This window comes from Trifolium pratense, linkage group LG4 (genome assembly GCF_020283565.1).
Source record: "Trifolium pratense cultivar HEN17-A07 linkage group LG4, ARS_RC_1.1, whole genome shotgun sequence".
NCBI classification, from domain to species: domain Eukaryota; kingdom Viridiplantae; phylum Streptophyta; class Magnoliopsida; order Fabales; family Fabaceae; genus Trifolium; species Trifolium pratense.
The window spans coordinates 7,818,119-7,890,207 of NC_060062.1; the positions used below are offsets into that span (position 1 = coordinate 7,818,119).

Sequence of the window (72,089 nt, forward strand, 5' to 3'; positions counted from 1 at the left end):
ACAATTGAGTTTTCTCCGTACACACCAAAGTGATCAACCTTTTAACCACTTATTTAAAAAGTTTGATTTCTTACCACTTGCACCATCACTTTGGTCAATTATTGTGATATTTGTTGGTGAAAATGAAATAACTTTTGTTACCACTATCATCATCATAGATGTAAAAGGGGATTGAATTGATCATAGAGAGCTGGATACTAATGTAGATGTCTCTATTAAAGTAGTACTAGGCAGCATTTAATATTTACTGATAATGTCAACAGTTATTGCATTTTTTGCCTAAAAGGAAAGGTTGTTGTTACGATGACTGATGAGTGAAAAAGTTTTGTTTTCTCATTGTTAGAACAGCCCAACGTAAACAAGGTTTTAAATTTGGTCACGCGGTTGGAAGAGTTTTATGTTTTCCCTATTCAAGTCCTTTTAATTTTGTACACAAAATGATAAAGTCATCATTACCTCATATACATAAAAGTCGGAATTCGAATTTCAATCGTGACATCCGATCTAACAAATTCGACAATTTTTTATCAGTTGAGATAGGACTTGTGAATTATCTATTCAAATCTTTAAGTCTCACTAATATTAGAAATATGTTTTGAAAATAATTAATGACTAAAATTATATTTTCTTAAAAAAATCTTACAAGTCAATTTATAAAATTGAGTTTAGCCAAATACAAACAACTATTACAATAGTACTTAAAATTACAGGATCATATCAAATTAATTTCCACATTGTTATCGTTAACATATATTTTAAAATGATTACTGGAATTACAAATTTGTCTTTCTATTGATATTTGCATGGATAGTGACATGAGTTAAATATGTTTTTGATTCTACATTTTACTCGTCTTCATAATACATCACAACAACATATTGCTCTTCTTATTTTTATTTTTATTTTGACTAAAACATTTTGCTCCTCTTGTTTCCTTCTTCTACTTCTTGCTCTCTTTCCCTATCGCGCGATCACTCCGCGTTCAGCTTCCTCTCTGCCTTTGTTTTCTCCACCAATTTAAACTCGACTCATTGTCCATCTTTGCTAAAATTCCTCTAAAATACTGTATTTTACCGAAAACAAGCTGGGCACAACATTGGTTCTTACCATCATTCACCACTCCATCATACAATTTCATACGAAGGTATTAGCTGGAAAGTATGTAATTTCATACGAAGGTATTTGCTGGGAACCAAAATCTTTTAAAAAATTCGCAGAAAATGTAATTTTTGGTCCAAATCCACATAAAAACAGTAAATTTTTAGTAGTGTTAATGGCTGAAAATATCATAAAAAATAGCATTAGACATTACAATTGCAGCCAAATTTGTTGTCACATTAAATAGAATGTACGTATTGTCACGTTATTTAAAAGAAATTTCATTCAATCTCAATTTAGTAGTACTATTTAGTCACTTTTTTACTCATGTGCCAATTTATGACAGTGATAAAAAATGAACTATATATCTATAGAACTCTTTAATTATTAATTTTTAACGGTGTTAGTAATAGTAATAGTATTAGTAATTGCAACATGGCCTACAGCTAGCTGTTATGCTCATCTCATTCACAGGCATGTCTTTGCTGTCACTGTGTCACCATAGTTACTATTTTGTACTTCTGTAATGTCTCATGAATTTACTTCCACAACCTCTGCTGGTCCACTGCATATGGTTTGTGCAGTTAGGTTTTTCAAATAATAAGGATCAAACTGGCTATTCCTCAATACCCTCTATCTCATCATACTTTAGAGATTTTCTTTTAGGATTAATATGTACACAATAAAACATTTTTATACATGCATTTAATGATCGCGTCAACAACTAATCTATAAAAGTAATACTATTGGATATATATATATATATATATATAATATATTTATGTGAAAAAGTTTTATATCGTTAGTGATCATACTATTCTGGCTACAATTATAAACAAAAGTTAACTTTTTAAAATCTCTAAAAATGTTGAACTTAACATCTTTTATAATTTGTAGGGGTAAAGCGATAAGGATTGGAGTACATTTGTAAAAAGTAAACTTTTAATATTAATCAGTTGATTTGTTGGACTAACTCGTCCCATCATTGCACCCGTTTTTTAGCATATTAGATGGAACAAACCGACTAATAGTGACAGGGTTTAAATTATAACTCACCCTAAAAAAATGACGAGTTAAACAAGTCAACCTAACAAAACCAAACCTCAACAACAACAAAAGAAGAGACCCATGTTAATATATGATTTAGTCTTTTATTTGGGGGGTGCTGGGAGCAATTGAGAGGCCTATAGAGCAAGTTTCCTCACTTAGAGTCATTGTATTGCCAACATCCTTTCAATAGAGCCCTACTTATTTAGTAAGGGGTCTAGGTATCTTCTTTTTTGAATTGTTTGCCTTTTTGTTTGTTTAGATTGGGCCATTAAATCATTTCACTTTGATATTATATATTGAAATTGAAAATTTATCTTCCCCCCTCCCTAGATATCTTTTTTCCCCCCCGAAATTCCAATTTTTCCTTTAAATAAAAACTTCAGAACACATTTTCCTAATTTTTTCTAGTTCAAATTTGAAAAAAACGTTCCGAAGTTTTTATTCAAGGCGGTGGATCAAATTGCAAAATTTTCTCATCCCACCCACTCACTTTCTCCCCCACCCCCCAAAAAATTCGGAAAACATTTTCCGAATTTTTTATAGTGTAAATTTTATACTAAAAAACAGTTCGAAATGTATTTTCCGAATTTTTTTGGGTGCGCTAGGAGGTAGGGGAGAAATGTTTAGGTGGGTTGAGAAATTTTCTCAAATTGCTGTGTTGAAATTTTAAGAATAGGCCCATATGTTCAACCAGGCCATTTGAGAGTGTGGAGTGGACCAATTTCATTCGTCTTTCAATTTTAAGAAAATATACTTGGTACCCTTCACCTAGCCTTATACCCCAACAAACCCTCTGAAATTACAAAACAACACTTCTACATTTTTTTAAAACAATTTTTTACTTCCAAAATCACAACCCCCATCACTTTAGTTTTATTGCTTTGGTTTTATTCCTTTAAATTTTCAAAGTAAAGTTTAAAATGAGGTCATTGTTGATCTTCAATTTTTGCCTTGGTCTTATTATAATTGATTTATTATTTCATAACATTTTTTGCAAAAATAATAATAATTTATGATCCTGAAACTTTCCTTTTTAGAAAGATCATATAGTTTCGTATTAAACTTTGTGATTTAGAAAGAAAATAAATTACCTCATTAGAAAGATTATATAGTTGTCGTGTGCTTGATTTAGTTGGCCGGAACATTGCATTATATATGCACGGAGTCGGGATTCAAACTTCAAGTATCTTACTTATCCACCTTAAGGGTGAAATTTCTAGTCACCAGACTACTTGACAAAAAAAAATCATATTGTTTAGTATTAAATTTTGTGATTTAAATAGAAAATAAAATTACCTCTAATGACAGAATTGTGTTTGTTTGTTTTTCTTTCAATATTAATCAAGGTTGTCAGAACCGGACCGGACCGGCCGGTCGGACCGGTCGGGCCGTGAACCGGGCTTAGATGCGGTTCGGTTTCGACTGAAAAACGGACAGGAAATGAACCGATAAAAAACCGTTCGAACCGGCTTCAAACCGGAACAAACCAGTGAACCAGCCGGGCGGTTTAGCGGTTTAGCGGTTCTGCAATTTTATTTTATTTTCACACTTTTCCACTTAATCTCTGCATTCATGGTTGAAAAGGAAGAAGAAGAAAGTACATTACAAACCAAGATTGAAGGTATTTTACCATGGAACCTTCAAGCCATCAAGTTATGGAAGAAAATAAATATTTTAGAGAAATATATAAAAAAGAAGAAGAAGAAAACAACAAAATAATGATGTTTGCAAAAGTTAGAACCAAAAGAAGTAGATGAAGATGAGCAATGGTTATTGGAATTCTGAAATTAAGAAACAAAGCTGGCGGCACACCTTGCACCAATCTTCAATTATTGCATTTCCATACATGCATTTCTTACTATTCCACTCACAAAGAGGTGGTTATTTGTGTTTTTTCATTTTGAAAAAATAAAAGAAAATTATTTTTTAATAAAAAAAACTACCTCTTTGTGAGAGGAAAAGTAAGAAATGCATGTATGGAAATGCATGTAAGTTTTGTCCATTATATAATTAGGGTTACAACTTACAATTGGGTTTGGAAAAATATAGATAAAACTATTTTTTTTTATTAGCCCAAGTAACATTACAAGCCCAATTAAAAACAAACATTACAATCTCCTATGTTTTATTTTTACTTTTACGGAAGGTAGTTTTATATACATGACATAATTAAACCTAATTTTTTTTATAAGAGTTAAACACTATTTAATATAACAATTAAAAATATAAAATAGTAAATTACATTAGGTTCTATGTTCAAATTTTATTAGCTCTAATGTAACAAAAAAATAGTATAATTTTTTATTTAATATTATTTTATATATTATTTAAAATATATAAATATTTATTTAATTAAAAACGGTCCGACCCGGTTCAACCTCGGTCCGACCAATTGAACCTTGAACCGTTAAGTATGCCGGTTTAATGGCCGGTCCGGTTCTGACAACCTTGATATTAATACTACACTTTTGAAAAATATTTCCGGTATGAACATATTGTATCTTTAATTAACAGAACAACAAATTTCTCTATTGTAACAAAAAAAAATTGCATCTTTAGTTATTTATTTTTTTAGAGGTAGGGGCGTAGGGGGTATGTATTTTTTATGTATTTAATTGATATAGTTTTTTTTGTATTGCGGAATTTGGTGGGATATATTTTTGTGTTTATACGGAGAAAAAAATAGAGTTTATTTGTTGTGCTTGTGCACCGTCGGTGTAATTTTTTACACATATATCCAATGACGCGTTGCCACATCATTTAATGAATGTGACACATTATGTGTTTTTAATTATCATACATGATGTGATGGTATATTACGCATGTGCAAAATAACTTTACACCGACGGTGCATATAAATTTAATTCTAAAAAATATATTGCTACATGGAGAATAATTTTATGTTCTTGTTTTTCTTTCTCATATATTATTCCTAACTATATGACTGTGAATACGTAGCTACATGAAAACAAATCATATATTTTAAATAATAAACTAATCCTACAAATTCTAAACAAATCCTAAATACTAAAAACAAAAATATTAATTTTAAACCCTAATATTATTTTATTTAAAATATAAATATAAAATATATTTAAATCTAAAATCTTCAAAAAAATATTTAGACATTATTCTCAACATTAATATAAATTTTAAATCAAATATTAATTTTAAATCAAATATTAATTTTATTGATTCAATTTTTTTAGTACACTTTTTTTTTTACGCATTTTAGTATACATTTAGGATTATATTTTGGACAGGAAGCATAAGATTTATAGAAGACTTAAAAAAATCTTATATGAACATAAAAAGTAAATCCCCTCATCATTCCATCAGCAGCAAAGAAGCATTCAGATATGGCAATACGTAAAAGGGCCCACACGACTCACGTCGGGATTCGCGATAACGAAACACTGTGGGTCCCACTCTCCCATCTTTGCGTCCACCGTTTCAACTGAAAACGAAACGCTCTCCACTCACTTCACTCTCATTCACTCACTCACTTAAGGCTCTGTTTGTTTGGCTCTTTTTCTTTCCAATTCTCTGTAACAAACGTAAGCAATCATTTTTTTCCTTCTCTTTTTCCCTTTTCCTTTTTTTTTAGTTAAAGAAAATAAAAACACGCGGCACATAAATACAAAAATTAAAGCTAAATAAATAAAAATAAAGATATTATTATACGTAGATGAATGAAGAAGAAAGAATTAAAATGATTATGGAAGAAGATTACTCCAAATCCAAACACTGTCTTCATTGCAATTCTTTACTTCGCTTTTAAACTACGTGCGTTTTCTTTTCTTGATTACGTTTCGTATCTTTCTCTTCATTATTTGAATCACTTTCGTTTTTTCTTTTTCTTCTTCTCTTTTTAGGTAAGTTCTTATGTTCATGATTCCATACAATTTTTCTTTGTTTTTGGATTTAACTGTCATATTTTTCTAAATTTATATATTATTATGTTAATTGTTTTTTATGAGGTATGTAATTTGAAAATGAAGGAAACTTTTTTATTGGTGATTTATGATTTGTTTGTTGAATCTGGAATGTGAATTTTGTTTGTTTATGATTTTTTGTATGAAGATTGTATGTTTCTGCTTTTGTTCTTGTTAAAAATGCTTTCTTGGAAGCCAAACAGGGCTTTATCTTTATGTAAATTCTGTTTTATTAAATCAGATTTTTTTTTTGGTTTTTTTTTATTTGTTTGATTTTGGAGCTGTGTTGTTGAGTATTAGAAATCCATCATTTTCGTTATTAATTTACTGGTACATATCATAGTCATGTATATTTCAGTATTTATTGTATGTGTACTAGTAGTAGTGTAGTACTAGTAGTTGAATTGTAGGGTTCTGTTTTGGATGTGATTATGTATTAACTCTTCGGTTTCAAGGGAAGGGGCTCTGGTAATCTGAAGTTCGGTTAAGAGTAAGTAAAACTTGACCAATAATTGTTCCTCATAGGAATTGAATTTGGGTTCCCCCTAATGATTCGTTTCAGAGGGAGTTTATTAACCATTTTAGCTCGATTACTTGGTTATGTTTTGATGTGATTATTTGTTGTTAGGATGAAAAATTTGATATTCTTTGTTAATTGCTAGTGGAATTGATTACATCGGATTTGAGAATGAGGGGTAGGTATACATCATCACTTAATTAATTGAATTAGAATGTTAATTGAATTGGAGTATAATTCCATTTTGTGCATTGCATTAATTATTTTATCTTTCACGTGGTTTTCTGCCATATTCTTTATAGACAATGTCAAAATCATGTTTCCATGTTTTCAGCATCATTGTTTCTATTTGTGGTTGGTGTTACTGAAAAATGGTATCTCATTTATTGTTACCAGCTTTTTTCCTTTACTGGTTGTTTGATTGATTGTTGACTTTGTCATAGCTTGAACCTATGCATTCACATTTTACAAATTCTTATTTGTTTTTTGATTTTCTTTTGAATATTGATCTTAGAAAATGCAGAGTTTGTTCTCTGTTGAGTTGAACTAGCATTTGTCTTTGGAACTGATGAAATTGTGAACATTTTTTGACAGATAATTGCATCATGTGCTTATGAGTGAATTGTGAAGTTTGAGGATTTGTTGTGTCATGCCAATCAATATACAACCAAGTAATGAATTTATGATACCTTCTGAGGAAATGGTATTTGGGTTTGAATTCAAAAAGCTCGGCTCAAAACGGTATAGCAGTTCAAAGAAAGCTGAAGAAAGTTCTACATTGCCACAGTTGAATCGAAGTCCGAACCCAAAGGGTGCGGATAAGTTGAGGTCAAAGAGTACTGTTGGTCCACGATGCAGTGATCCGAAACAGAAAGAAAAGCAGGATGCAGAAGGAAACATTCGGACCCTCGAATCTGCTAAGAGAAGTGGAAATGAAGGGGATGAGCTTGTCAAGCACATGTCTAACTTGCCAGGTTATCTCCTGCATAATGATAGATTGGAAAATGTTCAAGAGAAAGCATTCAATGTTGGTGTTCTAGATTGGTCTCGACTCGAGAATTGGAAGCACAAGAATATACCAGAAGAACTAACCAGTCGTTTCACACCATTCAATAGAGGCGGATCATCATCAAGAATAGCGACCAAATCATCCACCAGTGCTGGTGGCAAGGAAAAACTTGATGACAAGAGAGGTTCACGACGTACCAGACCAAATAACAGGGAATCACTTCCTCAAAGTAGCAAACTTCACTTGGAGAATGTTGAACGATTTGAATCTTCTAGAAGTGGAACAAAGAGCATAGGAAATGAGCAGAGGAGGAATGACCATATTAAAAGAACTTCAGATGTTGGAAATTCTGCATCGAACTCGAGGCACCGCAGGGTCTCATCTTCTGTTCCTAATGAAAATGCAAATGGTAAGGACAGGGATGACGAATACAGCCACAAGAAAAAAGAGAGAAATCATAAGTCCATCTCTGATATGGGACAACCATCAGTAAAACCAAAAAGTAAAGGGGCCTCATTAAGTTCTAAGAAAATGAGTTCCGCTGACAGCGAATCCAGGGAAGAAGTGAATCAGTTGCAGGAGTCAGGTTTTGACGATAGCAGTAAACATGACTTTAGCAAGCCAGGTAATATTGTGCTGCTTTATCCCCATGAAATTCCCGGCTCAAGTTCTTCAGATGATTTTCGGCTTTCTGAATTCAGAACATCATCGGATGAAAATTGCCCAGAATCAAGCCGTAGCAGTTTGTCATATGTTTCCATTCTTGAGGATGTTGACATTAGCAATGTAGGTCCTGAAATCCAACTTTCAAGTGGCCACTGTTCTGTGGTTGAGCATGCTTCTTTTTCTGGCCCAATGCAATATGGGATTGGTACTGACCTCGGTACAAACCGTTCTTCTGCAGTTTCTGAGACTTCTGCTTCGAAAATAAATAAGATGTCTGGTCTGCAATCCGAAGCTGCTTGCTTTGAAAAGGATGTGTTAGACAATAAGCCGAGCAATCAGTCTGCTTTCAGTAATCTGGTAGAATCATTGGACCAAGAAACTGCTGAGCTGATTTCTCATAAGGGATCAAATCCATCCCACAACCGTCGGTTTAGCTTCAGCTTGAGTCGAATTGGAAGAAGTTTCAGTTTCAAAGAAGGCCCCGCAGTTTCACAATTTAGTTCGAAGTATGGTTGTTCACAGTCTGGCCCAGTGACTCCTGAGTCTTCTATTCGTTGGGATAATTCAAGCAAAGAGAAGACAAATGGTCAAAACAGAACAAGATCAAGCCCTCTTAAGAGGTTATTAGACCCTATATTGAAACATAAGACGGTGGCATCAGACACACACCATTCAGGTGACAGGAGTCGGATGCAAAAGAGAAGCATGAGTTCAACCAGTTTCAGTGTCAATGAATCACTGCAGGATGAAAAGAGAAAGGTATCATCAATCCAAGGTCTATTGCAGCTAACAATAAAAAATGAAATGCCATTGTTTAAGTTTGTGCTAAACGACGAAAAAAAGATTTATGCTGCTACCAAGAATAGTTTAGCATCACCGGAGAAGAATGATTTGGGCTGCTGTTTTACATTCTACAGTGTTAATGAAATTAAGAAAAAGAGTGGTGGATGGATGAGTCATGGAAATAAAGAAAAAAATTGTGGTTATGCATACAATGTTGTCGCGCAGATGAAATCTTCTAGCTCCAAAATTACTGAAGTCATCAATCAGAACTCGATGAGACAGCATATGGTTAAAGAATATGTCCTATTAGGTGTTGAAATCAACCAGACAGATCAAGGACCACCAAAGTTAATTCCAAGCATGGAGCTTGCAGCTGTTGTTGTCGAGACCTCGTGTGAAAATTTGAGCAACAAACGACTGCATAATAATGATTTTCTGAAGAAAGGGGAAAATGATAGCTCTACAGTTATACTTCCAGGTGGTGTACATGGTTCACCAAACAAAGGTGAACCTTCATCCTTACTCCATAGATGGAAAACTGGGGGATCATGTGATTGTGGAGGTTGGGACATTGGTTGCAAACTGCTTGTGCTTCGCGAGCAGAAGCAAAGTTCAAACATCCTGAGAAGTTACAAACCTTACCAGGATCATTTCCAGCTTTTTGTTCAGGTATATACTTCTTCTTTGGTCTCATATTAGTTCTTATACCAATAATATCCTTATTAAAATAGTTGCAAGTATATGGTGGACAAACAATAAATGAAGTTGCAAAGATATTTTAGTCTTGACATATTATTTTGTATTGAAAATTTGTATAATTAATCATATTCTTAAGTGTGCACATCACAAATAGGACACATAATGAGACAGAAGAAGTAGCTTTTACATTCTACATAATGGCATTGTTGTATACAATTGTAGATATTGTGGATCTTCATTTACATATGGTTTTGATCACTACTTTCAGGAAGGAGCTGAGAAAGACACACCCCTTTTTACTTTGTTGCCATTGAAGAATGGATTCTACTCAGTTGAATTCAGTTCAACAATCGGTCATTTACAGGCATTCTTCATTTCTGTTGCTTTGTTAAGCTGCCAGAAACAATCAGGCTCCTTGGAAATTGGTAGCATGCGTGAAGAGATCCTTAAGGAACCAAGTTCCAATAATAGCAGCAGCAGACATCTGGGGAAAGCACCCATAAAATATACTCCAATTCCACCTCTTTCCCCTGTTGGCAGAGTTTAAACCATTGTTGTTAAATAACGGCTACAGCATAGCGGAAATTGAACAAATTCCTATTGTTCCATGATACGCTATTTAATAGAAAATGTTTTTAAATAGTGTCTATAGCAATGCTATATCACTGTTGCATAGCACAGTTTGAACAAACCGTTATTTTCCGCCGCGGTCCGACAACAATGGTTTAAAATTTAGAAGATATTTTTTTCAGTAGTTATTAGATGTTGAGATCTTCAAATAGTTGAGGAATAGCTAGCTAGTTAATGGCATTGCAAAAACATTGTAAATGTTGTTCTTGCAGTTTCATTTTTACACTTTTAGCACTTTCCTTTATACAAGGGCAGAAAAAAAAAGGTTACTGTCAGTTTCTCATTCCTTTTCTTTTTCCAGTAAAAAGATAGTGGAAAAAAAATTTAAGTTTAACAGTATTTTGTTTCACAATTTTCTTCTTTCTGACCTTTATTTATTCTGTTTGGTATAGTAATAGTCCATTCAATCAGAATACCTGTTGTTGCAGAGAACAGGATGATGCTGGTTTTGCTCTTATTCTTTGTACAAAACAAAATGTCAATAAATTCAAACAACATAGTTATCTTTTCTAGAGGAACTACTCTTGCATTACACTTCTATTTAGTCACACTATTTAGCCACAACACATATTTTTAAAATAATGTGTACTTTTCCATTACTTGAACAAACCAAAACTAAAAGTGGAATATATGTTTTTATTAGTTTAATATGTGATACGTGGTTCGATAGATAACACGATATTATATTACTTTTTTTAGGGTAAGAGGTCATTACGGTAGCTTGCAATTGAAGTGTTGTCTATGCGTTGAATTATTGCATGGGCCGCCGGCGCATCCCATCTAAAAAAGAAGAAAAATCAAGTGTTTGCTTGCCAGAACACATGTCTTTCATGCTGCTTTATTATACCACTCTTTGAAATATCTATCAGCTTCTTTATTGAAGTTTAGTCGAGGAGAATGTGATAGGAACAATACATTGTCTTGTTAAAAACCTTATTAAGAAAAACTCATTGGGATAATATAACACCCCATATTGATTTATCTAAAATATCAATAGGAGCATACATAACTGAATCAGGAACATTAAAATTGAGGAAATAAAACTGATCTTTTATACGAGTAGTCTGAAGGAAATATCAAATACACATGATTTAATTAAACTAAATAAGCTGTCTTAATGTAACCGTTAATAAGTTTACATCAGAGCCATGATAACCGATAAATACATGTACATATGACATAATCAGGGACGGATCCAGAAATCAATCACACGCGGGGCCGAATTTCTTTTTTAATAATAAATAATAGAGTTAAATTTATTTTTTTTCCTTATAAAATAACGAGTTTTTATGTTTAGTACTATTAAATTTTAATTGAAAATATCCTCTAAAATCTTGTATATTGGTAAGAATAGTCCCTATTTTCAAATATTTTTACAAAAAATTGATACTTTTAGTCCTCAAAATAATTGCTATAAAATACAAATATGGATTAAAAGTAAATTTTTTGAAGGACAAAACTTAAAAACTCTTAATTTTATAAAGACAAAAAATATATTTAACTCAAAATTATAAGATAAAATCACAATAATTTATTTAGAAGCACCTAAAACAAGAGTGGGAAAATTAAGAGGTGTCATTAGCAACTCATATACATTAAAAGTTATACATATTAAACATATTTGCATGGGGGAGGGGGGGTTGGAGCCCTTGCTTGCCCCCCTTGGGTTCGTCCCTGGACATAATCCTATACAAAAGCTTCCTTGAGTCTAACACAGATAACCACCGAATAGACTTCCAATAAGCCTTGTTAAACCCTCCAATCCTCAGCTTTTTGAATGAACAACCTGTTACCTATAATCAATAATCGTGTGGTGAGACTTCTAAGCCTCAGTGAGTTTCTTATTACCCTCTATTTGGTGTACTAACACCGAGGTCCTGAAAATAGTTGATCACTAATAAACTCATATTTATTAGAGAATAATATAACATAAATAAAAGTGTATCACACAATCATAATCTTGTTCATTTTACAGGAAGCTTCCGAGGTGAGTATTTCTTGAAAGGTCCACTAAGGATGTTCTCCACTACCCGTTGTGACATAGTTATGCCACGTTGGTCTTACTCACAATAATTACTTAACTTAAAGGATTTACACTTAATCCTCTTATAGCATAAGCTATACTGAATTGTGGTTTGGGATTAACCACAATATGACCAACTATACTATAATTCTAATATTCTTACTTAACAACCAGTCCCGGGGAACTAATATAATTTATGTTCTCATGCATCTTTACACGGTAACTCGCATTAGACGGTTGGAGGTTTTATATACATTGTGCTAATCACTTAGAGCCCAATAGTAAATAAATTGTTATGAAATCAGGCAACTCCAAATTATTATCACAATATAGTACCACAACCGAAAATGGCGTTAACGTGTCTTAATATACGAAAAAACTCGCACAAGTCATAAGCTCTAATTATTATCATACCATTCTAAAATTGATGTTGAAATGGTGTGAACATGTCTAATAATCAAGGGCCATTATTGTACGAGTCAGGAGTCATCCAGACCTGTGTTTCTCGAGTGAATTGAAGGATCACCTAGCAGCATGAAGAGTAATAGGAATCATGTCCAACCTTGAGGACAAGGTTGTTTTGAAGGGTTGGGTATTGATAGAGATCAAGTATGAGTAATATAGAAAAATGGCTATTATTGTAATAAAGAGCATAATGAAGTTTTATGAGGTAAGGGAAAGAGAGGGATTATTGAGAATCTTTTCGGTTAGGAACCGAAAGGTTTTGGGCAGAGAGAGAACCACTCTTCTCTGAGGAGCTTAGCTCTGGAATTATAGGGATTTAATCTCTGTAATATTTTCCTTTTAATTAAGTAATAATACAAACATTTGTTTCTAAATTCATTGTTTCTGTTATGTACGTAATTTTGGTTCGTATTAGTGGCACATAGATATTATGATATGCATTTGTGGATAATGAAATTTGCAATTTCAAACATTATCTTTTTGGTAAAGTCAGCATCACTATCGATATCTCTTATCAATATCTCTTTTCTTCTAATAAGCCCCATTGTTCAAGAAAAAGATGACAAGTAAGAGAAAGTTTATAATAGCGATAGTTAACGAAACCTCTTTGAGATAAACTTTCTTTTTAAGTTAAGAATTAATGTGCTGTGAAAAAATTATGAGAGACCAAAATGATTGATGAGACTTCAATAATATTATTTAAACTTCCCAATTCATGCATGACTAACAAAGATCCTTATTACAATTATTTATTTATTATTTTTTTGAAAACATGGTATCCGGTCTTAGAACCGACTAATCCAAATTATTACAATTATTTATTTATTTTTTATTTAAAAACATGATATCCGGTCTTAGGACCGACTAATCCAAATTATTACAATTATTTATAGCTGCCTCATTACACAAAGTCCTTCAACATATTGTTTGTTTTACCATCAATTTCATTTCACTACTAATAGAATTACTTTCATTCATATCCTATGGGCTTCATTACATAACGACATCTACATCGATGAAGAATGCATGTTGGACGCGTAAGACCATGGCACATAAATTTTTCACAATCACTGTTAACTTGGCAATATAAACTCACCATTTCCTGTGATCCTGTAATATAAAAAAAAAATATTATTAAAAGTGGTGAAGTATTTTGTATAAGATAAACAACATAGTTCAAAAGGATTCAAACAATTGTTTACCAGCAACTTCAACCACTACATGAGATAAGGAAATAAAGAAGATTATTAAATAAATAAACTTTATAATTTCAGCCATATTTTTCCTCCTAATTAAGCTTACAACAGATAGAAATGTATTGATCACTTTATATTTTAAAAGTACTATGTTTTGTTTATTTGATTCAATTTGTTGTACTTATAGATCTTTAAAAAAACTTCTTAGAATTAGAGTCATTATTAAAATTATCATAGGTAATTAATCTTTCTTTTTTTTGGCTATTTAGCTCACTCAATCGATAAGGGCAACATCATTTTTTATTTATTTTTTAATATCTAGCCTTTTATGAAGTTTAAAGTCAAAAACTGAAAAACAATAAAATTTAAATTGAAACAAAAAGCACAAGAAAAAATAAATTCAATTGTCTTTTTTTTTTTTGATAAAACAATTTTCTAAGATAGATAAGGTTTAACGACATTGGTTACCAGAGGCGGCTTAGAGGCATGTGCGAGGTGTGCGACGGCATAGAGTCTCAAAATTTTGAGGGTCTCAACTCAAAATTTTGAGGTCCTAATATTACTTATATATTATTTATACCTATAAAATATCAGATGCATATTAATATATTAATTTTTAGGCCCTAAAATAATAGTTATATATTGTTAATGTTCATAAATATTTATGAGTATCAATATATTAGTTATCTATACTCGTAAATATAGTTTTAGTCCATTTTAATCTTAGATTATAATGTTCTTTTTAATTTATATGTTTACAAGAATGTTTTTTTTATATTATATGCAATTTAAATCGATAATTTTTATTTTTTTATTTTTAATTAAGGGGTCACTTTTATATTTTGCACATAGTCTCTTAAAACTCGGAGACGCCCCTGTTGATTACCATATTATAGTAGACATATACAGTCTATTTCCACGGTTTTTTGACCTTTACCCACATAACTTCGCCGTTGTTATATGTTAAATTTCATTTAGTGTATATTAACTTAAATTTTTTTAAAAAATTCAGTTTACAAATTATTAATTTGATTCAATTTTTTATCAAATTAGAATATAGTTGAATTTTTTTTTTTACGTTAAAGAATATAATTGATATTTAATATTGATATGAAAATTATTTACACTTCAATATAATCATATCTCAATAAAAGAGAATGCTATTTTCTTTTAATTGCAAATAATATATATAAAACACAATAAGATTGAAACTAATGCGATGAAGAGTTAAATGGATTTTCATTCTATGCAAACACAAACACAACACACACCAAAACTAATTTTCATGAAGTTAAACTATATAAAATTGGGTTCATTGTATTGTGCATGTGGTGTGTATTCATTTACTTCGTATTTGGATTTATATATCTTCCATCTTTATAAATTATCAACACATCCAAGCCTAATGCAAGCCTAATTCACTGACCCTAATTCACCCAAACCTAATAATCCATTTTTCCAAACCTTTTTCCAAACCTAATTCTAACCCTATAATACAAAACCTAATTCTAACCCTACTCACCTTCTTTGACAGATCAGATGAGAAGACTGCAAATTTCAGTGTCAGAGATCTTCACATTCCTTTCATGCAATCTTCCATATGTCCCCTCTTATTAAAAATTAAAAATCTAAAAATTCTATTTATGATCAGAAGACCTGTAAATTCCTTTCATGCTATCTTCCAAGTGTCTTCTATGGAAGATTTCTCCCTGTATCTTCCATGCAACATTCCATGTGTCCAACATACTATATTCATGTTTCTCTATAAATACCACCAATCTACCCATCTCTCACCAACAAATCAACCATCATCTCTCTTGACACAAAGATGATTAACTCAGGTGAACATCTTTTATGCATATGATTTTTCTTGATGAAAGGGCAGATTTACAATTTCATTCTTATGCTTTCTTTGCTAATTTAGTTTCAATTAATCTAAGTTTCTATGAATCTCTTTATTTTTATATAGGGTGGCTCAATTCATGCAACTGTTAGGAAAAATTTGATCTCCCAATTTAAGGATCAACTTGAAGAAGGATGTGCTTATGTTTTTGAAAAATTTATGGTTGGTAAGAATGATGTTACTTTCAAGAGTACTCCCCATAAACACAAACACATGCTTGGTTTTTTTTCTTTCTTCTCTGTTTTAGTAAAAAAAATCATCCTGTTTGTTTCTATTTTTTATGTTGTTTTGCAGTGCTTCTTGTGCCAGATTTTGCAGTGCTGCTTGCTATTTTTCTACCCTTGTTGGGCCAGTTTTTTTATGCATGTTTGTTGTTTTGCTGTCTTGCAAGTTAATGTTTTTATTCATTGAATATGTTGCTGTTTTTATTTTTTTTTTTTACTGCTATTTCATGTTTTGTAGCTAATTATTTATGTAGCATAATTTAATTTGATGCTTGGTGCAAAAATATAGGACATTTGTTGCTATTTTTTAGTGTTGCTTCATATTTTTATTTATGCTTACTGTACCATATTTTATTTATTTTTATGCTTACTGTTGTTGTTCTTGCTTTTTCCCTTTTTTTCTCTTTAATCTGTTAATTATTTATGATTATTAATAATTAAAAAAAAAAAACAAGAAACTGAAATTGGGGGAGAGGGCAGCGCTGCTTCTGCAGCTGCTGTCTATTTTTAAATTTTTTAACATATATTTTAATCAAATAAAATATTATAATTATTATATAAATTAAAGTAATATTAATTATTATGATGTGTTTGTTATGCGAATAGTCTCTACTTATTGGATATGAATTTGCATTAAACAATCTAAAAAATCCATTTTTAAAAAGTTAATTACACAATTTTGAAAAAAAATGTTGCTATATAATATGTCCCTTTAGGACACATATTAATATTAACATTTTTATAAATAAAATCGTATATCAAGTCTTAACAATTTTTTTAACTATCATATGCTAATATATTATGGCTTTATTTTAACTTTGAGTACAATATTGTGGCTTTATTTTTGCTAATACTAATAAATTTGTATATTTGTTACAGCTTGAAACCAATGACAAGAGAAAAAAGAATCTTCCATATTTTTTGAACATATTGGATTAGCATGAAATCAATGAAAAGAGAGTCATGCATACTTTCCAAGATGGAAACCTATGTGTTTGAGTTTCATAGTGCAAGTGTTTTGTTTGTCATTTTTTTTAGCTTCTTTTGATGAACATGAAATATATGAGTGGTTTGTAAAAAATTGAATTGAGACTATTTTTATGAACAAGAAGACTTCTATGTATACAAGAGCAAGATTTGATTAAACAAGAAAATACATAGAGTAAGTGTTTCGGTAAATTAACTAATCTCCAATTTAAATCAACAATCATCACCTCCATCGCAACTATTGCCTTCACTGAGAGATGACAATTTTGATCGCTAATAAAACTTTTAAAATCACTATTACAAGTTATTGTTTATAAAAAATTATTATTCACGGGGAGATGACAATTTTGATCGCTAACAAAAGTTTTAGAATAACTATAACAAGTTAGTACTGATAAAAAATTTATAATTGACCGGAAAGATGATATTTTTTATCGCTAATAAAAATTTGTGCCAAATAGATATGGTGTTTCAATCATGTTATGTCATTCTAACCGGTCTCACATATTCATCTATTCACTAATGGCCATTTGCAAAATGTAGATTCCTCTACTTCTTCTAAGCCATATTCACTCAACTCTCTTTCTTAACTTATATAAATTTTAAAATAAGAGTTTAATTTGTATGCATTATCAGTGTAAAGTTTTTATACATGTCACGGGTCTTGAAAGCTCCACTGTAAAATTTGACATGACTTTTGTGAACCTTTATATTATCCCTTGAATATTACTACTTAGTCCACTTAATTATGTTTAATTTACCATGATCAACAATATCCATGATTGACAACAACCATGATTGACATATAAATGACATTCCACAAAACCCCGTGCAACGCACGAGGAGCCGACTAGTTGTCTTATAGTGACAGATATAATCCGTCACTAAAAGTACAAAATCCGTAGGTAAAGCTCTTCATATCTTTTACTGTCGGCCATTTTATTTTAAAGTAACTTTTAGACTATAAAAAAGTTAGGTCAAACGATACTTTAAACCATAAAAGGGTTTAGGGTTTAGGGTTTGGGGTTTAGGGTTTAGCGTTGGGGTTTGGGGTTTATGGTTTAGGGGTTAAGGTTTTAAGGGTTTGGGGTTTATGGTTTAGGGTTAAGGGTTTGGGGTTTAGGGTTTGGGGTTTAGGGTTTAGGGTTTAGGGTTTGGGGTTTAGGGTTAAGGGTTTAGGGTTTGGGGTTTAGGGTTTAGGGTTTGGGGTTTTAGGTTTGGGGTTTAAGAAGGGTTTAGGGTTTGGGGTTTGGGGTTTAGGGTTTGGGGTCAATGGTTTGGGGTTTATGGTTAAGGGTTTAGGGTTTGCGGTTTAGGGTTTACGGTTAAGGGTTTAGGGTTTCGAGTTTGGGGTTAAGGGTTTAGGGTTTGGGTTTAGGGTTAAGGGTTAGGGTTTGGGGTTTCAGGTTTGGGGTTAAGGGTTTGTGTATAGGGTTTAGGGTTTGGGGTTTGGGTTAAGGGTTTAGGGTTAAGGGTTTGGGGTTTGGGGTTTGCAGTTTAGGGTTAAGGGTTTAGGGTTTGGGGTTTGGGGTTTAGGGTTACGGGTTAAGGGTTTAGGGTTTATGGTTAAGGGTTTGGGGTTTAAGGTTTAGGGTTTGGGGTTTAGGGTTTAGGGTTTGGGGTTTAGGGTTTGGGGTTTAGGGTTTAGAGTTTGGGGTTTTGGGTTTGGGGGGTTTGTGGTTAACCCTAAACCCTAAACCCTTAACCCCAAACCCGAAACCCCAAACCCTAAACCCTTAACCCTAAACCCAAACCCTAAACCCTAAACCCCAAACCCTAAACCCCAAACCCTAAACCCAAACCCTAAACCCTTAACCCCAAACCCTAAACCCTTAACCGTAAACCCTAAACCCCAAACCCTAAACCACCCTAAACCCTTAACCATAAACCCAAACCCTAAACCCCAAACCCTAAACCTTAAACCCCAAACCCAAACCCTTAACCCCAAACCCTAAACCCCTAACCCCAAACCCTAAACCCCAAACGCCAAACCCTAAACCCTTAAACCAAACCCCAAACCCTAAATCCCTAAGCTTCATCAGGATAAACAATTGTTTGCTCATTTTCCAAATGAAAACTTAATCTCTCAACTGAGGGTTCCCTGTAGTTGACATCAAACACAAATATTCTCCAAACAGCTTCACAGGCCGATAAATATCTACAGTCATAATACATTTTTATCTCATCGACAACCTGAGTGTTGTCTCTAGGATTTGCATCACGGTAAAATCCAGCAGTAACTCTGTTATGACCTTTGTTGACATACTTGAAAAGATATTTTATAGATCTTGATTGATTGCACCACTCAACATTTATATGAGCATTGTATTTCAACAATAAACGTCGATTATATGGAACAACAAATCTATTGTCAGCAAAAGATTCACCTTTTTTGACGAACACACCATTGTCTCTTCTTCTATAGACAGGATAACCTTCTGAATCAATCACTGTATTATTGACAAATCTTTTTGGAAAATATTTGATGCATCTACCTTTCTGCATGCATGGGGAACCTTTATTCTGATCACCACATGGACCATGTATCATGAGGGAAGATACAATGTTGAATAGCTCTGGTTCTTGATCTTTATCTGGAATCTCAGCAGATATTATTTTGTCAATACCATGAGGATGGTCAATTCTATGGATTGGTTGTAAGAAAACCAAAATATAGGCATGTGGAAGTCCACGTTTTTGGAATTCAATGGTATAGATAACTGCAGTGCAAATATAAACAGACAACTAAGTATCTTAAAAAATGACATCAAAGTTTAGCATATCATAAGAAACTAAATTTTTAAAAACCGCGTACCTGCTTTGACTCTGCCAAAAATACTTCCCTTTATCATATTTTCGTTGGTTGTGTCTGTTGGATTTCATACCTAGGTTGGTTATTTTGTATTACCTTTTAGAGACGATTCCTACACTTTTGTGTGTTTACTCTGGGTCATTTATCCAGCCCAATTTTTTTGTCTTTTAGGGATGATGCCTATGCTTTTTTGCAGTTACTATATCAAGTTTATGTTGTATATAAGTTAGGCAAACCACCTAGTCCACTCGGTCCAATTCACCAAATTCAATTCAAAAAACATGTTGGGCAGGATAATCGGGAGGATATGAATTTCAAAATGAAAAAAAAGGTATAGATAAAATCAGATTCGACCCAAAAAATTCAACGACCCAATAGCGCTATGGTTACATAAATATAAAATGTTTTTTTTTGTTTGATCAATAAAAGAAAAAATTCTAAAGTTCAGTACTTCAATTTCCAAAATAAGCTGTATGCGTAAATTCTTACCGACAAAATCATTACTCTTCGTAACAAAAAAAAAATCATTACAATTCAAAACTTCATAATTTCAATGCATACTTTAATAATCCGCTTCGAGTCTTCACTCTTCCGCTTTCTTTTCTCATTTATAAATAGTGATGTTAAAAAAATATCATTCTTCAAAAATAGTTAAAATAAGTTACTTTTATAAAAAATATAATGATATTATCATTTTCTTATACTAAAAGGTTGAGTTATTTTTATGACAAATTTGATAATTCACCATTTTTATTTGGTATTCTGATAAATGATAATTCATCATTTAGTCAAAGCTAATTCAATGCTAAAACGGATAGTTATTTCACTGGACCCAAAGCCAATGAATTTTCTCAACAAAGACTGCAAGCAAACATAGTTCCATATAAAATCTTAACACTAAATTACTAGCAACAATCATTACTAAAAATAATATGCTGATGCTATAAATAGATGCTTAAATTAAATATTTAGCTATGCTAACCTGGATTTCAAGCTTGACATTGTCACCTTCACCTAAAATCTCCTTGTCATTGAGTGGAACCTAATCTTGTCTAATGCCTACAAATATAGAACTCATTTCTGATCAATACAAAGTCCCATTTCGTATATAAAAATCAAAATGCAACGATTATATGCGTTCATAACTTCCAAAAAACCTCTGAGATAAATTCAATTTCACTACAACATTTTCATTCTACAAGAACGCCAAAAAACCGTTTTGTAATGTAAAAAAAACCGTTGCCATAGGCTACGAGAACGGTTTTTTGGGGTTCTATACCGAGGGGTTCTCTTAGCCTTTCGGAACGGTTTTTTTTTCCAACGGCAACCCCCTGAAGACAACCGTTTTCTTAGAGTCCCTAACAGAACGGTTATCAAAGTTTCCATCAGAAACAGTTTCTATCCGTTCTCAGTTAATAACCGTTGCCATTGGTTGAATTTAGAGAACGCTTTGGTATGGTCTATTGCAACGGTTATGCGCTGTTGCTAATTTAGAAACGTTCTGACAGACTCCTTACTGACAACGGTTTTCTGCAACAGCAACGCTTTTCAACCGTTGCCCATTTAAAAAGCGTTCTTGTAGAGGCTTCGCTTGCAGCTACGACAACACTAAAAAACCGTTGCTGTTGACTATAAGATTTTAAAAAAAAATCTGAAATTTATGGTGAGGCCCATTTCATTGATGCATAATACAAAAAAGATTAGGATGATTATTTGTTGGGTAATATCACTCAGAATCAATGACACAAACAGTCGATACAAATTAGAATATAGCTTATATAAATAATGGACAGAGGAATAGTATATTCTAAAACTTAGTTCTAATGCTTGCAAACCTCTACAACAAATTAGAAATCCATTGTGGTTGATGTTTAGATCGAGGGAACTTCTAAAGATTTATTTTGTGCCTCTCAGATTCCTGTGTCTAGCCCCTGCAGTTTCAAATAAGAAACTTATTTCAAACATATGTTTTAGTAGCAAGTTGTAACCAAAAAATAAAGTTTAAACACAATATTAACAATACCGATAGAAGAAGGGTTCTATGCTTTGAAACTGGAGCATTTCTGCGCCGACACTGGAGCATCACAAACGACCAATTGACAAATTATAAAAGTTCAACATTGTGAATTAATTTAAGAACAAAACCAGCAAACACTGAGAATTAATGTAAATTAAACATATCTACGACCATAAAGTATAATCATGTAACATCTAGTTAGATAGAACTATAATTATAAAGCAAACAGAACTTGAATAGAATTCAAAAGTTTCCTAGTAACTTTGCAAAATTAACATAAACATGTTCACCAAAAACCTTGCATAAACATGTTATAACGTATTCACATAGTTGTTCAAGATCAAAATTGCAACCATCACTCATAAGTCCTTGAGCAAAGGTATTGAAAACATAAATAAATGAATAAATTAAATAAAAAAGTAAATAAATAAAATCTTAAACTTGAAAGTGCTCTACACAAATATATAACGTAATATATGATCTAATTCAACTACTAATTAAAAAATATGCAGTAAATAAAATAAAATTTGCAAGTTCTCTAGACATACTTGTAGAACATGTCTCGAGTGACCAACTTTCCAGTGTTCACAAGACAAAGAGCACGGGTTGTCGGTATCCCCAGGTGATGCATCGCTTCACTGCAAAGGAATTCCCTGATGCTGCTATGGAGCACTGCAAGGCATCGGCAAAGCGGCTGTAAGGAGTCTTCCCATCACCTTTAAGCCGCAGTTCCCACCTTTCAGACTTAGAATTGAGTATCGCCCCAAGCGTAATTACCCTACCATCACCCAACTGGCCAACCCATATACCAAATTGATGTCCACCGTAGCACTGAGCATAAAGCAACCTGTAAAGAAGAATGTGAATGATAGCTAATTGTACCAAAAGATATATGATGTGTGTTTGAACACTTACACTCCAACCAAAGGTGTTGCACCAGAGAAGAAAAGGGGAAAATTTTGCCTTTCAAATCTGATATTCAAATGGATGAATTTAGTAATTGGAACAGAAGCAATAACAACAGCAACATGATGGATCTAATACTAGAGTATTGACTCTTTATTGTCCGAGTCATGTAGGCCAGCAACAGATTGAGACCATATAAGTTGAGGATCATCTACTTGAACTGATGGGGATACATTTGTATAACAAGTATGAAACACTTGAAAATGCAAACAACAGATTTAGCATTTCATATATAATAATCGAGATTGTAAATTGGAGACTTAATTTGATTGAATTGAACTGAATAACAACAATTGAATGAATGAAAGTGAGCGACCTCAATATATATATATATATATATATATATATATATATATATATATATATATATATATATATAATTAAAGTCCTTGTTTGCAAATGTGTAGTAGGACTATGGAATAACAAACATAAATGAGAAAGTCACCAGTTCTTAAAATAAGAATAAATAAGAAAACAAGCAAGAAAAATATTTAAGAAAAAGCCCTGTACAAGGATTCTTTAAGAAGAGAAAAATAGCAAGAACATGAGGAATACATTCGAGAAGAATCGAACCTGGTAAAAGAGAAGAATCAGATTGAACTCCATTCCAACTATGTTTTTATTAACACCTTTGCAAATCATTTTCTTCTCTCTTGTTGTGAACTTATCTTTTAAGCTAAATCTATAGTAATAGTTATAAATAACAATTGAAATTCCAAAGACATGAAGAGGAACCATTTAAATCAAACCAAGTTGAATCATCTTTTGAATTAACAATATAGGAAGTTTCAACTAAGGTATTTTGAAGCTGAGTTTCATTGTAAACCATGATGTAACAAAGAGTAAGATAAGTGACAAAGGTGAATAAGATAAAATTGAGACGACTAACATGTCATAAAAACAGGGAATGAAATTCAAGTCCCAAAAACAGAAATTGTGGCATAAATAAAAAATTGCAGTCATAATTAAAAACAGAAATCAGCAATATCCACTCACAAGTAAAATCAAACACAGTCATTCAAACAAATAAAAATCAACCATCCATGCAGCAAAAATCAACAAAGCATAAAACTAAATGAGAACACGAATTTCATATTTACCAAAGAGTCAACTTGCAAAACTATCACACAATAGCTGAGAAAAAGAGAACTCACATAGCATCAAATTCACAAAATTGCTAATTGAGATGCTGAGAAGGATTTGCTATTCGTGAACCACCGGAAGCCGAAGTTTGGATTCATTGAACTTAGGATTTGAAGAAAATTAGGGTTCAGGAGGTAACGAGAAAGTTTTAATCGTGAGTTAGGTTAAAAAGACGGTGGAGGTGATTTCTGTAATCATCCATAAATATAAGGGTTCCTGCATAAAAATAGGAATCCAGACCACACCGCGGGTCTTTGTACCTTTGCCAATAACCATCGAACATGGGTATACATGAAAGGTGTTGTTGTTATTCTCGTCGAAGGTGGCGGTGAACAGCAGAACGAAAAGATGGTGAGAAGTAAAATAAATTTGGGGTGAATCAATTTGAGAATTGGGATTTTGGGTATGAATTAATTTGAGAAGAAGAGTATGCGTGTTGTTTGTTTATTTTTTCTTCTTTTATGTAATCGTGCTTTTTTGGAAGAAGATTTTTTTATTTGTAACAGATTTTTTATTTGTGTTAAAGGGAAATAAAAAATTTATTTTCAAAATTTCACAAAAAAAAAGTGAGGTTTTAAAAATATATTTTATTAAAATTAAAATAATTTAAATTTATACCAGTACAGTTTTTAACTGTTGCAGTAGAATATAGATACAAAACCGTTCTTGTTGGAATCTATGAGAACGGTTTTCTTCTGTTGCCTATAAGTGACGAAAATTTTTATACTACCAGAACGGTTTACAAAAACCGTTGCCTTTGATACTCTACAAGAACCCTTTTTTTACATCTCAAAATTAAGGCGTTGCGGTAGGTCTAAAATGTTGTAGTGTTTCCAAAACAAGTTATATGCGTTCATAACTTTACAATTTCAACGAATATTCTAATTATTCCCTTCGAGTCTCCACTCTTCAGCTTTCTTTCGTCATTTAAAAATAGTGATTTTAAAAATATATAATTTTTTAAAAATAGTGAAAATAAGTTACTTCTATGAAAAAATAAATAATGATATTATCATTTTATAATGCTAAAATAATAGTGAAAATAAATTGTACTATTTTTTTAAAAAAAATAAATGTTAATAATCGTGTGGTAATTCATCATTTAATATTTATTTGAAAAATAATAATAATTTAGGTAATCCACTATCCATCCAATCAAATCCATAAATGAATGAGTTTACTCAACCTCGTTAAATGATAAAATGAGTAGTTATTGAAAAAAATTTGCTTGGCAAATTCTTATCTACCCATTTAACAAAGTAGTTGGGTATCCCAGCCCATCCTAGTTGTCAAATGTAGAAATATCAATGTGCCTATTTCTTTGTGTCATTATTATTGATAAATTAGTACATGTTATTATATATAATTGCATATTCAACCCAAATGCATTAATTGAAACTTTATCATTTCCTATTCAATTATGGGTTCACTCGACCAGTTTCCGAAAGTAATCTGCCCCACTTTTGGTGTTTCATTTAATCACTGTCCTTACTCCTTATGCAAAGCTCCACTTTCGATTAAAAATTATGCCGTCATTTTTGTTCTTTGAAAACAAACTAATTAAAATTTCATTTTTTTATATTTCTACATGTATTTAAAATAAATCTACTTCTTTCTAATCTTTCTTCTTTCGATTTTTTTTGGTACAATAAAAAGAAATTTCTTCTTTGTATTCTAAGAAAATTAGAGTTGGATATATGGGTTAAGGTTTGCATGTCGATCCGTTTAACGCGCAACTAGTGCGGCCTTAAAATCAATTTTTTAGTCCATTTATATTTGTTTGCTTGTGTGGGTTGGACCGTTAAAACCGTGTGTTATGCGGGTTAAATTCGTCGAGTTTGCGGGTTGGCTTGCGACTTGTCTTTTTTATTTAATATAATTAATTACACATTTTATCTCTTATAAATTATAATTTGATCTATGTCCAAATTCAACTTTTCTCTAAAAAAAAAGTCTATCAAAGTTCTTATTAAATATCATTTGTGTTTATTTTATGGATTTGATTGCAGAGAAAGAATGGCGATGAGAAACTATTGAATTTGATTTTGGTTGCATTACTTGCATAGAGAAGATATATAAACTCAAAAATGTCATAAAGTTTATTTTTTTTATTTGTTACTTTTAATTTATATGTTATAACATCAAATTATTAAAAATATACTCCCTCCGTTCGTTTTTAAGTGTCGTTTTGAAATACCAACACCAAATTAGTGAAGTGTCGTTTTGCACATTTTCTTTCTATTATACCCTCATTTTAATCCACCAATATATTCCTATTTTTTTTCCCACACTTTCCGTTTTCGATAAATTTATTATGTTATGTACCAAAAAAAAAGTTTATCAAATTAATTAGTTTTATTGAAAAAAATAAGAGTAATTGACAAAGGGTAAAAGTATAATTAACATATTGTACCCTTAAAATCTCAAAACGACAGTTAAATAGAAACGTTAAATCCGTAGTCAAACAACACTTTAAAAGGAACAGAGAATAGTTTTTTTTTTCTTTTTATAATATCAATATTTTAGTGTGATTTTTTAAAATTTTCTTGTAATATAGTTCACGGGTCAACCGTTTAACTTGGGCTAACGACATGCGCACACCTTCCTCATCAAGGAATTCACCACTACACTCACCTTTTTCGTCAATTAAGCCCTTTCTTCATAATGAAAAGAAGAGTTATGAGATGAAGCCAATTGATATATCATTCCCAGTTGGTACTTACAGCAAGCTGCAGGCACAAAAGTATAGCTCGTTCAAAGTGACTCGAAAGGTCAATGATAATGTTTATGTGGTAGCTCTCCCGGACTCTATGAATATATCCAATACTTTCAATGTTACTGACATCCATGAGTGTCGAGCAGATGAAGCTCTTTATCAAGATAAGGTCGAGTTCTTCAAAGGTGGAAGAGATTGATGTAGTAAGGCTGACTGCGCGTATTGAAAAATAAGTTGCGCGTCGTCAGTTATGGAAGAGCTTTAATTCCACTTAGTAAGATTAGTTTTTAATAATTATTATCTGGACCGGTCAAAATATTAGGGGACCATTCGCCTAAGGCCCAATACGCCTAAATGGGTTGCTCGCCCTTAATCACAAAGTCCACAAAGAGGCAGAAAGACCTAATCATGATATTTCCCATAACGTCGTAGGAGGAGGAACGAAATCCGCCGATTCTCAAGGTATATGGGACGAAACTATAGCCCATTTGAGTGTATATCCCCGAAAGGGTGGAGTGCTAAAGCTCCTGATCGTGGGCGAGGGTATTACGTCATAGGCCGTTATCCCTGAGCCTATATATACCCCCTCTTCAATTCTAAAAGATCATTATAAGTCTATTTAAATGCATTCATATTTGAAATTACAAGTTGTTCAGCTAAGGGTAGCTCAGGGTTAAGAAGCATGAGGTCCAGGGTTCAAGTCCCGGCAAAAGAGAAAAAAAATTAACATAATATTGTAATACTAACAACTAACATTGCTTATTAAAAATACAAAAAACAAGGAATCAATTATCTTTTATCCTAATAAAATTCGAGCGCTTTTGTACACACAAAAATCGAGCGTTTATTTTCTCTTTCTGATGGATTTCAGAATTTTATTTGACAGGTTTGTCGCTTGCAAACTTATGATTTTTTGTTCTAGGCTTAGCGCTTACTAATCCTTGCGCTTCCGACTCCGTCAAGACTTTTGAAATTTTATGGTCCAATATTTTTTAACAAAATGATAAAATACGCAAAATGACATTTTAACAAATTATTGTAAAAAACTAATTAACGGGAATTATTTAAACTAATTTTTTATTCAAAGCTTTTATATAAAATTCTAATAATTTTTTTTAAGAAACATATAATACACTGTAGAAAACTACTCCTTTCTGTCACTATTATAAGCGAGAGATCATTTTATAGGTTCAATGATAAATTATAATGTGTCTGATCTATATTATAGGTCAAATATATCTATTTATCAATAAATATAAAAAGTTGTTTTTTGCTTATAATAATTACTAGAGGGAGTATTTTGTTAAAAAAATAGCATTATATTATATTACTCTTTGAAGTTTTTTTTTTTAAAGGAATACTCCCTCCGGTCCTTTTTATAAGGAACACTTAGGGCAAAAAATTTGGTCCTTTTTATAAGAAACTTTGACCAATTTTCAAGGAGGGTGTATTCAATTGAGATTTCAATGGATTTTAAAAGACTTTTTTATGATTAAAAAGTCTTGTGGTATTCAATCAAGACTTTTATAAAAGTTAAACAAATCTTGTGGTATTCAATTAAGACAATTATGATTTTTTTTTAAGGCAACAAAATCTGTTGGTATTCAATTGAGATTTCTCATACTTTTTAAAATGTCTATTGGTATTCAAAAGTCTATAGATTTTGATGACTTTTTTTATGGAATGGATTTTGATAGACTTTTTTGTTCAAATTACACGTAAAATACTTTTCCAACAATCCCACTAAACCCTTGAGACTTTTCAGAATTTTCCAAGACTTTTCTCCAGCCGTCAAGACTACCATCATCAGGTTCTTTCTTACAACTTGATCAATTTTTTCATACAGATTTGTCTGAAATTTGTTCATGCTAGAATTTTTTCATATGATGATTGATTGTGTTTTTTTGATCAATTTGATATGATGATTTTTTCATACGATGCTAGAACTTTGATTGATTTTTTCCAAAAAATTTTCATATGATGATTAATTGTGTTTATTATTATACTTTGATTGTGTTTATAAGGGATTGGAAAAAAACACTATATATATTGAGAAAAGGATTATTGATATTGTGAACCCTAATAGAAGAACTCATTAGCAGTGTTAACAAGGATTATTGCCACAAATATGGTACTAAGAGGGTTAAACAATGTGACAAAAACTGGTCCTTTTTTCTCTGTGCACCATAGTTGAATGTACGTCAACAAACCGCTAACAACGATTCCCTGTCATTAATATGATTGATAACGTTAGAACTCTAGATTTTGTAGTACTTTCTTTACAAAAACCTTGTACTAGTAGTACTTGTTAGTAGCACTTTTTATGTTACGGTTCTTCTTTTTTTTTTATATATATTATTGTTATTATTTTGATTAAAAAAAAACACAATCTTTACAGTTCATTGTTTTTATTTTATATATTATTGTTATTATTTTGATTCAAAAAATCACTATTATTACTTGTCCTTTCATTACAATGTTATTTATTAGGTTTGATTTTTCTATTGAATTATATATTATATCGGTGTATAGTTGTAATTACACTTTCGACAATTAGAAAATCAGCTATCAAATAATTAGTTTATTATATGTATATATATTAGCGATCAAATGGGAGACTCGCAAGAAAATAATAGAGGAAAAAGTAAAGACAAAGATTATGTAACTCGGACAATGGAGGAAACCAATGAGTTGTTACATCTCTTGGTGGATGCTATGAATAGGGGGATGCGTGATGCTAATGGATCACTTAGCAAACAAACTGTAGAACGGTCAATACTTCCTGACCTAAATGCTAAGACTAGGTTCCCTAAAACTTATAGTCACTATTTCAGTCGGATGAAGTGGTTTAAGAACCAATATAACATGATGTCAACACTTATGCGTCACAACTCTGGTTTTGGATGGGACTCAATTGCAAAAACTTTCACCGCTACTGAGGAAGTATGGAAAGATTACTTAAAGGTGAGCTAAGTTCACAATCTTTTAAACATATCTAATAGTTACAATTTTAGTACTTTATAATATCTAAGAGGACGAGATGTAAGCAGTTATCGTGATCGTCATGGAAATATATCACAAAATGTATTAGCTGCATGCAACTTTGATTTGGAATTCATGTACGTTCTTAGCGGATGGGAGGGTTCAGCACATGATTCCAAGCTATTAAATGATGCGTTGACAAGGAGGAATGGACTTAAAGTACCCCAAGGTAAGTCGTCAATTTTTAAACTGTGTTTTATCTATTTTCAGTTTCATACTAATTTTATATGCATTTCTTATGTAATTAGGTAAGTATTTTTTGGTGGATTGTGGATTTCCAAATCGACGCAAATTTTTAGCCCCATATCGAGGTGTACGATATCATCTACAAGATTTTGCAGGTCATGGTAATGACCCTGAAAATGAAAAGGAATTATTCAATCTTCGACATGCGTCCTTAAGGAATGTGATTGAGAGAATATTTGGTGTTTTTAAATCGCGGTTCACAATTTTTAAGTCCGCGCCTCCATTTCCATTTAAGGCACAAGCGGAGCTTGTGTTGGCATGCGCAGCACTTCATAATTTTCTTCGTAAAGAATGTCGTTCTGATGAATTTCCAGTCGAACCTACGGATGAGTCTTCATCCTCATCTTCAGTGTTACCAAATCATGAAGACAATAATTATGAACCCATTGTTCAAACACAAGAGCAGGAACGAGAAGATGCAAATTTATGGAGGACTAGTATAGGTTCAGATATGTGGAGAAATGCTACTTAGAAAATCATGGATTTATAATCACTTTGTTACTATTTTTTTAGGCAATAATGAATATTGCTATAAAAAATTTCGTTTTTATTTGCTTTATTCAAACTTTAGAATTTATTTATGTAATAAATAAAAAGTTAGAATTATATGCACCAAAAAAAAAAGTTATCATCCTTTTTATTCACTTTTGTAATTTTTTTGCTTAAAATTCAATGAATTCTTCAAAATCTTAAAAAATTCAATTAGTTATTCGAAATCATAAAAATCTATAAAGTAGTTTGAAATCTGAAAAGTCTGTATTGTAAATCCATCAAAATCCTGTTTAAGAATCTTGATTGTAAAAAGTCATTTAAAAAAAGTCATTTACAATCCCACACAATCAATAAAATCTCACGAAATCTTTAAAATCTTCAGGACTTTGTTTTGCCAAAAAAGTCTTTTAAAATCTCAATCCAATACACCCCCCCAAATGTTTTAAATGTTCAATTTCACTTATACCCTTATTTATTATGAGAGAGAATTTAAAAATAAATAAGTTAGTTGAATAAAGAATAATTAAATAAGGGTATACATGGAATAAATTAAAATTTATAAGAGTATTAAATGAAAATAACTATGTTAAATGTACTTCATTGGTCTGTGTGATTTTTTCAAAATGTTTCTTATAATAAGGACCGGAGGGAGTATTACTCTTTGAAGTTATTTCACCCACGTTTTGTTTTTCCCAATAGGCCTTGGCAATGGTGCGACGCATTTAAAACTCACTTCCAAAACAGTGGAAAATGCAGGGTCGCGGGGTTAATATGCTATTTTTGAAGTTTCATTGTTATAATTGAAAATACATCTTTCAACCAATCAATTTTAGACAAGCCGGATGGGTCAAGCAGCCCATTTTGTTGAAGTGGGTAACGAAGTTGGCACCTTCTTTGCTTCCTTCCACCCTACAAACTAATTGCTTTTCCAATTTTATCACTTTAGCATTTTACTTCATCCCCACAAAATATTAAGTGTCCCGAAATTAAAAATAAATTACAAACCGGAAGAGTTTGAGAATGATTTCCGTCTCTTTCACCCTTCGACGGCTCCCTCCCTCTACCAATTCCTGAACCCTTTAGTGTCTGGTTTCTTCCTTCTAAATGATACTCGATAATGGGTTGTGCTAAATTCATAGAAAAAACAAACGGGTTTCCTTAAATCACTCAAAGGTTGTTTCTTTGCAAGAATATATGGGCGGTGATTCGGTGGTTTTTAAACTTAACCATGCAAGAATATTTGCACTGTCGATGTAATGTTTTTCTACACATGCATCCAATAATGTGTTATCACATCATTTAATGAATGTGACACATCATGTGTTGATATATTATTGGATGCACGTGTAAAATAACTTTACACTGACATTGTATATAAATTAAATTCGTTGTTTTTTTACAAAGTGAAATGAAATTTGTTGTTTTAGTGAATGATACCGGAACTTTTAATTCATGTGTTCTTAAAACTTTCTTGAAGTGCTATGGGTTTATAATTTGATTACTGGAAAAATCTGTTGTAGTTGTGAATGTTACCGGAAAACTTAGTTGATGTGTCCGAAAATCTTCCTTGAAGTGTTCTGGGTTTATATTTTGATTATCGGAAAACTTGGTTCATGTGTTTTGAAAAAAAAAATCTGAATACCGAAAATATTATGCGGGTAAAGTCAAATATAATAAAAGGGTAAAATTGATTTTTTATTTTTTTTATTTTGTAGGTGTGGAAGGAAATTTATTGTAGTTATTTAACCGGATACAATCCAGAGTAAATGTGTGGTTTTGAGAAACCCAACCCACTATTTGGTATAAAAAAAAAAAAACCTATAGTAAATAATTTTGAGAATCTTATTCTTGTGTAAAATAAACATCAAACTTAAGCAACTATGATGTAGGAGGGTTTCCTTAGTAATTTATTATTTTAGGTAGATTTAGTTTTATTATATTTTAAGTAGATTTCTTATTTTTATATTTCACCTAGATTAGTTATTTTTATATTTTAGGTAGATTTGTTATTTTTATTTTACAATCTTTTAGAAGATTTGTTATTTTTATTTTTCACCACTATTTAAACCAAACTATTGTAGCCTTGAAAGGCAACCTTTTGATTTAATAAAATTCAGAGATTTTTCTCAAATTTGTTGGATTCCAAATTACTCCTTCTGGTGGATTCCGGAAGTCTAGTGGATTCTAGATTAGTTACTTTTTCTGGTGGATTCCGGAAATCTGGTGGATTCCAGAGCTTTTATCTAATAGGATTAGCGCTTGCTTTTCCTTCACGCTTCCGTACTGCGTCAAACTAGATTTGGTCCAGTAACGAGAAGTTTGAGTAGTAGATTATATGTCTGGGATTCGATCAATCTCATTGTAAATAAAAAGAAAAATCAAACTTTGAGGATTTTTCGCGGGTTCTTAAAAATTTTCCAAATATTGCGTAAAAAAAAATCTTAATATTGGGCAACAGTTTCACGCTACACTACATTGTTTATCAGCCCAAAAACCTATATATATAAACAGAAAAGTTCAAATCGTGTGTTTCGCATTGGTGGCTGCTAGGGTTCAACATGAACGACAAGCACTTCCCAGTCGAAGCTAAGCCTCATCGGCGGGTGTTGCGTCAGCCAAATTTAGCTATAACGCGGTGGATGATGTGTCTGCCAAATTTTGCTATGCTGACGTTGCGTGAGCCTAATTCTGCATCGCCGATTATCCTCCCCGACGAACTGATTGTAGAAATCATCTCCTGGCTCCCAGTGAAAACTCTAATGAAATTGAGGTGCGTGAATAAGTTCCTCAAATCTACCATCTCCGATCCTCACTTCGTTCAAATGCATCTCAAGAAATCATCACGAAATCCACACGTAGCACAATTCTGGCGTCCCGAATTTTCGAAAGAAACCAGATTTGTAACTCTCTCCATTCCTGATTTGCTCCAAACAAAGTTTACTCAACTTCACGATAGTCCTTTCCATGATAGATTGAACAATTATTATTTAAATGGAGGGGGACAGGTTATTGGTTCATGTAATGGATTGATATGCTTTATTTATTATTCATTCTATTACCGTACTGACTGTCTTTGTTTCTGGAATCCGGCTATGAGAACAGTGTCCGAATTTAGTGCAACTAAATACCATCCGCGTCGTTTAAAGTACTCTTTTGGTTATGATAATTCAGCAGGAACTTATAAGGTGGTAGCGTTCCATGTAGTGGAGAAGGAAAAGCAAAATGGTATGAATAATCCAAAAAGTGTGGTGAAAGTTTTCACCTTGGGGGATAATTCTTGGAGAGACATTCAATGTTTCCCTGTGCTTCCATTATACTGGTCTGACTATGACAATAACAGTAATGTGTATAACAATGGTGTATATTTGAGTGGTACTATTAATTGGTTGGCCCTTCGCAATTACTTTGGGTCGTATTATGAACCTGATTGGTTTAAAGGTGTTACTGTTGAACAATATGTGATTGTTTCGCTAGATCTCTCAACCGAGTCATACACTCAGATGATGCTTCCTCGCGGTTTTGTTGGGGTGCCACCACGACGTTTTCAGCCAAAGATTGTGGTTTTGACGAATTGTCTTTGTTTTGGTCATGATTTTGAGAGAAGTCACTTTGTTATATGGCAAATGAAAGATTTTGGAGTTCAAGAGTCTTGGGTTCAATTGTTTAGAATTAGATATGAGACTTTCTTTCCAAGAGGTCGGAAGTATATTTTTGAGCCGTTGAATTTTTTGCCATTGTACCTTTCTAAGAATGGTCATACGTTTATATTCGCAACAGATGAAGGAGGTTTGGCATTTCTCTATAATTGCATAGACAATAAAATAGAGAAAATTAGACCTACAAATAGAATTTGGTGGCTGTGGGTTACGAATCACATTGAAAGTTTGGTTCCGACTAGTTGAAAGTGAGTTTAGATTTATGTTTCTTCATGGATGGATGATACTTTAAATTTCTTATCAGTTTATAATATTAGATTGTGTGAATATTTTGTGTGATGGTTTAACTGCTTAATTTTTGTCATTGACTTATAATTGCTTAATTTGTTTGTATTGTTGTTGGGTGATTATATATGTATATCTACAATTGTTTTAACTTGGAATTTTGTCATTCTAAGTCTCTCATAAATTTCACTCATAAGAGTTTTCAATAAACTTCGATGATGAATGATACTTTTCAGAGAGAATAATGAATGTTGAAATGTTATGTGTGAAAGAGATTGGTTTATATAGAAAGCTGTACGAGAAAACATTTTTTATGCCGGCTAAGGATTACGTTGAATGCTATTTTTTTTTTCTAGGAGGCATTTGAGCAAACTATTTGAGAGCCAACAAATGATCCAAAATCATCTCACCTACAACTCAATAGAAAATTCTATTTTGAGAAATTGCATCGCCACTGCTTCATCCGCGTCCGATGGTTCATCACCGTCACTGCCAGCTACGTAGCTCATGCTAGGTACCTCCTTTTTTATGAGACAAAGGGGGAGGGGAAAAAGAAGTTTATTGCTAAAGTTGTTTTGTAGAACAAAATCTGTTTGAAACTTTTATGAAGCACTTATTTGTCTAATTGATGTTTGTTTACAATTCTGTGAAATTGTGTGATGCTTTTTTTGCTTTGAACCGTATGTATTGAAAAGCACAAATCATGTATCATCCACTGGAACCATGAATGAAAATGATATTTTGGTTCAAAAATAATTTTATCATCTTCTTCTCAATTTGCTAATTAAAAATAGAAAGCTTTTTTTTTTTTTTGAAACATTAAAAATAGAAAGCTTAAATTGTGGGACAACGTTTAATTTGAAGTATGCTCCTCTTCAGGTCTGAAGTTCGATTTCTTAAGGTGTCAATTTCGGTAGATTAGTCCATACAGAGCAAAACACTCTAGCTTTAAATGGTCATCTGCAAATGAACGGTGTGATTGATTCCCTTAAATTAGTCGGTTCTTTGGCCAAATGCTGAATTTTTTAAGAAAAAAAATGCTAAGAAACATTGAGGATTACTATCTCTTGGATGCACGAATTGATCAGATGTATTTGATAATGTATTTGATGCACAAATTGAGCAAAAAATAGTACTAAAAATGCACTTCATAAGTTGTAGTGTACTACATTCTATTCTATGAAACACAAACACATCTCGCCTTTGGTTTATAGTGTAAACAAATATTTAATTTGGATCCTTACACACGTTAACATGTGTCATAATAATACATGTTTTTAGATGTTATGAAGACAAACTAAGGGGTTATTACACCCATCAACATAACTATAGGGAACGTTTGTTCTCAATTCTACCTAGAAACTAAAATCATGAAATATACATAATTTGATCAACAAGTATAAGTAAATTTGGGAAAACTCCTCTAAACATCATATTATCCCGGAGACGCCAAATACACCATGTTGTAGTAAGTCAAATCAAATGTCTAACCTTGAAACCTTTCTTACCTTTCACCAAATTGCCAAAGCGATTGAAATGACTCCAAGTTTTGTCAAAGACAATATTGTCATCTTGCATCCAATTATAAATTTTACTCCACACTTGGTGAAAAAATTGACAATTAAACCGCACATGGTAAATATCTTCCACTTCTCTAAAACAAAAAAACACATGAAAGTATAACTCCCTGACTTGCTAATGCTGCATGTGTTGGCAATCTTGATAATGCTTCTCTCAGTCTTAATTAATGGAGGATTCATCCATTGTAATTTCAGGTACACGGTTACGGTAATTAACTATTCTTATCTACAATTATGCTATGTTTCATATCTATGACATGATCTAAAATAGAATTCTTTCAGCTACACCTTTGTGGATTGATTGCGTGTAGTGATTCCCATCGAGATTGGCTTGGTGTGGAATAGTAATTTGTTTTCAATTACTTGTATTCCCGGGACAAGAAGATGGAACAATTCAAATATTTGTTTATGCCGCTGTGTTTCCCTGTCCTTTTCTTTTAGTGCTTCGACCCGAGTGGAAGACTTGGGTATACATAGTTCAGAAGACTATATGCTTTAAAAAACAACTCTCCCTCTTTAAATTCTTATTGTTTAGTTAGTTCAGCAATTGTTTCAGTTCGAACTTGCCGTCACGGTCTAACCTTTGAACCTGCAGATTTATCCCGTATATCCCACGATTTTAATGGTCCAACCCACACAGACAAAAATATAAACGGACCGAATAAAAATTAATCTTAATTAAGTCTGCAGGTCGAATATCTGTCTTGCTTTGAACAAATTGGTGGCTGCTAGGCTATCCTCCCTAAAAAACTCATCGTAGAAATAATCTCCAGGCTCCCAGTAAAACCACTTATCAAAACTTTCATCTCTGATCCTCACTTCGTTCAAATGCATCTCAATAAATCATCATGAAATTCGCACCTTGCACTAATGTGGCAGCAACACAATGAGACCTATTTTGAAACTCTCTCTATTTCTCGTTTACTAGAAAATCACACTACCATTCACAAGAATCCTTACTACCCACCTAAGATAAATGTCATAATAGCTATTTGTGAAATATGTGTGAAGAGTAAACAAAGTAGATTGTCGTTTGTGTCAGAAGTGTCTGAGAGAGCCAATGTAGCATTTCAAGTGGTTCATTCAATGTGTTCCAATTTATGGCCTTGCACCGACCATCTAATCGACCATGGACTAAAGGGCCATTGCCCGGAGAGAGGACTATGTCTTGTGGACACCACAAGGTACATCTCATGCCTATTGGCCATTATAACTATCCTAGAAGACACTCGAAACATGAAGGATAAACAAACCCACCCGGTGGACAAACTTCTACATTTATTCTATCTCAACCCAACAATCAAGCCAAGCTTAACGACCGCAGAAGATACAACCGACAAATTAATCTCCAAGTATGATATATGTGGTCATTCTATATAAGTCCTTTTGAAGTGCTTAAGAGAGCAAATTTTTGAAACCTTAAGCCTTTACTTGACTTGTTTGGCTCTTGGACAGACCATGTTTTTGGGTTTTACCAACATAATAAAAATATGTCACATGGTCTATCATAAATAGAGATAAAATGAGTATAAAATAAATTGTCATGTTAATTTTTGTCTTGTCCATAAACTTTAATTCAACTGATAAAATATTAAAATTGTTATAGGTTGAATAATGTGATTAGAGTTCAAATATCGTCTCTTTCACTTATATGTGCTTGTGAGTTTGTAATAGTTATTGTCATTTTATTATCTACTAAAAAAACTAAAAATCATAAGCTGATAGATTTAGTCTAGTGGTGAAGAGTTTGAGTATTATACTATAGGTCATGGGTTTGATCCTCAGTTACTTGGGTAAAATTGATTTTTTTTTTGTAGGGGTGGAAGGAAATTTATTGTAGTTATTTAACTGGATCCAATCCAGAGTAGATGTGATTTGAGTTTTGGTTTTGATAAACCCAACCAGCTATTTGGTAAAAAAAAAATAAAAAATGTTTAGTAAATAATTTTGAGGATCTTATTCTTTTGTAAAATAAAAATCAAACTTAAGCAATTAGATTTAGTCCACTGGTGAGAGATTTTGAGTAGTACGTTATATTATATAGGTCATTGGTTCGATCACATCTTATTGTAAACAAACTTTGAGGATTTTTCGCTGGTTCTTAAAAATTTTCCTAATATTGCGTAAAAAAAAATCTTAATATTGGGCAACAGTTTCACGCTACACTACATTGTTTATCAGCCAAAAACCTATATATATAAACAGAAAAGTTCAAATCGTGTGTTTCGCATTGGTGGCTGCTAGGGTTCAACATGAACGACAAGCACTTCCCAGTCGAAGCTAACCTCGTCGGCGGGTGTTGCGTCAGCTAAATTTAGCTTTAACGCGGTGGATGATGTGTCTGCCAAATTTTGCTATGCTGACGTTGCGTGAGCCTAATTCTGCATCGCCGATTATCCTCCCCGACGAACTGATTGTAGAAATCATCTCCTGGCTCCCAGTGAAAACTCTAATGAAATTCAGGTGCGTGAATAAGTTCTTCAAAACTATCATCACCGATCCTCACTTCGTTCAAATGCATCTCAAGAAATCATCACGAAATCCACATGTAGCACAATTCTGGCGTCCCGATTTTTCGAAAGAAACCAGTTTTGTAACTCTCTCCATTCCTGATTTGCTTCAAACAAAGATTACTCAACTTCACGATAGTCCTTTCCATGATAGATTGAACAATTATTATTTAAATGGAAGGGGACAGGTTATTGGTTCATGTAATGGATTGATATGCTTTATTTATTATTCATTCTATTACCGTACTACTGACTGTCTTTGTTTCTGGAATCCGGCTATGAGAACGGTGTCTGAATTTACTACAACAGTTTGCCGTCAGCGTTGTGGGTGTTGTGTAAAGTACTCTTTTGGTTATGATAATTCAGCAGGAACTTATAAGGTGGTAGCGTTCCATGTAGTGGAGAAGGAGAAGCAAAATGGTATGAATAATCCAAAAAGTGTGGTGAAAGTTTTCACCTTGGGGGATAATTCTTGGAGAGACATTCAATGTTTCCCTGTGCTTCCATTATACTGGTCTGACTATGACAAGAACAGTGGTGTGTATAACAATGGTGTATATTTGAGTGGTACTATTAATTGGTTGGCCCTTCGCAATTACTTTGGGTCGTATAATGAACCTGATTGGTTTAAAGGTGTTACTGTTGAACAATATGTGATTGTTTCGCTAGATCTCTCAACCGAGTCATACACTCAGATGATGCTTCCTCGCGGTTTTGTTGAGGTGCCACCACGACGTTTTCAGCCAAAGATTGTGGTTTTGATGAATTGTCTCTGTTTTGGTCATGATTTTGAGAGAAGTCACTTTGTTATATGGAAAATGAAAGATTTTGGAGTTCAAGAGTCTTGGGTTCAATTGTTTAGAATTAGATATGAGACTTTCTTTCCAAGAGGCCGGAAGTATATTTTTGAGCCGTTGAATTTTTTGCCATTGTACCTTTCTAAGAATGGTCATACGTTTATATTCGCAACAGATGAAGGAGGTTTGGCATTTGTCTATAATTGCATAGACAATCAAATTGTGAAAATTAGACCTACAAATAGAATTTGGTGGCTGTGGGTTACGAATTACATTGATCACTTCTTTATATATATATATATATATATATATTTTAATTTCTCTAATAAATATAGAATTTAATTTATATGCACCGTCGGTGTAAAGTTATTTTGCACATGCGTCCAATAATATACCGACACATCATGTATGGTAATTAAAAACACATGATGTGTCACATTCATTAAATGATGTGGCAACGCGTCATTGGATGTATGTGTAAAAAAAAATTACACCGACGGTGCACAACAATTAAACTCATAAATATATATATATATATATATATATTGATCACTTCTTTATAAAAAAAATTACCACAACTATTATTCTTGATTCTTTTTAGTTAACTAGCAACAAAGCAGCAATTTCTTTGTAAGAAAAAGAAATTAAAAGCCAAAAAACAACCTATATAGGACTTGAACTCAGGACCCTTGAGTAAATGGGGGATACATAACCACTAAGCCAAAAGAATAACTGTGATAATGTTAGTAGTTATACATATATATACAATAATTCTGGTGTGGCTATAGCCACAGCCAGCCCCTACATGCATCCGTCCCTGTGTGTATTGATAGAGACCAAGTATGAGTAATATAGGAAAAGGCTATTAATGTAATAAAGAGTATAATGAGGTTTTATGAGTAATTAGCAAATGAGATGTGCTGAGTTGGCAACTTTGTTATGCCTCTTAGTAGTATATATACTATATAGTGAGGTAAAGTGAAGAGAGGGATTATTGAGAATCTTTTCGGTTAGGAACCGAAAGGTTTTGGGCAAAGAGAGAACCATCTCTTCTTTGAGGAGCTTAACTCTGGAATTATAGGGATTTAATCTCTGTAATATTTTCTTTTTAATCTATAATCTATAATATGTAATAAACCAGACTTATTTGTCTTTCTCTTTCCTCTCCTTATTCAACCTTATTCATCACATTTAATGTTGATATACATTCAATAGTTGTCCAATTACTTTGAAAAATGACCATAATTACTTTGAAAAATAATAGCTGTCCAATTTTTTCCATAAACATTCAATATAGCAGTCCAATTTTTTCCATAAACATTCCCCCGTGCTGTCCAATTTTTTCCATAAACATTCAATTTTTTATAATAAAATGGAATATGCCTTATATTCTTTTTTTTAAAACAGTAATATTCTAATATGCCTTATTTCAAAAAGGAATGAAATATGCTTTATATTAAATTGCCTACTTAAAAAGGAAATAATTCATAATGAAATAATTCTAATTAATTAAAATATTCGATTTAAAAATAATAATAAAAATATTTCATTTATTATTATTTCAACTTCAAATATTTTGTTTTTTTGACTAACTTCAAATAATTTTAAAAACCAATTTTTATTTATTTATTTATTTTTGTGGATGAAATGATTTAAACAAAATGAAAAAACGTGAAAATAATATTTTATATTTTTTTTAAATGAATCATGGCTTGACCAAAAAAAAAAAGAATCATGGAATTTTCTTTTTTGAAAAAGATGTGATAATATATGAATGTTTTTGATTGTTGATGAATCATGTAATTTATTATTTTGACTAATTGGTCATATTTGTTATTAATGATTTTAATTTCATATTAAAGACAAAATTATTCATATCTCCATTTTTTTCTCTATATATATATATGATCTTTGTGTGAATACTACAACTCACAATTTTTCAAATCTTTTCTTTTGGTTATTTCTCTTAGTTATTTTCATTGTTATTTATTTACTTGAATTACTTGAATTTTTAATTTATTCTCTCTTTTATCAATCATATTTGTTGTCTTTATAATTTTCTTCAACTTTTTCTTCTTTATTTTATTATTTTGTTGATCATTCTCCCTTCTTCTATTTTTCAGGAATGTGATCATAAAGAAAGATATGAAACACGAGAAACAAAGTTGTTTTCATGTGACAATGCAAGAATATTGAGAACATTTTGTGGGGCCTCAAATTAACTTCTTAATTTGGATGCTAATAGTGTTTATTCTTTTTTGATAGTGTAATAATCATATTAGTTGTCTTCATTGTTAATCATTTGTTGTAATGGGTTGAAGTACATCTTCCTGCATGTTATTTTGATTTTGCCTATCAAAATAAAAAACTAAACCACATTTGTTGTCAAATATTAATTAATAAAATTATTTTTGTGTATATCGGTCAATTTCTGGCATTTTTTTTTCTTTGGTGCCTTAAAAAAAGGTTTCCTCTTTAATATTTGATTGAAAGTTTTCTCTTTACATTCAACTACTCACTCCGTCCCATATTATAAGAAGAAAAAAAATCACTTTTTTATGTCCAAAATTATAAGCAAAAAAAACTAACTTTTATCATTTTCAAGATTTACTTTTATTTATTCTCATAAAATTAAATGCAAATTGCATTTAATTTACTCTCTCTTCTTTCCTCAATAATAAATAACCAATAAAAATTCTTTTTACATATTCCCATGAAACTTATTTTAAGAAAAACACAAAAAATCATACTTCAAATCATCATATTCCACTTTTCTTAATAAGTGTGAATTTTTTTTTTTTTGCTTATATTATGGGATGGAGGGAGTATGATAGAAATTTGCATTTATTTTTTTTACAAAAATTTGCATATATAACAAGTTTTTTTTTTTCTAAAAAAACAAGTTTATTTTTCGGTACCAAAATATTATCACATATAATTACAAGCTAATTATTACTGACCACCATCATCTACGCGACATTTAATAGACCGAAACATGTGATTTACAATCAATTAATTCAATTGTATTAATCAATTTAGTCCATAAAACTACTAACAAAACACAATTTTAGTGTTGTTTTATAATTTCGAGATCCGAGTCATTTAAACATCTCCACTTCCACTTCAAATCATAAGGAACTTTTTTAAAAAAAAAATAAAAAATAAAGAACCTTATTTTATTATTTTAAAGCATGCTGTATTTTTTAATTTTATAAATAGACCAAATAACAAGTCATGAAAATTGACATACACAAAAAAAAAAAAAAAAACTATACTTATTTATAATGCAACAAAAAAAAAATTGTACTACAGGCTATTTTGGCACTACCATATATATCATTATGTTGCACTTGCTTATTTGTACTACAAATATATTTTTAGCATATTTTCTATTAATAAGATTATTAAACCAATTAAAGCAAATACGTTTTTAGCATATTTTTAATGCAAATACATTTTTCATTTCTATATTCATAATATCAATTAATTGATTGATATTAATTAATTGATTTACTCATCAATAAAATAGAATGAATTAAAATCATATAAGGCAACAATTCAAAGAATTCTAATTCTAATAAATGTTTACTAGCTCATTTTTTTCAGCAAATAAAAAAAATGAATTTGAAATTGAAATATATTTATTTGGGCGTGAATTAGCCACACGTTTTGTTTAATAAAAATGGAAATATCAATCTCTATAATTATAGTAAATTCGAATTCAAAGAATAAAATAAAATCCTCTAAATAATTTTGTATTAATCTTTGACATAAAATAAAAAAACTAATTAAAAGAAGTATTTATCTAAATGATTTTTTATATTGTAAGGAAAAGGTTTTTAATTTTTATATTGTAAATAAAAGTTTTTTAATAATTTTTTTTTAAAAAAAACTATAGGTACATTAAATCGAAATATATTTTTTTTAAATGAAATATTTTTTATAAATAATTATAGCAACACTAATTTCTTTTTCTGAATACATTAAAAAAAAATTGACCGTAGTAGTATATAATTATTGACCGTAGTATATTTAAAATAGTTGGAAAATATGGTAATGCAATATATTTTTGGAAATGTTAAATATAGAAACTCATAAATTAAGGCAATTTCAAAAATTAAGGGATTAGTAAAAGCTTGGGGTGGTAAACGATTTCTCTATCGTAAATTCATATTACTCATTTTAATTTTTAAATCTATTTTATATGTAGACCTGTTTGGTAGAATGATAACGGACTCATCTAAGGCATGGGTTTAAGACATTGAAGAATAATTCTTTACATTTTTTAGTTTTGTTGTCTTTTCAATTTGCTACTTTTACGTTTTGGAGATTTATGTTCAGTTGTTGCAATGTAATGTAATTTGATTTATGATGTAGACATGTATGACTTTTTTTTAATTTCAATGTTTGTGTCGAATGCATTATTTATGATAATTTTTTATTACATAAGGTGGTTTTATTAATCAAGGCATAAGATATGCTAAAATCGGAACACTCGCACTGTCCAATAAAGTCATATAATAGAAAAGTAGAAGAAGAGGATCTTATCACAGTATATCGTGTTCCTGGAGTTAAACAACAACAACCCCAAGTCTCTTAAAAACTCAAAATTAGAAAAATTATGTCGCGCAATTAAATTAGTGTAGACTATTAATGTGTACGATTAAATAATAAAAAATTATGTCCGCAATTTGTGACTAATTTTTTGGGTCATGTTAATTCTTAGAGTACATGTTAAAGAATCCAAATATCAAAATATTCTCTTCAATTTTGTGCATTTTTTTTATATAATAAATTTTTCTGCATTTTATTTATGAAAATTTAAACTTGAATTAACCGCATGAATTTTAATAAAATATTTTTTTATTTAAATCATTATATGTGTTACATTAATTTTAAGGGAACAAGTTAGCATTTTCCTATTTTTTCATAGTTATTTTACTTTATATATTTTTTTTGGTATTAAGTAGTATTAACACTCTTGTTTGGGGGCTTTATTTTAAGATATTTATACGAGATTTTATATTTTTACTCATATATTTATACATTGATCTATTTTTTGTATTTTTTATCGGGTTTGTGTTCATTTTTTTTGTTATTTATATATAACTTTTTTTTTGTTGATTTATATGAAGATTATATATTTATATTCATATATTAAGACGGAAATCTATTTTTATTTTATAATTTACGTGAGACTTTTGTATTTATAATTTACATGCGCATATATTTTTGCACGTGTATTACTTTGGGGCTATACTTACCTGATAGTCGAACTGTGAATTATCAGTGAATTCTTCCATGAGAACAAGAGTGTTAATACTACTTAATACCAAAAAAAATATATTAAAATAAATACGTTATTTTTATTCATGTATTAACACAAAGACATATTTTTTTCCAATAATTTTTTTTTTTTTTGGTCAGGTAGCCTAGTGGCTTGAAATTCCACCTTTAAAGATGGATAAGTGGAGTGTCCAGGGTTCGAACCCTGGCTCCTGCATATAAAATGCTGATGTCCCAACCAATTGAGCTAAGCTCATGGGGACTTTTTTTTTTTTTTTTTTTCCAATAATTTATACGATGTTCTATATTTATTTTATTTGGAGGATATTGAAGTGGAAATTAAATTAACTAATATAAGATATATTCAAATAATTTTTTTAGGGTATTTTTGTTTCATATTTATTTTACTATGGGTATTATGAGATTATTTTAACTTTGTTTTGTTTGTTTGGGGGGTTTTTTTTAGAAAAGTTTACACACGAGTCTATATTTTTATGTATATATTAAGAGACATGATTTATTTTTTTGTAATTTATACGGGGCCTACTCTTTTTCTTTTTCTTTTTTGTGATTCACGCGGGAAATATATTAAAATTGTACGTTTAATTTTTGGTAAAATAAAAAATCAGAGGTACAATTTTAATTGAATTGTAAATGATTTTAAAACTATTTTAATTGATTATATTTATATATTAATACGGGATCTTAATTTATTTTATTTTTGACAAATACGGGATCCTACTTTTTTTATGTTATAGTTTTTCATTTTTCATCCTTTTTATTTTAGAATGATGAAAATTTTAATATTAAAATGTTAATTTTTTAGTCTCATTTTACCCGTGCTTGGCACGGGTCCGGATACTAGTATGTAATAAGCCAGACATATTTCCCTTTCTCTCTCATCTCCTCATTCAACCTCATTTCTCACATTTAATTCAAATATAATCACATATTTATTGGCCACTCACCGTGATGTGTTTCTCTTCTTCTGGTCGTCTTCCGCCTCAAGCATAAAACCACCATCCTCCTCACGTCTTTCGCCTTTGTCTGCTTTACACCGTCTTCATCCTGAAATTTCGTCATACTCGCACATCCCAGCACCGCTGTCTTCCTTACATCTTCTCTCCTTTGTCGGTTGCGTCAGCCGCCTTGCGCCGTTATCGTTGTCCTCGCTCTGATTGCTCTGATTTTGTTTTGATGAATAATGAAATCTTCGGTACCAATTCTTTTGCTATTGTGATTGGTCTGATTTCTTTTTGATTGAATAATGAAATTTACCATTCATTCATGCATTTAATTCCTGATTTCTTTATCTTTGATTTGTCTGTTTAATGCAATTATCTTTTATTCCTTTTAATGCAATCTCTTTTTGTTCTTTCCACTGAAATTATCTCTGTTTAATGCAAACATATGTAGCTTATGCTTATATATTACAGTTTTGTTTGTTTGTTATGCTAGAATTTACTCATCTATTTCAATTTTATTTTGTTCTATTTCGATTTTATATATGTACACCATGTGTTTGATAAAATGTTGTTGTGGATTTTCATCATTATTAGAAGCTATGGTGCAAAAAAGCAGTCCGGAAGAACAATATGGAAGGAGGTGGGAGGAATGATGACTGAATAATGTAGTCAGCTACCAAAACTGTAATGCCTATGAAGTTAAAATTTTCCCGCAAATAAGTTCTTTTTGGTAGTTAATTTTTATACTTCATTCTATATTTGTTTGATGTTTTGTTTTGTGGGACTTTTAGTTGCATATCTGATAATGCATTTAAAGTGGTTCAAATTGTCTTGGTGATACCTGATGCATTTTTTGGATAGGTGAGTGGTGTGTTGGAGAAACCTTCCTTAAGCCATCAAAATCATTTTTGAGCTTTACTATGCGGTTGAGTCTGAGGTATTCATGCTAAAAACTCACTTGGGATTGTTTTCTTTCACATTCACATGGTATAGTGCTAAAAGAAGTTCTTTTTTATAATCCAAAATTTGACCATTTCATCTATTCATTTAAGGTCATTGAATTTTTTCTATTCATTTATGCAGATTTATTCAAACATAATTGAAGCGGTGCATTCAATTTGTTTTCCTTTTTGAACTTTTGTGTATGTACGTATCCGTTAAATCTTTGAGCTATAACCATTTATATGGTTATTTGCGATCTTTTCAAAATGGCTATGATTTTGGAACCTATTTATGTGATCATGGTGACTATAACCAACTATCATAACATGCTTTCTTCTTATTCAAAGTTTTTTTTAATAGTAACTGAGAAGGAAGAGTTTCAAGAAGCAACAAAGTTAAAGAGGGCTATAATATTATAAGCTTCATCTAAGGAACGTGTTGTTGCAATTATGTCTAAGTTGAAGGTCAGATTCTGTCTTAATTTTCCTACTTATGAGTGTGGTCAGTAATAATCTCATATGCCATAGATTCTGTCGACTTTGCAGCATCTCTGTCTTCAAGTCGTTAATTTTCCCAAGTTTCATCGTCCCCGCCCTGTCAGACGGTACAAACGAGTGACAATCTTTTTATTTTCATTTTGCTTTTACTGCAACTTTTTTGTTTGCTTCTTGCCACTGTAATTTCGATTTATCTTTTTAAAGGAATCGAGTTAAAGCTTATTTATATAGTTTCCATTGCTATGATGGAAACGAGTATGAAAAGGTATGTTTGCATCATATTCTTTTGTCCATGTTTCCTTTGGATTGCAATATACAACATTTGCAAAACTAATTATTGGTATGTTTATGCGGATTCATGATTTGGTTATGATTGGCATATCTCATGATTTGGTTATGATCGGTGTATTTGGATTATGAATCATTGAGATTTGATAGTTCTTTTGTTGTTACTATTTTTTTATGTAAATATCTCAGTGTCCATCTTAACCATTTTGCTGATACAGTTCATGGTAAAATCATGTTACTTGAGAAAGATGGGTATTTTTAATCTATATATGTAGACTGACATTTTTAATCTATATATGTAGGCTATGAGGATGTAAGTTGAGTAAATGGCATAGTCAATATGATATTTTTAGCAGTTGAAGTACAACATGAAGAATTCAGATGTTTCTTCCATTATTGAATGTGGTTACATTGATTTGTTTTGTCTAATTTGCCACATGCTATATATTTGAACTTATTACCCCATTATGGTATACTTGAAAGTCATCCTTTAGAAGACTTTGAATTTCGAACATCAATATCTCTGATATTTGCATTTTACGCAGTCATCTCTCTGATTGGCACGAAGAAAGCTAAGCAATATCGTGAGATGATAAGTCGCTAAGAGAAGCTGCTCAAGATGATCATGGTGAGTGACAAATCGATGAAACTAATTACATTATGAATCAGAAATCTATAAGATTGATAAAAGAAAGGTATGATTAGAAAAATAGGAAACTAAGAATGTTATTTGCAAGTTGTTTCTTTAAATTATAGTTTGGTTTTGAAAGAACCTCCAATTACTTTTTTAATTGGCTATCATTGTTTAATTGAAAAATGATTCAAATTCCATGAGTGGTGGTCTTAATTGGCATAACTTGATTTCTCACCCTTACCATCTTTAGCTATAGAGGGTTTCGTTCTTCTTTTCATCTATCAATAGTTTTATTGAAACTTTGATTTTTGTTAGTTGTTCAACTTATGTAACTCACATAGATGGTGGGATAAGGTTTAATTATTGTTTTTGCAAAATGCCGAGTGCCATGTATGATTAATTTTTTATCCACGTATTTCTAAAATGCACAGTTTGTGTCAATGTATGATTGTTTTCGTCTTTATTGTTCAGGATCTTTATGATATTTTTCTTTTATCTTTATGGAATTATATGTGGATGGCATCCAATGGATTGTAACTAATTTCAACGGGATGAACTGATTTTGTGATCAAATGATTTGATCATTGGTTATAAAATTTGTTTTCAAACTGTCACCGCTAGGCACTTGCTCTTGGTGGCCGATAGACCACTGACTTTGCAGAATATTTATTTTATCTATTTAACCTGCTCGCTCAAATTGTAGCCCAAGTATAGTGACGTAAATGATTGATATATTTTTTGTTCCTTCCTATACTTATATGCTTTTTATTCCTTTACTTGGTTAATATGTTTTCTGAATTCTTAGCTGATCTAAATGCAGAGTTCACTTCAGAAAATCAGGGAATGTCAGCAGATGTTATCACTAAAGCATTTTTGGCAACAGAAGAAGAATTTCTTGCTCTGGTAAAGAAGCAATCGCAGCACAAACCACAACTAGCTTCGGTTGGATCTTGCTGTTGGGTAGGCGTAATATATAACGGAGAGCTCTATACTGCAAATGCAGGAGACTCTTGAGCAGTGTTGGGTAGACTGGACGAGGCTACAAAAGAGATTAAAGCGGTTCAACTATCCTATGAGCACAATGATAGCCTAGAATCTGTCAGAGAGGAGCTACGCTCATTGCATCCCGATGATCCATAAATCGTACTGATGAAGCACACGGTCTGGCGCATGAAGGGTCTCATTCAGGTGATGATTTTAGAAGCTTTATCTCATGTTTCATTTTTCTCTTTGCACACATGCACACATTCAATGCTTGTGTTAGTGTTTTTTAAAAACTGTAATTCCTGATTCTGAGTTGATGCACATGTTGGAGGTCTGTGTTCATGAATGTCTTTGAAATCAGAGTTGTGTTGTTAAAAAACATAAGCATTAAAAGGTGACAGAATAATGAAGATGTAGTTTATCTAGATAATTGGATACTTCAAGTATTTATGACAGCTGGTTTTACTCTCTTTTTTATCTCATAAAGGTTGCTTTTACATTATTACACACTGAAGTATATTGCTCAATATTGTGTGCAATTCATGCCTTCTTGAGCCTAAGCAGGTAAAACTAGAGCTGTAAAAAGGGCCTTAAGGGGCCGGCCCTTTAAGGGGCGGACCCACTTATTCCTGATTATTAATTTTATTTAAATTTTAAACAATTTTTCTAGTGTCGTGAACTTATTCTCGTTTTCTTCAATCAGCACTGTCCACGATCGACACCCTAAAAAAACTGTGTTTAAAATTTAAATAAAATTAATAATCAGGAATAAGTGGGTCCGCCCCTTAAAGGGCCGGCCCCTTAAGGCCCTTTTTACAGCTCTAGGTAAAACCCAATTGGCTTTCCTTTACATGTGCGACCAGATTTTTTTTTTCTTCATTGCTTCAAGTATTTGATAACATCATTCGCCATTTAGTAACTTTTATATTGTTATTTTAGGACACATTTCCAAATTATGCATATACTGTATTTGGGTCTTCATCTACCTTTGTTTTACCTCATCCTTTGATAATGTATATTGTGCTTTTTTAATTTTTTCACTGTCTTTGAATTGAAAATAGAACCAATTCTCAGCAATGATGGGCTATACACCCATGGAAACAAAGTAGATGGTTCCGTGATTCTTTCGGTAGGTAGAACTAGCAAGATATATATATAGGCTAGGATGATTTCATATCATGCTACCATTTAGACATATCTTTTGTTTCCTTTTCTTTTTTTAAAACATGATTTGTAAATATTTCTCTATTTGTGCAACCTTGACTATTTTTTCAGAGATATGCAATAACTTATTCTATCCATGACTCAATTTTAGATTTTAATGTCATTTTAGATTTTACTGTTATTGTTTCTCAAGTTCAATGCAAAGGGTTCACCGATGTTATTTTCAAATACATTCAAGCTTGATGAGGAATTCATTTTTGGTCTATTGTTCCTATATGTTAGTATATATGTATATAGTGTTTGTGGTATTATTAAGTGGTTGATTGATGTCACTGGATTTACCCTTTGTGAAGTTGTTTTTCCTATCGAAGTATATAAGTGATAATATATGAAAACTACATATTGGAATGTCTCAACATATATTATTATTTATTATTTATCAATAATAAAATAGCTCATTTCTCACTTTCTTTTTTAAATAAGGATCACATCAATTGAATAATATACTAGACTTTAATCACTTGGTTTGAGGCAACAATAAACACCCAAATACAAAGTTAGCATTTTAGAGTTCATGATTTTCAACTTTGTCAAAAAGTTGTTCAAGTATTACTGAAATTTTTGTATTATCTACCAAAGGGCATTGACAAGTGGGCCATTAAAAATTTGTGAATGTAATTTTTTTTAAAAAACTTTCATTTGTCCATTTTTTTTTGAAGGAATTTGTCCATGTTCTTTGTTCATTAGAAAAAATGAAACCAATATTTTTGAAACGATGTTTTTGTTCAAATGAATTCAAGAATTTCAAAATTGCATATGATAATGAGGATTAAACAATAGGAAGATGAAATTATTTGCAAAAAAAAAAAAGGAAGATGAAATTAAAAAATTTAAATAAGACCATATATTGATATAACAAAGATGCATGAATTATTCAAATATACATATTTTAAACACCGTTGATGATATATTTTTTTTATTTGGTATTAACCTTGTGATGTTTTTTGTTTTGAAATATATCTACCAAACAATAGTATGTGTAATATCATAATAATTATTTGAGCATTATAAATTCACTAATATATTTTTTATTTGTAGTTGAAGTTTCAGACAGTTATTATTTGAATTGTGTTAAGTTTTTTTTATAATTAAACTTAATTTAAACGTATATTTGATCTTTATATTTTCATCAAAGTAAAATTTACGTTATCCGTTCTAAAATTGATATTTTGGGTCCAAATTAAATTTTATTTGGAAATTTAAGTTTTTATTTTTTTTGTCAAAGAGTTATTATTTATTTATACACATTTTAATTTGTATGCAAATGAAAAATTGACATTTTTAAAGACAAAATTATTTAGTGACTTATTAAGAAGTTTTTTATTTGATAATTATGAAAAATTTAACATTAAAATGTTTATTTTTGTAGTCTCATTTTTACCCGTGCTTGGCACGGGTTCGGACACTAGTTAAGTAATAATACAAACATTTGCTTTCTAAATTCATTGTTTCTGTTATGTAATTTTGGTTCGTATTAGTGGCACATAGATATTATGATATGCATTTGTGGATAATGAAATTTGCAATTTCAAACATTGTCTTTTGGTAAAGTCAGCATCACTATAGATATCTCTTATCAATATCTCTTTTCTTCTAATAAGCCCCATTGTTCAAGAAAAAGATGGCAAGTAAGAGAAAGTTTATAATAGCGAAAGTTAACGAAACCTCTTTGAGATAAACTTTCTTTTTAAGTTAAGAATTAATGTGATGTGAAAAAATTATGAGAGACCAAATTGATTGATGAGACTTCAATAATATTATTTAAACTTCCCAATTCATGCATGACTAACAAAGATCCTTATTACAATTATTTATTTATTTTTTTTGAAAACATGGTATCCGGTCTTAGGACCGACTAATCCAAATTATTACAATTATTTATAGCTGCCTCATTACACAAAGTCCTTCAACATATTGTTTGTTTTACCATCAATTTCATTTCACTACTAATAGAATTACTTTCATTCATATCCTATGGGCTTCATTACATAACAACATCTACAATGACGAGTAATGCATGTTGGAACCGTAAGACCATGGCACTTAAATTTTTCACAATCACTGCTAAATTGGCAAATTAAATCCATTTCCTGTGATCCTGTAATATAAAGAAATATATATTATTAAAAGTGGTGAATTATTTTGTATAAGATAAACAACATAGTTCAAAAGGATTCAAACAATTGTTTACCAGCAACTTCAACCACTACATAAGATAAGGAAATAAAGAAGATCATTAAATAAATAAACTTTATAATTTCAGCCATATTTTTCTTCCTAATTAAGCTTACAACAGATAGAAATGTATTGATCACTTTATATTTTAAAAGTACTATGTTTTGTTTATTTGATTCAATTTGTTGTACTTATATAGATCTTTAAAAAAACTTCTTAGAATTAGAGTCATTATTAAAATTATCATAGGTAATTAATCTTTCTTTTTTTTTGGCTATTTAGCTCACTCAATCGATAAGGGCAACATTTCATTTTTTATTTATTTTTTAATGTCTAGCCTTTTATGAAGTTTAAAGTCAAAAACTGAAAAACAATAAAATTTAAATTGAAACAAAAAGCACAAGAAAAAATAAATTCAATTGTCTTTTTTTTTTTTTTTATAAAACAATTTTCTAAGATAGATAAGGTTTAACGATATTGGTTACCATATTATAGTAGACATATACAGTCTATTTCCACGGTTTTTTGACCTTTACCCACATAACTTCGCCGTTGTTATATGTTAAATTTCATTTAGTGTATATTAACCTAATTTTTTTAAAAAAATCAGTTTACAAATTATTAATTTGATTCAATTTTTTATCAAATTAGAATATAATTGAATATTTTTTTTTACGTTAAAGAATATAATTAATAATTAATATTGATATAAAAATTATTTACACTTCAATATAATCATATTCTCAATAAAAGAGAATGCTATTTTCTTTTAATTGCAAATAATATTATATCTAAAACACAATAAGATTAAAACTAATGCAATGAAGAGTTAAATGGATTTTCATTCTATGCAAACACAAACACAACACACACCAAAACTAATTTTCATGAAGTTAAACTATATAAAATTGGGTTCATTGTATTGTGTGCATGTGGTGTGTATTCATTTACTTCGTGTTTGGATTTATATATTTATCATATTTTCGTTGGTTGTGTCCGTTGGATTTCATACCTAGGTTGGTTGTTTTGTATTACCTTTTAGAGACGATTCCTACACTTTTGTGTGGTTACTCTGTATCCCGCCCAATTTTTTTGTCTTTTAGGGATGATTCCTATGCTTTTTTGCAGTTACTGTATCAAGTTTATGTTGTATATAAGTTAGGCAAACCTAGTCCACCAGGTCCAATTCACCCAATTCAATTCAAAAAACGAGTTGGGCAGGATAATCAGGAGGATATGAATTTCAAAATGAAAAAAAAGGTATAGATAAAATCGGATTCGACCCAAAAAATTCAACGACCCAATAGCACTATGGTTACATAAATATAAAATGTTTTATTTTTTTTGTTTGATCAATAAAAGAAAAAATTCTAAAGTTCGGTACTTCAATTTCCAAAATAAGTTGTATGCGTAAATTCTTACCGACAAAATCATTACTCTTTGTAACAAAAAAAAAATCATTACTATTCAAAACTTCACAATTTCAATGCATACTTTAATAATCCGCTTTGAGTCTTCACTCTTCCGCTTTCTTTTCTCATTTATAAATAGTGATGTTAAAAAAATATTATTCTTCAAAAATAGTTAAAATAAGTTACTTTTATAAAAAGGGTCATGTTAACTTGTGCCCTAAGGGCACATGTTAATTTACCTAAAAATAGAAATATAGTATTTAATGATACAAAGAATTTAATGTTTAAATAATTGAATACACCACAAGTTCAATAAATTTTTTCCACATTTATCTTCTTAACATGTGCCCTTAAGGGCACAAATTAACATTCTCCATATAAAAAATATAATGATATTATCATTTTCTTATACTAAAAGGTTGAGTTATTTTTATGACAAATTTGATAATTCACCATTTTTATTTGGTATTCTGATAAATGATAATTCATCATTTAGTCAAAGCTAATTCAATGCTAAAACGGATAGTTATTTCACTGGACCCAAAGCCAATGAATTTTCTCAACAAAGACCGCAAGCAAACATGTTCCATATAAAATCTTAACACTAAATTACTAGCAACAATCATTACAAAAAATAATATGCTGATGCTATAAATAGATGCTTAAATTAAATATTTAGCTATGCTAACCTGGATTTCAAGCTTGACATTGTCACCTTCACCTAAAATCTCCTTGTCATTGAGTGGAACCTGATCAATCTAAGAAGAGAAGAATGGTCTCACGCTCTGTAGGACTTGAACCTACGACATCGGGTTTTGGAGACTCGCGTTCTACTGAACTAAGAGCGCTTTCTTTTCATAAAGAATTTTATTTTATGTGATGGCAATACATGTTGCATGGATACATACATAGGGAGAACTATTCATATTGAGTATGTCCAATTGGAATCGGCCGAAATTGATCTTTTGCTGATACGATAACTAATAGTTAGGGATAATCTTGTCTAATGCCTACAATATAGAACTCATTTCTGATCAATACAAAGTCCCATTTCGTATATAAAAATCAAAATGCAACGATTACCCATTTGAAATAAGTTCCCTAAGGAAAATAACTTTGTAGAGTGAATTGATAATAATATCCATAAGTCTTCCACTTGAAACTCAAACTTCGTTGCGTTACTCCGAAGCAGTCTCTTCGAGATCGATTCCAATTCCCTTCATTCACACACCAAAATCACAAATCAATACATAAAAACATAGAAACAGAGATCGAATGACAGAATCGTGAATCGTAATTCATAGGCACCTCTTAACCACATCTGAATCTGTAAGAGAAAGTTTATCTCGGCGAAAATTCATGAAAAACCTATGAGATAAATTCAATTTCCAAAACAAGTTATATGCGTTCATAACTTTACAATTTCAACGAATATTCTAATTATTCCCTTCGAGTCTCCACTCTTCAGCTTTCTTTCGTCATTTAAAAATAGTGATGTTAAAAATATATCATTTTTTAAAAATAGTGAAAATAAGTTTACTTCTATGAAAAAAATAATAATGATATTATCATTTTATAATGCTAAAATAATAGTGAAAATAAATTGTACCATAAATGAATGAGTTTACCCAACCTCGTTAAATGATAAAATGAGTAGTTATTGAAATAAATTTCCTTCCTTCCACCCTACGAACTAATTGCTTTTCCAATTTTATCACTTTAGCATTTTACTTCATCCCCACAAAATATTAAGTTTCCCGAAATTAAAAATGAATCACAAACCGGAACCTTTTAGGGTACGTTTGATTCGTAAAACAGCAAGGATTGGACAGAACAGTACAGAACAGAACAAGATAATACAGGACAGGACAAACATGTACCGGAAAGATATAAGACGATAATATTTTTATATTCGAAAATAAAATGGGTATTTTCGTATTTTTTATAGTTGTATTGTGGACAAAAAATTGTCATGTGGTTTAGTGAGGGACAAAAAATCTTGTTTTTGTCCTGTCCCTTGCTACCTAATTTGTCCAGTCTCATAACCAATTTCAAATCAAACAGAGTACAAAGTTATCCTGTCTGGTCTCCTGTTTTTTAGCAAATCAAACGCACCCTTAGTGTCTGGTTTCTTCCTTCTAAATGGTACTCGATAATGGGTTGTGCTAAATTCATAGAAAAAACAAACGGGTTTCCTTAAATCACTCAAAGGTTGTTTCTTTGCGAGAATATATGGCGTTGGTGGTTTTAAACTTAACCATGCAAGAATATTTGCACTGTCGATGTAATGTTTTTCTACACACGCATCCAATAATGTGTTGTCACATTATTTAATGAATGTGACACATCATGTGTTGGTATATTATTGAATGCACATGTAAAATAATTTTACACTGACAGTGTATATAAATTAAATTCATTGTTTTTTTACAAAGTGAAATGAAATTTGTTGTTTTAGTGAATGATACCGGAACTTTTAATTCACGTATTCTTAAAACTTTCTTGAAGTACTATGGGTTTATAATTTGATCACTGGAAAAATCTGTAGTTGTGAATGTTACCGGAAAACTTAGTTGATGTGTCCGAAAATCTTCCTTGAAGTGTTCTGGGTTTATATTTTGATTACCGAAAAACTTGGTTCATGTGTTTTGGAAAAAAAAAAAACTCAATACCGAAAATATTATACGGGTAAAGTCAAATATAATAAAAGGGTAAAATTGATTTTTTTTTTGTAGGGGTGGAAGGAAATTTATTGTAGTTATTTAACCGGATCCAATCCAGAGTAGATGTGATTTGAGTTTTGGTTTTGACAAACCCAACCCGCTATTTGGTAAAAAAAAAAAAATATATGTTTAGTAAATAATTTTGAGGATCTTATTCTTTTGTAAAATAAAAATCAAACTTAAGCAATTAGATTTAGTCCACTGGTGAGAGATTTTGAGTAGTACATTATATAGGTTATGGGTTCGATCACATCTTATTGTAAACAAACTTTGAGGATTTTTCGCTGGTTCTTAAAAATTTTCCTAATATTGCGTAAAAAAAAATCTTAATATTGGGCAACAGTTTCACGCTACACTACATTGTTTATCAGCCAAAAACCTATATATATAAACAGAGAAGTTCAAATCGTGTGTTTCGCATTGGTGGCTGCTAGGGTTCAACATGAACGACAAGCACTTCCCAGTCGAAGCTAAGCCTCGTCGGCGGGTGTTGCGTCAGCTAAATTTAGCTTTAACGCGGTGGATGATGTGTCTGCCAAATTTTGCTATGCTGACGTTGCGTGAGCCTAATTCTGCATCGCCGATTATCCTCCCCGACGAACTGATTGTAGAAATCATCTCCTGGCTCCCAGTGAAAACTCTAATGAAATTCAGGTGCGTGAATAAGTTCTTCAAAACTATCATCACCGATCCTCACTTCGTTCAAATGCATCTCAAGAAATCATCACGAAATCCACATGTAGCACAATTCTGGCGTCCCGATTTTTCGAAAGAAACCAGTTTTGTAACTCTCTCCATTCCTGATTTGCTTCAAACAAAGATTACTCAACTTCACGATAGTCCTTTCCATGATAGATTGAACAATTATTATTTAAATGGAAGGGGACAGGTTATTGGTTCATGTAATGGATTGATATGCTTTATTTATTATTCATTCTATTACCGTACTACTGACTGTCTTTGTTTCTGGAATCCGGCTATGAGAACGGTGTCTGAATTTACTACAACAGTTTGCCGTCAGCGTTGTGGGTGTTGTGTAAAGTACTCTTTTGGTTATGATAATTCAGCAGGAACTTATAAGGTGGTAGCGTTCCATGTAGTGGAGAAGGAGAAGCAAAATGGTATGAATAATCCAAAAAGTGTGGTGAAAGTTTTCACCTTGGGGGATAATTCTTGGAGAGACATTCAATGTTTCCCTGTGCTTCCATTATACTGGTCTGACTATGACAAGAACAGTGGTGTGTATAACAATGGTGTATATTTGAGTGGTACTATTAATTGGTTGGCCCTTCGCAATTACTTTGGGTCGTATAATGAACCTGATTGGTTTAAAGGTGTTACTGTTGAACAATATGTGATTGTTTCGCTAGATCTCTCAACCGAGTCATACACTCAGATGATGCTTCCTCGCGGTTTTGTTGAGGTGCCACCACGACGTTTTCAGCCAAAGATTGTGGTTTTGATGAATTGTCTCTGTTTTGGTCATGATTTTGAGAGAAGTCACTTTGTTATATGGAAAATGAAAGATTTTGGAGTTCAAGAGTCTTGGGTTCAATTGTTTAGAATTAGATATGAGACTTTCTTTCCAAGAGGCCGGAAGTATATTTTTGAGCCGTTGAATTTTTTGCCATTGTACCTTTCTAAGAATGGTCATACGTTTATATTCGCAACAGATGAAGGAGGTTTGGCATTTGTCTATAATTGCATAGACAATCAAATAGTGAAAATTAGACCTACAAATAGAATTTGGTGGCTGTGGGTTACGAATTACATTGATCACTTCTTTATATATATATATATATATATATATATATATATATATATATATATATTTTAATTTCTCTAATAAATATATATATATATATATATATATATATATATATTGATCACTTCTTTATAAAAAAAATTACCACAACTATTATTCTTGATTCTTTTTAGTTAACTAGCAACAAAGCAGCAATTTCTTTGTAAGAAAAAGAAATTAAAAGCCAAAAAACAACCTATATAGGACTTGAACTCAGGACCCTTGAGTAAATGGGGGATACATAACCACTAAGCCAAAAGAATAACTGTGATAATGTTAGTAGTTATACATATATATACAATAATTCTGGTGTGGCTATAGCCACAGCCAGCCCCTACATGCATCCGTCCCTGTGTGTATTGATAGAGACCAAGTGTAACGACCCATTTTTCGTATTCGTATATTTTATTAAATGTTATTTTATTTATTGATTGGCTTTTATTATTTTAGTGAGCGACGAATAATTATTTAGCCGAACGTAAGTTATTAGACGCGAGAACCATTGTTTTGGGCTTTTGGGCGTGAGAGGCAATGGGCCTAAGCCATTTGGGCTTGGTTCATGACCATGAGAAGTAGTATAAGTAGCAAGTCAAACTTATGAATAGTTTCACAATTCATTTTCTTTGAACTTTGAGTGAGTAAGAGCAAGAGCAAAACCATAGAACAAGGGCTAGGGTTTGATCAAGAGAGAAAGCTTGAGCAAGAGAAGGCTTGGATCATCACCAAACTTAAGGTAAGAGATTAGAATTCATGATTCTTGAGTGGTAAGGAGAGGGGAGATTGTCTATGTCTCCGTTCCCGAACTCTCCCACTCAATTTCTTTTAGACTTTTGATAAGCTTTTGTATGTGAGTGTGATGTTCTTCATCATCACTTTGTATGTGTTAATCACTAGCTTGATTCCATGATGAATATGTATGTGTTTGGATCATTTTTGGAAAGTTTATGAAAGTTGCTTAAAACTCAAGTAATTGGCTTGATTTTGATTGTTAGAGGTAATTGGATGTTTGGAAGGGATGATTAATGTTCCTTGATACCATATATGTTTGAAATGGCAGTTTATATGAATTTATAACATGTTTAGATGAATTTTTGAGTTGATTTGAGGTTAAACCGCCTTAGATAACTCAAGAACAGATTTTCTTTCTGATGTAGTTCGCTTAGCGAACAGTAGCTCGCTGCAGCGAATAAGTTCGCCACCAGCTCGCTACCTGTTCGCCATGTACCTGTAATCCTCTGATGTAGTTCGCTACAGCGAATAGAGCTTCGCTTAGCGAATAAGTTCGCTACCTGTTCGCTACGGATTCGCTTAGCGAACAGTACTGAACCTGCAATTTTGATAAGTGTTCATAAGTGTAACTAGGCACTTGTAACATGGTTTAAGAGTATCCTTACATGATTGTTGATACATGTTGATGCTGTTAATGCTTATTGTTAATCGTTAAATGATTGATAAACGTGTATGCAATAAGTTGTAGCTTAAAGTGAGCAATGTGATGTTTTGACATTAAATTGTAATGTTAAGTGAATGTGTTAGGATTGTGTTCCCGCATTCATAATGAGCAGCTTCGAGCTGGAGAAATATCATATTGATGATATGTGTAAACATACATGCATTCATATATATATATATGTTGAATTGGAAACTAGGGTTCCAATAGATTTAAATGGATTTTTGAGTCCATAAGGAAGCCGAGGATCGGATTAGATGAATCCATAAGATCTAGAGCTGCTATCCAGCAGGATATAAAACTGTTTAACTTATCCATGAGGGATATGAAGGTTTGGTAAGTTCCGAACAATCCGGCAAGATGTAAAACTGTTTAACTTATCCATGAGGGGTAAAAGGCAATTGGTACCACATGCATTAGTTGTGTCTAGGGATGACATGACATAGAATGATTGGCATTAGATACATTAGGGTAAATGCGCATATATTTGATAAATGGTATGTGACATTATCTGGCTGAGCTGTGCTAAACTTTATTAATTGATAACTGTTTGGTGCGATGTTTTGACGTGAGTTAGAATATGTATGATGTAGTTCGAAAGTGTAAGACCTTTCTTATACTCGTATGATATGCGGTTATGTTTTCTAACTCTCTGCTTTGTGTTATTTGCTGGACCTTTGGGGGTTCAGATATTCAGGCTGAGGACGGTGCCGACGTTTAGACTGCGGTTTTAGCGTGGTGTTGAAGTACCTTTTGGTGAGGAGACTTAGCATAGATTACTCCTCTTAGTACTAGCTTTTGACTAGAGTTTGTAAATAGTAAATGCTCTGGTAATGTAACATCGAGTCGGGGTTTTCGCTTGGCTTTCATCGTATATCGGTGTTACCTTTTTGATATGCTAGTTCTTGTATAAGTGACATCCTTAGGGATGAATATGGCTTATGTATATATATATGTATATATATGCATGCTTGGTTTGATTGGAATCCGCTGTTGCTTTTCATGTTAAGTTTCATGATGCTCTGTGTGTATGATTGTGTTTTAATTACCGCGTGGCACTCTGCCTTTACACTTGTTTGAAAAGTTTTTAAAATTACGTTTTTAAGGGTAGTATGGGTTAGGGTGTTACACCAAGTATGAGTAATATAGGAAAAGGGCTATTAATGTAATAAAGAGTATAATGAGGTTTTATGAGTAATTAGCAAATGAGATGTGCTGAGTTGGCAACTTTGTTATGCCTCTTAGTAGTATATATACTATATAGTGAGGTAAAGTGAAGAGAGGGATTATTGAGAATCTTTTCGGTTAGGAACCGAAAGGTTTTGGGCAAAGAGAGAACCATCTCTTCTTTGAGGAGCTTAACTCTGGAATTATAGGGATTTAATCTCTGTAATATTTTCTTTTTAATCTATAATCTATAATATGTAATAAACCAGACTTATTTGTCTTTCTCTTTCCTCTCCTTATTCAACCTTATTCCTCACATTTAATGTTGATATACATTCAATAGTTGTCCAATTACTTTGAAAAATGACCATAATTACTTTGAAAAATAATAGCTGTCCAATTTTTTCCATAAACATTCAATATAGCAGTCCAATTTTTTCCATAAACATTCCCCCGTGCTGTCCAATTTTTTCCATAAACATTCAATTTTTTATAATAAAATGGAATATGCCTTATATTCTTTTTTTTAAAACAGTAATATTCTAATATGCCTTATTTCAAAAAGGAATGAAATATGCTTTATATTAAATTGCCTACTTAAAAAGGAAATAATTCATAATGAAATAATTCTAATTAATTAAAATATTCGATTTAAAAATAATAATAAAAATATTTCATTTATTATTATTTCAACTTCAAATATTTTGTTTTTTTGACTAACTTCAAATAATTTTAAAAACCAATTTTTATTTATTTATTTATTTTTGTGGATGAAATGATTTAAACAAAATGAAAAAACGTGAAAATAATATTTTATATTTTTTTTAAATGAATCATGGCTTGACCAAAAAAAAAAAGAATCATGGAATTTTCTTTTTTGAAAAAGATGTGATAATATATGAATGTTTTTGATTGTTGATGAATCATGTAATTTATTATTTTGACTAATTGGTCATATTTGTTATTAATGATTTTAATTTCATATTAAAGACAAAATTATTCATATCTCCATTTTTTTCTCTATATATATATATGATCTTTGTGTGAATACTACAACTCACAATTTTTCAAATCTTTTCTTTTGGTTATTTCTCTTAGTTATTTTCATTGTTATTTATTTACTTGAATTACTTGAATTTTTAATTTATTCTCTCTTTTATCAATCATATTTGTTGTCTTTATAATTTTCTTCAACTTTTTCTTCTTTATTTTATTATTTTGTTGATCATTCTCTCTTCTTCTATTTTTCAGGAATGTGATCATAAAGAAAGATATGAAACACGAGAAACAAAGTTGTTTTCATGTGACAATGCAAGAATATTGAGAACATTTTGTGGGGCCTCAAATTAACTTCTTAATTTGGATGCTAATAGTGTTTATTCTTTTTTGATAGTGTAATAATCATATTAGTTGTCTTCATTGTTAATCATTTGTTGTAATGGGTTGAAGTACATCTTCCTGCATGTTATTTTGATTTTGCCTATCAAAATAAAAAACTAAACCACATTTGTTGTCAAATATTAATTAATAAAATTATTTTTGTGTATATCGGTCAATTTCTGGCATTTTTTTTTCTTTGGTGCCTTAAAAAAAGGTTTCCTCTTTAATATTTGATTGAAAGTTTTCTCTTTACATTCAACTACTCACTCCGTCCCATATTATAAGAAGAAAAAAAATCACTTTTTTATGTCCAAAATTATAAGCAAAAAAAACTAACTTTTATCATTTTCAAGATTTACTTTTATTTATTCTCATAAAATTAAATGCAAATTGCATTTAATTTACTCTCTCTTCTTTCCTCAATAATAAATAACCAATAAAAATTCTTTTTACATATTCCCATGAAACTTATTTTAAGAAAAACACAAAAAATCATACTTCAAATCATCATATTCCACTTTTCTTAATAAGTGTGAATTTTTTTTTTTTTCCTTATATTATGGGATGGAGGGAGTATGATAGAAATTTGCATTTATTTTTTTTACAAAAATTTGCATATATAACAAGTTTTTTTTTTTCTAAAAAAACAAGTTTATTTTTCGGTACCAAAATATTATCACATATAATTACAAGCTAATTATTACTGACCACCATCATCTACGCGACATTTAATAGACCGAAACATGTGATTTACAATCAATTAATTCAATTGTATTAATCAATTTAGTCCATAAAACTACTAACAAAACACAATTTTAGTGTTGTTTTATAATTTCGAGATCCGAGTCATTTAAACATCTCCACTTCCACTTCAAATCATAAGGAACTTTTTTAAAAATAAAATAAAAAATAAAGAACCTTATTTTATTATTTTAAAGCATGCTGTATTTTTTAATTTTATAAATAGACCAAATAACAAGTCATGAAAATTGACATACACAAAAAAAAAAAAAAACTATACTTATTTATAATGCAACAAAAAAAAATTGTACTACAGGCTATTTTGGCACTACCATATATATCATTATGTTGCACTTGCTTATTTGTACTACAAATATATTTTTAGCATATTTTCTATTAATAAGATTATTAAACCAATTAAAGCAAATACGTTTTTAGCATATTTTTAATGCAAATACATTTTTCATTTCTATATTCATAATATCAATTAATTGATTGATATTAATTAATTGATTTACTCATCAATAAAATAGAATGAATTAAAATCATATAAGGCAACAATTCAAAGAATTCTAATTCTAATAAATGTTTACTAGCTCATTTTTTTCAGCAAATAAAAAAAATGAATTTGAAATTGAAATATATTTATTTGGGCGTGAATTAGCCACACGTTTTGTTTAATAAAAATGGAAATATCAATCTCTATAATTATAGTAAATTCGAATTCAAAGAATAAAATAAAATCCTCTAAATAATTTTGTATTAATCTTTGACATAAAATAAAAAAACTAATTAAAAGAAGTATTTATCTAAATGATTTTTTATATTGTAAGGAAAAGGTTTTTAATTTTTATATTGTAAATAAAAGTTTTTTAATAATTTTTTTTAAAAAAAAACTATAGGTACATTAAATCGAAATATATTTTTTTTAAATGAAATATTTTTTATAAATAATTATAGCAACACTAATTTCTTTTTCTGAATACATTAAAAAAAAATTGACCGTAGTAGTATATAATTATTGACCGTAGTATATTTAAAATAGTTGGAAAATATGGTAATGCAATATATTTTTGGAAATGTTAAATATAGAAACTCATAAATTAAGGCAATTTCAAAAATTAAGGGATTAGTAAAAGCTTGGGGTGGTAAACGATTTCTCTATCGTAAATTCATATTACTCATTTTAATTTTTAAATCTATTTTATATGTAGACCTGTTTGGTAGAATGATAACGGACTCATCTAAGGCATGGGTTTAAGACATTGAAGAATAATTCTTTACATTTTTTAGTTTTGTTGTCTTTTCAATTTGCTACTTTTACGTTTTGGAGATTTATGTTCAGTTGTTGCAATGTAATGTAATTTGATTTATGATGTAGACATGTATGACTTTTTTTTAATTTCAATGTTTGTGTCGAATGCATTATTTATGATAATTTTTTATTACATAAGGTGGTTTTATTAATCAAGGCATAAGATATGCTAAAATCGGAACACTCGCACTGTCCAATAAAGTCATATAATAGAAAAGTAGAAGAAGAGGATCTCATCACAGTATATCGTGTTCCTGGAGTTAAACAACAACAACCCCAAGTCTCTTAAAAACTCAAAATTAGAAAAATTATGTCGCGCAATTAAATTAGTGTAGACTATTAATGTGTACGATTAAATAATAAAAAATTATGTCCGCAATTTGTGACTAATTTTTTGGGTCATGTTAATTCTTAGAGTACATGTTAAAGAATCCAAATATCAAAATATTCTCTTCAATTTTGTGCATTTTTTTTATATAATAAATTTTTCTGCATTTTATTTATGAAAATTTAAACTTGAATTAACCGCATGAATTTTAATAAAATATTTTTTTATTTAAATCATTATATGTGTTACATTAATTTTAAGGGAACAAGTTAGCATTTTCCTATTTTTTCATAGTTATTTTACTTTATATATTTTTTTTGGTATTAAGTAGTATTAACACTCTTGTTTGGGGGCTTTATTTTAAGATATTTATACGAGATTTTATATTTTTACTCATATATTTATACATTGATCTATTTTTTGTATTTTTTATCGGGTTTGTGTTCATTTTTTTTGTTATTTATATATAACTTTTTTTTTGTTGATTTATATGAAGATTATATATTTATATTCATATATTAAGACGGAAATCTATTTTTATTTTATAATTTACGTGAGACTTTTGTATTTATAATTTACATGCGCATATATTTTTGCACGTGTATTACTTTGGGGCTATACTTACCTGATAGTCGAACTGTGAATTATCAGTGAATTCTTCCATGAGAACAAGAGTGTTAATACTACTTAATACCAAAAAAAATATATTAAAATAAATACGTTATTTTTATTCATGTATTAACACAAAGACATATTTTTTTCCAATAATTTTTTTTTTTTTTTGGTCAGGTAGCCTAGTGGCTTGAAATTCCACCTTTAAAGATGGATAAGTGGAGTGTCCAGGGTTCGAACCCTGGCTCCTGCATATAAAATGCTGATGTCCCAACCAATTGAGCTAAGCTCATGGGGACTTTTTTTTTTTTTTTTTTTTTCCAATAATTTATACGATGTTCTATATTTATTTTATTTGGAGGATATTGATGTGGAAATTAAATTAACTAATATAAGATATATTCAAATAATTTTTTTAGGGTATTTTTGTTTCATATTTATTTTACTATGGGTATTATGAGATTATTTTAACTTTGTTTTGTTTGTTTGGGGGGTTTTTTTTAGAAAAGTTTACACACGAGTCTATATTTTTATGTATATATTAAGAGACATGATTTATTTTTTTGTAATTTATACGGGGCCTACTCTTTTTCTTTTTCTTTTTTGTGATTCACGCGGGAAATATATTAAAATTGTACGTTTAATTTTCGGTAAAATAAAAAATCAGAGGTACAATTTTAATTGAATTGTAAATGATTTTAAAACTATTTTAATTGATTATATTTATATATTAATACGGGATCTTAATTTATTTTATTTTTGACAAATACGGGATCCTACTTTTTTTATGTTATAGTTTTTCATTTTTCATCCTTTTTATTTTAGAATGATGAAAATTTTAATATTAAAATGTTAATTTTTTAGTCTCATTTTACCCGTGCTTGGCACGGGTCCGGATACTAGTATGTAATAAGCCAGACATATTTCCATTTCTCTCTCATCTCCTCATTCAACCTCATTTCTCACATTTAATTCAAATATAATCACATATTTATTGGCCACTCACCGTGATGTGTTTCTCTTCTTCTGGTCGTCTTCCGCCTCAAGCATAAAACCACCATCCTCCTCACGTCTTTCGCCTTTGTCTGCTTTACACCGTCTTCATCCTGAAATTTCGTCATACTCGCACATCCCAGCACCGCTGTCTTCCTTACATCTTCTCTCCTTTGTCGGTGGCGTCAGCCGCCTTGCGCCGTTATCGTTGTCCTCGCTCTGATTGCTCTGATTTTGTTTTGATGAATAATGAAATCTTCGGTACCAATTCTTTTGCTATTGTGATTGGTCTGATTTCTTTTTGATTGAATAATGAAATTTACCATTCATTCATGCATTTAATTCCTGATTTCTTTATCTTTGATTTGTCTGTTTAATGCAATTATCTTTTATTCCTTTTAATGCAATCTCTTTTTGTTCTTTCCACTGAAATTATCTCTGTTTAATGCAAACATATGTAGCTTATGCTTATATATTACAGTTTTGTTTGTTTGTTATGCTAGAATTTACTCATCTATTTCAATTTTATTTTGTTCTATTTCGATTTTATATATGTACACCATGTGTTTGATAAAATGTTGTTGTGGATTTTCATCATTATTAGAAGCTATGGTGCAAAAAAGCAGTCCGGAAGAACAATATGGAAGGAGGTGGGAGGAATGATGACTGAATAATGTAGTCAGCTACCAAAACTGTAATGCCTATGAAGTTAAAATTTTCCCGCAAATAAGTTCTTTTTGGTAGTTAATTTTTATACTTCATTCTATATTTGTTTGATGTTTTGTTTTGTGGGACTTTTAGTTGCATATCTGATAATGCATTTAAAGTGGTTCAAATTGTCTTGGTGATACCTGATGCATTTTTTGGATAGGTGAGTGGTGTGTTGGAGAAATGTAACATCCCGGATTTTCATCCAAGATATTTCTTAAAAACCATATTTAATTAGAAAATGTGGCGCTATTTTTTTTTTGTTCGATTAAATATTTATATAAAAAAATATTCCAAAAGAATTCTTTGAAATATAAACTTGATTAAAAATGAGCAATAGTTTGAAAAATCTAGCGGAAGAAAATACAACAATGAATTTATTACATAAAATTCTCAATTTACAAAACCCAATTTTCCCCCGTTCGTACGCGCTTCAAGCATCACATCACATTCAATCAAAGCTTTCTCCTTGAGTACCTAAAATGTTGGTTGTAAGGGTCAATTTCCTGGTCCACATTGAATCATACTCACCACAAGAAAATGTTATAAAATAATAACAAAACACTTCACCTTATCGAAAATATAATTATTAGTTTATTATAAAAACTTTTGGGTGATAAGAGTCACATACACAAACATAGGTAGCATCTTATTGTTAAACGGCAATAATAAACAAGGCAATATAATTACACATATTACAAATTGTACGGCAAAATCAAATGAAAGACGAGGAAGCAACGATCACCGCTTTACCATGGACTAACTATACTTTTTCTTTTCTTCCTTTTTCTTTGTTTTTATTATAATTGTAATAATTATTTACTATTGTATTTTTTTTTCTCCCTTTCTATATGGAATGCAATGTGACTAAGACAACACTATATGAAATACTAATGATCCGGATAATAAGTCTCATACCAATGAGAAAACTAGCCACACAGGCTCAAGCCACACAGGCTAAAAGTAGTAACCTAGCCACACAGGCTCCAGCCACACAGACTAAAAATATTAATCTAGCCACACAGGCTCCTAAAACTCTCTTATATACATCTATATGATGCATGTGTCAACAGGGTGCAAACTTCATTTTCATAATGAAACCAACCCAACGAATCAGTACTCCCAACATTCTTATTTATAACTTCTTGGTTTATATTAAGCGGTCAGTGGGACAAATCAACAAACAATACTATCCTCAAGTTTTGAATTAGTACGTCACTAGGTGTAAATATAGAAGGGGTCCAAATTCTACTTGCTTAAACACTAATCAGTAAGGCACCGAAAATCAAAATTGACTAAAAGTAAACAAGAGCAATAAGTAAACAATAGAAATAAGTAAACAATATACATATTGTATTCACAATAGATTATTTCAAAATATGGATAGACTTGGAAATATAAATATAGAAAACTAGAGCAAATTTAAATGAGAACATGGGTTATTTCATAACACAGGTAGTAAAATATCAGGCATAACCGACACAAAATATTATTTACAAGTTTTCTTCTTTTCCTTGTTAGAAATACTATTTATTTACATTTTATAGCGCTGATTCCATTGGTTCGTTTTAAGTGGCAAAAGTTCTACTATTATTTCACAACATAATCCTACGTAGCATGAGTTTATGGGGGAAAAAGCCCTTACCTCAGACGCTTTCCTTCCAAGCATTATACTAGCCTAAATTCGCAGCTACAAAGCACACACACGATACCTCATGCTCCAGAGCTCGTTTCAACGATCCGACGTTGAATATGAAATTATGAAGGTGGTTGATTCCTCTGGTTTGTAAAATAACGTGTTGTACTCAGAATATTATGAGAGAGATGGACGATTGTGCGTGTGGCTAGTTTTGTGTTTTCTTTTTGTTTGGAAAGAAATTTGAGTGAGAGGCGTGATACTCATATTTACAAGGTTACTAAAAAAATGAACGTGCAGCTTCATATATATAACCATAACTTATGAGAGAACAATTACACTTAAAAGTATGAGACCAACAAAACGCAAGTAATTAAAATGGAAATTAAACTTAGTCAAATGCATTTATTAGTCAAAACAAATAAAAGGAATGGCCATATGAATGACAATGAATGTAATTGTTAAAAAAGAAATACGGGATCAGGAGGTATAGAGGCAACATGAAAGCACTTAATTAGTAATATATATATGGTTTGTCTAGTAACCATGAAAGAAAATACGGGTGGCAAGATGATTAATTTGTATTTGGACATTGAAGACAATTAAAAGAAATTATCTTCTCAATTATTTTTAGACCAAAATGTTAGGAAATTATTTGGAAATATTATGCACATTTAATAACGTATCAGAGAGGGAGGAGAGATCATCATGTGCATGTTGTCAACATAGAAGCAAGGTAGTCAAGTTACTAGGTATCCACGTCTAATACACTTGGTAGCACCAAAAATAGTTCAATCTTAACTTATCAAAATAATAATTAGAATAGTCATTACCTCGTCAAATAATAGAATAAATAGAATATAAAATAATTAATATTATTATAGAAATTATTTACCAAGTAATAAATCAATAAAATGCATATATAAAATATCGGGGCGTTACATTATTACCCCCTTAAAAGAGTTTCGTCCTCGAAACTAGAAAATAAAAGATTAACTTAAATTTCTCTCAAAAAATCAAGCGTGATAAAACCACTTGTTATAAAAGACGAAGTTAAAGCATTTTGATAGTTATCTATATATTAAAATAAAGTTCTCGGGTCTTACATTCTACCCACCAAATATTTAGTTTCGTCCCCGAAACTAGACAAAAAATTTTGAAGTATAATTTTCAAAAACTCTTTATGGAAAGAACTTCTTTAAATAAATTTTGACAAGATAAGAAAGTTTAAGAATAAGGTGAGACATAAAATATATTAACGTCGTATTTCTGCTGCGCACTCTGATGCTAAATAAAAGCCAATAACATAACTAGCAAGAAAAATTGCAAAGGTAAAAGCATTTTTGCAGCTTTAAGAAAAACCTCTAATCTCTAATTCAAAATATGGTAAAAGCATTTTTCTAAAAATCATATTACTTCATAGATATTCTCTACGAATTTACTTATCTTAAAATCATAGTAGGAAAAACAATCGTTCACAACCACTCATAAAAATGCCTTATAACATATAGTCATCCTAAAAATTCATTCCTTTCAATTAAAATAGTATAAAGACTATTCAATAGAAAATTCATAAAAGCAAACACAGCTTCTAACAATCACAAAATCATTTCCTTTAAACAAGAAAAATCATACAATCATTTTCATACAATCACCTTACAAGAATCACACAAGAAAGCATCAATCATAAAAATTAAGCACGACCACAAAATCACACATAAATCAAGGCATTCGTCATACACAATCGCTCCCACCCCAAAAATTTGTCCGAGGATTATTGCTCTGATACCAACTGTAACATCCCGGATTTTCATCCAAGATATTTCTTAAAAACCATATTTAATTAGAAAATGTGGCGCTATTTTTTTTTTGTTCGATTAAATATTTATATAAAAAAATATTCCAAAAGAATTCTTTGAAATATAAACTTGATTAAAAATGAGCAATAGTTTGAAAAATCTAGCGGAAGAAAATACAACAATGAATTTATTACATAAAATTCTCAATTTACAAAACCCAATTTTCCCCCGTTCGTACGCGCTTCAAGCATCACATCACATTCAATCAAAGCTTTCTCCTTGAGTACCTAAAATGTTGGTTGTAAGGGTCAATTTCCTGGTCCACATTGAATCATACTCACCACAAGAAAATGTTATAAAATAATAACAAAACACTTCACCTTATCGAAAATATAATTATTAGTTTATTATAAAAACTTTTGGGTGATAAGAGTCACATACACAAACATAGGTAGCATCTTATTGTTAAACGGCAATAATAAACAAGGCAATATAATTACACATATTACAAATTGTACGGCAAAATCAAATGAAAGACGAGGAAGCAACGATCACCGCTTTACCATGGACTAACTATACTTTTTCTTTTCTTCCTTTTTCTTTGTTTTTATTATAATTGTAATAATTATTTACTATTGTATTTTTTTTTCTCCCTTTCTATATGGAATGCAATGTGACTAAGACAACACTATATGAAATACTAATGATCCGGATAATAAGTCTCATACCAATGAGAAAACTAGCCACACAGGCTCAAGCCACACAGGCTAAAAGTAGTAACCTAGCCACACAGGCTCCAGCCACACAGACTAAAAATATTAATCTAGCCACACAGGCTCCTAAAACTCTCTTATATACATCTATATGATGCATGTGTCAACAGGGTGCAAACTTCATTTTCATAATGAAACCAACCCAACGAATCAGTACTCCCAACATTCTTATTTATAACTTCTTGGTTTATATTAAGCGGTCAGTGGGACAAATCAACAAACAATACTATCCTCAAGTTTTGAATTAGTACGTCACTAGGTGTAAATATAGAAGGGGTCCAAATTCTACTTGCTTAAACACTAATCAGTAAGGCACCGAAAATCAAAATTGACTAAAAGTAAACAAGAGCAATAAGTAAACAATAGAAATAAGTAAACAATATACATATTGTATTCACAATAGATTATTTCAAAATATGGATAGACTTGGAAATATAAATATAGAAAACTAGAGCAAATTTAAATGAGAACATGGGTTATTTCATAACACAGGTAGTAAAATATCAGGCATAACCGACACAAAATATTATTTACAAGTTTTCTTCTTTTCCTTGTTAGAAATACTATTTATTTACATTTTATAGCGCTGATTCCATTGGTTCGTTTTAAGTGGCAAAAGTTCTACTATTATTTCACAACATAATCCTACGTAGCATGAGTTTATGGGGGAAAAAGCCCTTACCTCAGACGCTTTCCTTCCAAGCATTATACTAGCCTAAATTCGCAGCTACAAAGCACACACACGATACCTCATGCTCCAGAGCTCGTTTCAACGATCCGACGTTGAATATGAAATTATGAAGGTG

The 72,089-nt window shown here is 30.9% G+C and overlaps 6 protein-coding genes and 5 long non-coding RNA genes across 14 annotated transcripts; 7 read left to right on the forward strand and 4 right to left on the reverse strand.

The window, feature by feature from the left end:
* The first annotated feature begins 5,538 nt into the window (after positions 1–5,538).
* Positions 5,539–10,631, forward strand: LOC123919526. 4 transcript variants are annotated; one of them, XM_045971450.1, is made up of 3 exons: positions 5,539–5,705; positions 7,195–9,727; positions 10,026–10,631. In XM_045971450.1, the coding sequence occupies exons 2-3, from the start codon at positions 7,250–7,252 to the stop codon at positions 10,302–10,304; spliced, it is 2,757 nt and encodes a 918-aa protein (XP_045827406.1). In that variant the 5' UTR covers positions 5,539–5,705; positions 7,195–7,249; the 3' UTR covers positions 10,305–10,631. The 4 variants fall into 4 exon arrangements, with proteins under 4 accessions (XP_045827406.1, XP_045827405.1, XP_045827408.1 ...); XM_045971449.1 differs by having other exon boundaries at positions 5,697–5,934; XM_045971452.1 differs by having other exon boundaries at positions 5,699–6,023.
* Positions 10,632–11,944: 1,313 nt separating this feature from the next.
* On the reverse strand, positions 11,945–13,428 carry LOC123919527. Its single transcript, XR_006813233.1, has 2 exons — positions 12,825–13,428; positions 11,945–12,180 (listed from the first exon to the last, which is right to left on the reverse strand). It is a non-coding gene; the product is annotated as an uncharacterized LOC123919527 (long non-coding RNA).
* A 119-nt stretch (positions 13,429–13,547) lies between these two features.
* Positions 13,548–14,266, reverse strand: LOC123919528. The gene is made up of 2 exons (XR_006813234.1): positions 14,078–14,266; positions 13,548–13,985 (listed from the first exon to the last, which is right to left on the reverse strand). It is a non-coding gene; the product is annotated as an uncharacterized LOC123919528 (long non-coding RNA).
* A 1,010-nt stretch (positions 14,267–15,276) lies between these two features.
* Positions 15,277–17,203, forward strand: LOC123919529. Its single transcript, XR_006813235.1, has 3 exons — positions 15,277–15,912; positions 16,041–16,140; positions 17,078–17,203. It is a non-coding gene; the product is annotated as an uncharacterized LOC123919529 (long non-coding RNA).
* A 4,450-nt stretch (positions 17,204–21,653) lies between these two features.
* Positions 21,654–23,171, reverse strand: LOC123919530. The gene is made up of 4 exons (XR_006813236.1): positions 22,930–23,171; positions 22,563–22,861; positions 22,021–22,071; positions 21,654–21,928 (listed from the first exon to the last, which is right to left on the reverse strand). It is a non-coding gene; the product is annotated as an uncharacterized LOC123919530 (long non-coding RNA).
* Positions 23,172–29,449: 6,278 nt separating this feature from the next.
* On the forward strand, positions 29,450–29,812 carry LOC123922045 (uncharacterized protein At2g29880-like). Its single transcript, XM_045974790.1, has one exon. It carries the CDS (start codon positions 29,450–29,452, stop codon positions 29,810–29,812), a length of 363 nt encoding a protein of 120 aa, XP_045830746.1.
* LOC123922046 lies at positions 29,698–30,599 on the forward strand. Its single transcript, XM_045974791.1, has 2 exons — positions 29,698–30,050; positions 30,130–30,599. Exons 1-2 carry the CDS (start codon positions 29,957–29,959, stop codon positions 30,597–30,599), a joined length of 564 nt encoding a protein of 187 aa, XP_045830747.1. The 5' UTR covers positions 29,698–29,956.
* Positions 30,600–33,177: 2,578 nt separating this feature from the next.
* Positions 33,178–34,521, forward strand: LOC123922047 (F-box/kelch-repeat protein At3g23880-like). The gene has a single exon (XM_045974792.1). It carries the CDS (start codon positions 33,178–33,180, stop codon positions 34,519–34,521), a length of 1,344 nt encoding a protein of 447 aa, XP_045830748.1.
* Positions 34,522–38,449: 3,928 nt separating this feature from the next.
* On the forward strand, positions 38,450–39,726 carry LOC123922049 (F-box/kelch-repeat protein At3g06240-like; the record flags this gene model as incomplete). Its single annotated transcript, XM_045974793.1, has 1 exon — positions 38,450–39,726. A coding segment is annotated over exon 1 (1,254 nt), but the record flags the coding sequence as incomplete, so codon positions are not given.
* A 12,274-nt stretch (positions 39,727–52,000) lies between these two features.
* Positions 52,001–52,649, reverse strand: LOC123919531. Its single transcript, XR_006813237.1, has 2 exons — positions 52,459–52,649; positions 52,001–52,365 (listed from the first exon to the last, which is right to left on the reverse strand). It is a non-coding gene; the product is annotated as an uncharacterized LOC123919531 (long non-coding RNA).
* Positions 52,650–57,008: 4,359 nt separating this feature from the next.
* LOC123922050 (F-box/kelch-repeat protein At3g06240-like) lies at positions 57,009–58,354 on the forward strand (the record flags this gene model as incomplete). Its single annotated transcript, XM_045974794.1, has 1 exon — positions 57,009–58,354. A coding segment is annotated over exon 1 (1,335 nt), but the record flags the coding sequence as incomplete, so codon positions are not given.
* Positions 58,355–72,089: the final 13,735 nt, after the last annotated feature.

Bases quoted from the DNA above. Each gene is read 5' to 3' on its own strand.
- LOC123922046 (XM_045974791.1), top strand. From the start codon at position 29,957: ATGTACGTTCTTAGCGGATGGGAGGGTTCAGCACATGATTCCAAGCTA. The intron at 30,051-30,129 runs GTAAGTCGTCAA...TTATGTAATTAG, and splicing joins TGGACTTAAAGTACCCCAAG to GTAAGTATTTTTTGGTGGAT.
- LOC123922045 (XM_045974790.1), top strand. From the start codon at position 29,450: ATGGGAGACTCGCAAGAAAATAATAGAGGAAAAAGTAAAGACAAAGAT.
- LOC123919526 (XM_045971450.1), top strand. From the start codon at position 7,250: ATGCCAATCAATATACAACCAAGTAATGAATTTATGATACCTTCTGAG. The intron at 9,728-10,025 runs GTATATACTTCT...CACTACTTTCAG, and splicing joins ATTTCCAGCTTTTTGTTCAG to GAAGGAGCTGAGAAAGACAC.
- LOC123922047 (XM_045974792.1), top strand. From the start codon at position 33,178: ATGAACGACAAGCACTTCCCAGTCGAAGCTAAGCCTCATCGGCGGGTG.